The following is a 72,089-nucleotide window of genomic DNA, read 5'->3' on the forward strand; positions in this document are numbered from 1 at the left end:
GCTCCCGGGGAGGGGGGCAGGGGATAATGCTGCCCATCTGTCCCCTTCCAAAGCAACCTTGCAGGTTTTCAAAATCATCCGGAGAGGCGTTTTTTAAAAAGAAAAACCCTGCAGGCACCCAGCGACAGGGGCTAGGAACCCGGAAGTTAATTACTTCCGGGTTCACTGATGAACCGGATCGCAAGAACTGGTGCGAACCGGCAGGAACCCACCCCTGGGTTGACCCTCTCTTCTTTGTGGCCGCTATTGAGCCCTACTGAGCCCTTACTGAGGATCATCAGTGGACTAAAAAACTAACTTTATGGAGAAAGTTTAAAGGAGATGTCGTATTTAGTCTTTAGACAAGAAGACTACAAAGGGCAGAATTTTTCAAATAACTTAATCACATATAGGACACTAAGACATGTTCATTCTCATTTCAGAGTGTAACTGAAGGTAGATGCCAATTCAATGTTAGCAAAAACTTCCTAACAGAGGAGTTAGACATGAGTGCCCATGTCACAGAAAGATTGTGGATTCTGTTTAATTGAGTGATTCTGATTGATAGAGTTGTATTCATTTTGATTCTTGCACTGAGTAGAAAGTTGGAGTTTATAGGATCAAAAATTGGTTGGAAGAAATAACAAAGGTCAAGTTAGATTGAAAACCTGAACTCTTTTTATTAGGAATCATACCGATGAAATACAAAAAAGAAATACAATATCTAATATTACATATACTTACAGCAGCAAGGATCGCTTTCGCCCAGAAGTGGAAAAATAAACTAACCCCAAATGAAGATGAAATAATAAAAAAAATTATGGACTGTGCCGAAATGGATAAATTAATGAAAGAAATACAGGGGAAAGAAGAATCAGAATTTTATCGGATATGGGATAATTGGTATAGTTGGATGGAGCAAAGGAATAAAATTAAAAAAATAGAATAACACTCAAAAATAATAATTATGAGTAAAACAAGGGGGCCAAGATTTGTGAATTCAAATCAGGACGATAGTTGGAAAATAGACTGTAGAATCCTAAAGAAAAAAGGAAAGGATATGAAACAAAGTTGGGTGTGTGGAAACACCATCTCCAAGAAAACAGGAACTGGGATCTGAAAGAGACACCTATAACAATAGAAAAAGAAAGGAAGGGAAGAAGGAAGGAAAGGAGGGGAGGAAGGAAGTAGAGAATGGAGGGACGAAGGAAAGGAAAGGAGTGGAGGGTAGAAGAGAGAGGAAGAGAAGAAGAGGAGGGAGGAAGAGAAAGAAAGAGAAGGAGAGAAGATAGGAAGGAGAAGAAAAAGGGTAGGAGTAGGGAAGAGATAGGGGAAAGAAGAAGGGGATGGAGACTAGGAAGGAAGAAAGTAGAGAAGGAAGGGAGGGAGAAAAGAAAAGAAAGAGAAAACAAGGTGGTGTCTTAGCAGGTGCGAAGGATGGTAAACAAAGCATTCTAAACTATACCTTATAATCTTCCAAATGGGATAATAATTACATAAGAGTGGCAAAGAAAAAGAATAATTATGTGAATGTATATCTATAATCTGTATGTAAGAGAACAAATGACAGTAAAAATATATAGCATAATATAGGTAAATAATATCTGGTCATAAGTAGCTAAGTTTAAATAAATAAAGAAATGTACATACAAATGGATAACGAATAAGGAGATTATGAATGAAAGATAGAAATGTATAGTAGGGAAAACACTAACTGCAAAGAAACTGATTCCGAACTGCCGTATGATATACGATGGAACTTATTGTTTCTATGTTGTTTTAAGTTATGTGTTTGTTTTTGTTGATGTGTTTATGTGTTTAAAATAAAAAAAAATATCCAAAAGAAAGTTGGAGTTTATGGCTTCAGGGATAAGAACTGATCTGACAAACTGATGATGCAATAACAGTATTGTACAATACACTAACACACCTCCTTCAGTGTAGGCATTTTACTATATTGTGTATATTAAAATAGCAGAAACATAAATTGGATAGATTTCTGCTATATCCCAACGTTGTATATGAAAGATTATGAAGAGCATTATCAGCTTTTCCCTTTGTAGCTTGAAGATTGAGTTCCAGATCTATGGCCGTGGAGATCTTCTCGCCTCCATCCTCACCAAAGCTGAGACTCTTCTGGTGGCTGAGCATATCCCCAATTACCAGCAGAACCTAAACAATGTCTGGATTGATCTTCATGATGTCCATCTGGTAACTTTCTCTTCCCTTTTAAACAGTGTGTGACTGTGCCATTCCAATTTTTCTTAACCACTTCTCTGATTAAATTCCAATAATTTTTCAAATTAATTAGTAGTTTCTATAAGTGGGGTAGGAAGAAAAAATATAGAGGCATAGAAATAATCTGTAACAGTAGACAATAACTGTGGTCACATGGATGCTTTTGTGTCTGCAATAGTGGTGACTAAATGGCATTGAGAAAATTTGGGAATAAGAGGAAATATTTATTTCAATTGAATACAGTGCATGCATTTTTCAGACGACGTCTTAGACAGCCCAGTGAATATTCAAGGAAATTGTTCTGCTTCTAAATGTTCATCTCCGGGACATTCCATACACATATTTTCAAAAATGAATGGCTAGGACGGAAAACTTTGAGCAGAATCTGAAGATTTCTTTCCTCTTTTTTTTAAAGAGTTGGTCATTTCTTTAAATCAAATAACCCTTTGCAAGATGATTTGGATATTACAAAGTTCACTGCTAGAGCACTTGTGGGAACCATTGTCTACTCTTTACATCATAGTCACTACAGAGGCATTGCTTACTAATCAACCAATCAACCGGTTCCTGCGCATGTGCGATGGAAGATGGCTGCCTGAGCTCGCCGCTCAGGTTGGAAAGACAGGAAAAAACACCTGGACTGTGCCTCTGCTGACCACCAGACCTCTCAAATGGAAGAACTGGGGAGAGAGGAATCCAGGGCGTCCTGGAGGGCTGCTTGCTTGGAGAGACATCCTCGGACGACTTAGGACGGGTCTCGGCGGTGCCGGATGGTGTGGGGCGGCCTTCGGATGGCGTTCCCCCCTCCCTCCCCGCGGATGGTGGCTCCTTAGCTAACAGGCAGTGTTTTTCACCTGCCGTGGACCAAGAGAGGCAGCGTTTTTTGCCGGGAAGAGCAGCGTTTCATCTAGGGGGGGACTGCTTTGGTGGCCCTGGATATTCTTGGGGGTGAGCGACTGTTAGGCGCCCCCCCCTCACTGCAAGAACAACGGACAACGATGGCGAGACTGCGAAGCTCTTGCTTGTTAAAATCTGGCGTTTACGCCCTGCCCCCTCCATTTGCAACCACCTTATTCAACACGGACTTTGAACCTTTGGCCTTGGGTGCATTTTTGGGACTTAGAGGAAGGGAGAGGGGTGGAACAGCCCTCTTTGGACCATGTCCTCTTTACTGGACTTTGCAGAGGAGAAGGTTAAGATCATTAAAACCTCCTCTCCTATCTTGATATAAGCCTGGTACGAACCTCGCACGGTTGCGCAATTTTTAACTGATATGGTGAGTGTATGGGATTTGCATGTGATTGAGTGAATGATCCCACCTTTTTTATTATCCTATTATTATTGTATTTTATGTGTTTTAATTACTACGTGGGAACTGCTTGGGTGAATAAATGAGTGTGTCTGATTCGGAGGGCCTGTCGGGAAACGCGGGGGATATGGGGGTGGGTGGAGGGACTACGGAGAAGGCTCTCCTCCGGGTAGTTGCCAGTCGACATTGACCGGCTGATGGAATTCGGAGGAGGCCTAATCTATGGGATCTTATTGGCCTAGTGGAGGTAATTGGCAGTAGGCGGTCTCTCAAGTACCCAGATCCAATACCATGAAGGGCTTTAAAGGTGACAACAAGCACCTTGAAGCGCACCCGGAGATCAACAGGTAGCCAGTCAGCTCGCGGAGGATAGGTGTTACGTGGGTGAAACGAGGTGCATCCACGATCGCTCGCGCGGCTGCATTCTGGACCAACTGAAGTCGCCGAATGCTCTTCAAGGTCCGCCCCATGTAGAGCACATTGCAGTACTCCAGCCTAGAGGTCACAAGGGCATGAGTGACTGTTGTGAGAGCCTCCCGGTTCAGGTAGGGGCGCAACTGGTGCACCAGGCGAACCTGGGCAAATGCCCCCCTGGTCACAGCTGACAAATGATGTTCAAAAGTCAGCTGTGGATCCAGGAGGACTCCCAAGTTGCGGACTCTATCTGAGGGGCGTAGTATTTGACCCCTCAGCCTGAGAGATGGAACACTTGGCCAATTATTGGGAGGGAAGCACAGCAGCCACTCGGTCTTATCTGGATTGAGTACAAGCTTGTTAACCCCCATCCAGTCTCTAACAGCCTCAAGGCCCTGGCTCATCACGTCCATCGCTTCATTGAGTTGGCACGGGGCGGACAGATACAACTGTGTATCGTCCGCATACTGGTGGTATTTTATCCCGTGCCATCAAATGATCTCGCCCAGCGGTTTCATGTAGATATTAAAAAGTAGGGGGGACAGGACCAAACCCTGTGGCACCCCATATGTTAGGGGCCTAGGGGTCGATTTCTGCCCTCGCCAGAGATCATTGGTCAATGCGACCAAAGCGGTTTCTGTGCTGTAGCCAGGCCTGAAGCCAGACTGGAATGGATGAAAATAACTGGCTTCCTCCAAGGACCGGTGGAGCTGAAAGGCCACCACCTTCTCAACAACCTTCCCCACAAAGGGGAGGTTGGAGACTGGACGATAGTTGTTAAGAACGTCTGGATCCAAAGATGGTTTCTTCAGGAGGGGTCTCACCACCGCTGCCTTTAAGGCGGGGGGAAAGACCCCCTCCCAGAGGGAGGCGGCAACAACCGCCTGGATCCAGCCCCGTGTCACCTCCCTGCTGTTAACAACCAGCCAGGAGGGGCACGGTTCCAGTACACATGTGGAGGCACCTACAGCTCTCATGGCCTTGTCCACGTCCTCGGGGGTAACAGCTTGAAAATCAATCCAGCGATGATCTACCAGAATATCCCTTGGTGCCTTGGCTGGATCTGCAGAATTGGAGTCCAGGTCCGCCCGAAACCGAGCAACTTTATCCGCGAGGAACTGGATGTAGTCCTCTGCCCTGCCCTGCAACGGATCACCTGTATCCCTCCTATTTAGGAGGGAACGAGTTATCCTGAACAAGGCGGCTTGGCGCGACTCAGTGGAAGCAATCAGAGTGGCAATGTAAGTTCTTTTTGACGTCCTGATTGCCCGGATGTACTCTCTGATGCAGGATGTTAAAAGTGCTCGTTTCGATTCAGATTTACTGGATCTCCATTGGTGCTCTAGGCGTCTCTTCCGGCGCTTCATCTCCCGGAGTTCCTCGGTAAACCAAGGGGCCTTCCTGGATCCACTGCCTCGGAGCGGCCATAGAGGCGCAATCCGGTTAAGAGACTCCGTCGCTGCCGAGTTCCAAGCAGCAACCAATGTCTCCGCCGGACTGCGGGCGAGGGTATCAGGAATAACCCCAAGTTCCGTCTGGAATCCCAAAGGGTCCATAAGTCGCCTGGGGCGGAACCACCTGATTGGTTCCTCCTCCCTACAGTGGGGGTTTGGTCTCCGAAAGTCAAGCCTCAGTAGGTAGTGGTCTGACCACGACAGGGGTACGATCTCACTACCCCTCAGACCAAGATCACAAGTCCACTGCTCCGAGAGAAATACGAGGTCGAGCGTGTGACCCGCCGAGTGGGTTGGGCCCCGAATTACTTGGGTCAAGCCCATGGCTGTCATGGAAGCCATGAACTCCTGCTCTCCATCAGAGTGATCACCGAGCGAAGGCAAATTGAAATCCCCCAGAACAAATGAGCCTGGGGAACTCAATTGCCAGCTCGGCTACCGACTCGAGGAGCGAGGGGAGGGCTGCTGCAATGCTGTTGGGAGGCAGGTACATTAGCAGCAGGCCCACTTGACCCTTGAGGTCCAACTTCACCAGCAGGGACTCACACCCGACAAGCTCCGGAGCAGGGATCCTACGAGGTACTAGAGACTCTCGGATAACAATGGCCACACCCCCACCCCTTCTCTGAGCTCTGGGCTGATGGAGCACCTGAAAACCCTCTGGGCACATCTCTACGAGGGGGACTCCTCCCTCCGGGCCCAGCCAGGTTTCAGTGATACATGCCAGGTCTGCCCTCTCGTCTAAAATTAAGTCCCAGACGAGAGGAGCCTTATGAACTACAGACCTGGCATTTAGCGACAACAGCCTGAGACCAGGGTCCTGATTACTCGCGCCATCTGGCCTTGGAGTGGGACTCATAGGGCCGGAAGTAGGGATCTCTGTGACGTAGCGAGCCCTTCTTCCCTGGTAATGGCCAGCCCTAAAGTCCCCACCATATCTGCCCCTCCCTGTTAAGACCATAATGCTCCGGCCCACTCCCGTGTCCGTAGTTCCATCAACCACCCCTATGGCTCCCGCATTCCTCGACAGGCCCTTCGAATCAATCATCCTCTCACACAAATACAGCCACTCATCCATGCATTCCCCACATAGGTCAATTAAAACACAAAAAATACAGCAATAATAAAGTTAAAAAGTTGGTACAGTCATCAATCAGGCATACCATTCACACCGCATTCCTAAAAATTTTTGGCGCACTGCGCAAGTATAGATTAATAGCTGTGCAGATAGTTCTTAAAAATTTGAGGTAGCTGAGCACCAACAGTGGTATATAGGTGGTATACAGGTGGTAAGCAGATGGTATACCTCGTTCTTGGAAAGGTATAATAAAAGGTCCAGAGTCTAAAGTCCGGGGTGGTCGTAGTGGATCGTGAAAGAGGGGGGAATACATTAGAAAAATTAAGTCCCCTCTTATTGTTTTGCCATCTTCCGTCGCTCCCTCTGTTGGACAGATGTACCAGGGAGCAAACCAAGGAGCAGACTGTAGATGTTACCGACAAGTCCGAGGGCCTCCGCACTCGTTGTAAGTGCCCCCACCCATCCAGAGTCCAGCGTGCCTCAGTGAGATGACTTGCGCGGGTGCTATCCAAGATGATACCCCAAGGGCAATGGCGGGTGATAATGATGATAATGATGATAATGATGGTAATGGTGGTAATAGTCAAGGCCAGATGGGGCTGCGCCAGCGAGTCCAAAAGCCCAGAAGCCATGGCCAGAGGAGGCCAGATGTTGAGAGGCCAAAGCAGGGGAGAGCCAGATGCCAGGCAGAAGACACAGGAGAAGAGCCCACAACAGCAAGGGTGGGCAGAGGAGAAAACGCACCAGGAAAGCAGCCAGGCCAGGCAAGAAACAAACAAGCCAGGCAAGGAGCGGAGGAGGAAAAAGGCAGCGTCAAACAAGCTAGGCAAGGAACGGAGGAGGAAAGAGGCAGCGTCGGCAAGGGAGCGGTGCCAAACAGGGAGGGGGGGTGTCCGGAAGGGCTGCTGCGACACCAGGCAAAGCCAGCCGCCCAGTTTATCCAGTCCGAATAATAGTCCAGCTCGCTCACCCCCTCTCCGGGACGATGGTAGTCAAACAAAGCCCCCAAAAGCTCAGCAGGTCGAATAGAAACGCTGAAAATGCTGGAAAATGCCGCCGCTGCTGCCAGCGTAGCGCCGCCTTCCCCACCGCCAAACAGCACAGGCAGCACAAAAGTCTCCGAGATTTGGATGGTCCAAGGCCGCCTAGGAGTGGCGACCCCCCCAAAATCTGGATTCCTCGGGTCCCCTGAATTCTGGGCATCCCCAGGGACCCCTTTCCGTGAGGTGCAGAGTTGTTTTTCTAAAGATTTTTCAGCTTTTTTCGCCTGCTTCGTTCAGAGCGAAAACGCCTGGCAGCCATCTCTGATCTTGCACATGCGGAAAGATGGCTTCTTCAGAAGGGGTCTCACCACCGCCGTCTTTAGAGCGGGGGGGACTTCCTCATAAGTATTAAAAATAGGGCTGAACAGTGTGGCAAGACCCTGTAATGGAGGGTCACAGGAAGCCAGGCGTGGGTGAGAGATAGAACAGAGGTAAAAACTGCTGACAGCTTAAGACATTATAGGAACTTCTCTTTTTTGTATTTCTCCTCTGTACTTTGCTGTAACATTCCAAATGAACTTCTCTTTTTCGAAATGTCAGAGACCAGGCACTTGAAGACTGGCCAGCATCGCAGGAGGGAAGCCAAGTACAGGAGGCAAGTACTGTGGGAACCCTATTTAGGCCTGGACTCCTTGTCGAGCCGGAGGTGAGGCCTGATCTCCCTCGCTAGGTGGAAGGTTTTGGGGAGGATTGTTTAGTGTATGTGTGTGTGTGATTGAGGGGGGGGGGCTACTGCATTTCCCTACGGTGGCCGTGTTTACCCGGTACCCTCGGTCAGAGCCTGTGTGGGGTGATTGCTAAATCTTTGTTGTTTGGTACCCTGGGAGGACCATGGGTGTGGGCAGCAGTGTTCCCTTGACCCCCTTACAATGTATGTTAAATCATTTTAAAGAAGGGTATATGACTCAGGATTATGGCATTGAGTGGAGCAGGCATGAGCTTAAAAAGTTTTGTGAATCTGAATGGCCCACTTTTGGTTTTGGGTGGCCCAACAAAGGCACTTTTGATCCCATCATAGCTTTGAATGTCCATAGGTTAGTGTTTGATCCTGATGTAGGACATCCGGATCAGACCATATTGACGTGTGGTACAATTTGTTGAGGAGACAGCTTGGCTAAAAAAACAAATGCAAAGACCAACAGTGTATTCTTATGGCTGTTCGGGTTGCACATCCCAAATGTCCCAAGCAGAGACCACTAGCAATCCTAGCTAGTGCCCCAGAAGAGTTGCCAGAAGAGGAAGAGGATCACCATGACCCTCACCCCGGCCATGCCAAGGGGGGCTACACCTAGTAGCTCAAGAGACTTGAGGGCATCAACAAGCCGAGCATCTGTGGGGTGGATAGAGCGAGGGCTGGATGATGTGACCTCTATGATGTCAGAAGAAAATCCTGTCAGAGGGACAGGGGATGGGGACCCTCTGAGCTCACCAGAATTTTGGGAGAAGAAGGAAGAGGAGATAGAGCAGTTCCTGGAGGCTGTGGGAGGAAAGCCAGAACCAAGTGAGGACCAGTCGGTGGCAGCTAGAACCAGAACCAAAACTGCTCCTATTTTTACTGAGCAACGCTTCCCTTCAAGGGACCCGAGATGGAGCCCCTATGACCCCCACCAGCTGACTCTGCTACATAATCATCAACAATTAATTGTAAGGGCTGTCCGGCTGGGAGGGAAACCAGCCACCAATATGTCTAAACCCAGCCTCATCACTCAAGGAGCTGCCAAAAGCCCCGAGACTTTTTTTATGCTCGTTTGGTAGAAGCCTATCAAATGAATACTCCAATCAACCCCACCCTTCCTAAAAATGCTCGGATACTGGCTATGGCCTTTATTTCTCAGTCAACCCCTGACATCCGACACAAGCTGCAGAAGCTGGAAGGGGCACTGGGGAAGCCCCTCAACGAGCTTATGGAAGTGGCTAGAAAAACGTTCATCAATAGGGACTTGTTGGAGGAAAAGAAAAAAAAATCAAAAGATGCAGAAAAAAAGCAGAACTGCTCGCGGCAGCAATTATGACCATGCCAAGAGGGAGAAGAGGAATTAGGGAGGGGGACAGGGCCCCACCCTTGGGACGGAACCGATGTGCCATCTGTCACGAACATGGCCACTGGGGAGGGGAGTGCCCCAACCGGGACTGGGCTCCACCCCCTGAGGAAAGGGAAGATGAGGATCCCCTCCCCTACCAAGCTGCCCCAGGAGACGTGAATCTCACAGAAGGCCCTTCAATGGCATGCAGAGGTGAAATGGTTTTCAGTCATTGAATCAAAGGATGCTTTCTTTTCAATCCCCATCCATCAGAAAAGTCAGCATTTGTTTGCCTTCGAATGCCCAGTCACAGGAAGAAAGCAGCAATATGCTTGGACACGCTTGCATCAAGGCTTTGAAAAAACTCCCCCACCTTATTTGGAGCTGCATTAGCCATGGATTTGGAACTTTTAGACATTGCCCCACCTGATGTGGTTTTGCAAGATGTAGCTGATTTGTTGGTCACAGGCCAGACGGAGGAAGCCTGTCATGCCAATGCAGCAGCCCTACTTCTCCTCCTACAGGAGAAAGGCTACAAAGTCTCTCTGACCAAAGCCCAGTTAGTCCAGTTGGAGGTTAGATATTTGGGTTACGACATCCAACAGGGACAAAGAACTTTGGGCTATGAGAGAAAGGAAGCCATTTGCCAATTGCCAGCCCCACGAAATAGGAAGGAATTAAGGGGCTTTTTGGGAAGCAGCTGGGTTTTGCCGCATTTGGATTCTCAACTTCGCATTGTTAACAACGCCACTCTATGAAGCTACCAAGTGGAATGGAAAAGGAACCCTTGAGGTGGGAGGAAGAGGAACAGAATAGCTTTTTGGAATTGAAGCATGCTGTGACTCAGGCTCCTAGTTTCCTGACTTGACAGGCCTTTTTAGTTGTTTGTGGACACTAAGCAGAATATGGCCTTGGGGTACTGACCCAAAAGTTGGGAACATGGTATTGCCCAGTTGCATATTTGTCCAAACAGCTGAGTCAGGTGGCCAAAGCGTGGCCAGCCTGTCTCAAGGCTGTGACAGGAACTGCCCTACTTACTCAGGAAGCCAATAAGCTCATCTTTGGACAACAATTAGACATCTACACCCCCCATGTTCTCAGAGCTGTCCTCACCAGAAAGGTCATTTGTGGCTTACCAATCCACGAATGCTGAAATACCAGGGGCTTATTACACATAACCCCCTCATCAAGCTTGTCCAGTCATATGCTTTGAATCCAGCAAACCCTATTGCCTGAACCAGACTCTGAAATCACCCATGATTGCTTACAAACAATTGAAGAGACCTATGCCAGTTGCCCAGATTTGAAGGATGAACTCCTCTCCAACCCAGATGCAACCCTTTTTACAGATGGAACCAGCTTTCTACATGAGGGCGTGTGAAAGGCAGCCTATGCTATAGTCACCCTTGATGATGTGTGGGAAGCCATGCCCTTACCACCAGAAACCAGTGCCCACTTGGCAGAACTACATGCCCTCACAAGGCTTTGGAATTGGCACGAGATCTACGAGTCAACATTTACACAGACTCCAAATATGCCTTCCTAACCGTCCAAGTCCATGGAGCTTTATATCAGGAAAAAGGCCTCATCACAACTGGAGGAAAGGACATCAAATATGGCCCAAATTATGCATCTGCTGGATAGTGTATGGGCCCCCAAGCAGGTAGCTATTATGCATGTCCAGGGTCATCGAAAAGAGGTTTCAACAGCTGAAAAAGAAAACAACAAAGCTGATCGAGTTGCCAGAGCAGTGGCCTTGGATCCCCCTTCTTTACATGCAACATGCCTTACTCTGTGGACCCCGGCCCAGGAAGAACAACCCCCATTGTATAGTCACTCAGGAACCCAACAAGCTGAAGCGATAGGGGTGGAACTACTAGATGGGTGGTGGGTTCTGCCGGACAAAAGGGTGTTTGTTCCCCAGCATTTGGCATGGGACACTGTCTCCTCCCTACATACGCATTTGCACTTAGGAAAAATGGCTTTAAAAAAAAAAAGAAAAAGCCTTGGCTCAGGGAGGTCTATATCAACAATTTGTCTAGCCTGGCAGCTGCTGTTTGCTCACAATGTCAGGTATGTGCTGCTAATAACCCATGTCAAGGCCCAGTTCAAGTGGGAGGGTCAAGAGGGCAAATTGCACCATAAAGGATACGTTGGCCAAAATTTGTCAGGAAACCCATCTCAAAGGGCCGGATGCCCACAGCATGGCGTTGCTGGCAAAGAGGTGCGCTCCCACCAAGGAGTTGGGCGTCTCGCCATTTGAATTGTTGCATGGGAGGGTTCCTAATTTGCTTGGCCCACAGGTGTTGCCCACCCCCAAGTTGCAGACATGGTGAAGCTCAAACGGTTGCAAGCCCTGAATGCCATAGTCCACCAATTGCAAAAAAATGTTCTGTCTTGTCATTCTCATGTAATTGTAACTCCAGTCCACAACTTCCACCAAGGACAAGAAGTCTGGGTGAAGGACTGGTAGAAGGAACTATTGGGCCCCAAATGATGTGGGCCGTATACTGTTGTTGTTTTTCTCCCCTTGTTGTTAAGGTAGCTGAAATTAGGCCTTGGATTCACTGGACCCATTTTAAATTGGGTGGGAAAGCTTACTGGAGGGCCTCCAGTGACCCCACGGAGCCTCTGTGCCTCACGTTCCAGAAACACCACGAGGAACGCCACCTCTTCTGCAGACACATGGGAAGCTGTCACTTTATGAACAGGTGGTGAAGAACCAGCGCCCCCTGCAGGCGTCACTCGGGATGCTGACGTCTGTCGCACGGGCAACGTACCGCACCTACCGTGGAAACTCCACCCCCGTCCAACGCCCAGGCACAACCATGGAGACTGACCAGTGCCTACGCCAAGCTGTGTGCATTAGGAGAGGCCTGATGCCAGCAGTTCTGATCGTGGTTTTTCTCCTATTCATTTCTATTCTCATTGACTCTCTTTATCTCTATCAGGCAATCCTGGCCAGAGCAAAGGGTGAGGCCCCACTGGTGGTGTGGGAGGTTCCAACTATTTACAAGGACCCAACCCCTCTCCTGCTCCATCCTTTCCTAAAGGGGGGAATGAGGGTACTCCCCAACAACCGGAAGCTAGGCCCCTCACCTCTACAAATGACTCCCCTCCACTGGTAACTTCTGAGCCAATGCTAGAGGAAATGGGTTCAGGGCTCTTCCCCCTTTGCAAAGACTGCTTTTATCAGGGTGAACAGGGACTGCATTTTGTGTATAATGAATGCTGGTTATTAAATTGCCATCCAGAGGAGGGGCTATCCCCCTGTTCAGAGGAGACAGGGAACTATTGGCAGTGTCGAATGAACCCCAATGTCACAACTTGGGAACCAAACAAACGATACAATTCGACCATTAGGTGCCATCGCAAAAAGCCCATTCAGAGACCCTTCCCAGACCCCTTTCCAGAAAGGACAAGGGCTCAGGTGAAGCGGGCACCCCTTGATTTCAGTCTGAAAATGGAATATGACATAACTTATGACCAGATTCCCATAATAGTGGAGATAACTTGTCAGCTTATTGGGGATGTAGGGAATCAGTGGTTTCTACAATGGTGGTCAGAGGATGAGAATCTGTCAAGCATGAATGCACAAGACCTGAGTAAGTACTGGCGCATAGGCATAGCACGCACTGGCGCATAGGCATAACGCGCAACACTAGTGCTAAAGCCAGTTGCCTGGAGATCTGGATAACCCAATCCAACTACTTGGAATTGTATCAATGCCATGCGGGGACACTTGACAAGAACCTCAGCGGAACAGCTATAGCCACCCTAAATACACAGGGAAAAGGAACGGTGGTTCTGGAGCCACTCCTACCACAGGGTAGGAACCCCTGTCCCATAGGGACCCCTCAGGACGGTGGGAAGGGCAGCCCACAAGGGAAGGAAAAGGGATCCCCAAGAGAACCCAGGGCCACAAGGGAGGCCATTACCCCCTCTCCATTGGAATGCACTCAATGCCTAGAGGGTCCACAGAAGGACAAAATGGGAAAAAGCCACAAACCTCATCTGGCCCTTGGGAAGTCCCGGAGAACATGTATTGGATTTGGGCACATTGGCCTATGAAGTCCTACCTGAGGATTGGTCAGGCTCCTGTGTTCTTGGATGGATAAAACTTTCGTTCTTTCTGTTGCCCATCCAATCACGACAGGTGCTAGGGGTCCCAGTGTATGACTCAGTGGGCCCCACCCATCAGAAGAGGGAGGTGGACACAGCCTTCTCTAACTTTCCTTGTAAGGAACTGGCTGAATATGAGAAATCCGACATGTGGAACTCAAGAGAGAATCGTATGCACATATGGGAGGGCCACTTGGGCAGAGGATGGCTCTTGGGGTTACCGCACCCCAATCTACATGATCAACCGGATCATGCACCGGCAGGCAGTATTGGACTTGGCTGGGGAGAGGATTGACAAATCTTTGAATATCCTCTCTACTGCCACTGACAACTCTGTTCTGCAGTGTACCCAAATCGATTGGCTTTTGATTACCTCCACGCAAGGGAAGGAGGGGTCTGTGGGAAGTTCAACTTGTTAATTTCTGCCTTCAAATTGATGAGACTGGAAGTGTCATTAAGCAGCTCACCACAGAAAGGAGGCAACTCACTCATTTCCCAGGGTAGGAATGGAAAGGATTTGATTTAACCTCCACTTCTAACTCCTGGTTCCCAAAACTGCCAAGGTTGCAGGCCATCATTGCCTTGATTGGCCTGATCGTAGCAGGCTGTGTAATCATCCCCTGCCTAATGCCGATCTTTGTCCGCACTATCACAAACTCCTTATCCCTCTTGATGGAGAAATGGGCTACTGCAAAGGTCCTGGCCCTGGTGGGACGCTCAGAAGAAGGATGCTCGAGCGAATATGTTGGGCTCATGCTTAATGGAGAGGAACCTGCCATGTATGAAACTACACAATAATCTTAGGATTGGGTGAAGTTTCAAAAGGGCGGAATGATGCAGGAGGGGTGCACAGGTAAACCCACCAGTGGCTGGCCAGGTTAGGTGGTCTTAATAGAATGGACGTTATAAATTCATATTAGCTTGGCTTTTCATTCTAGTGCCCTGGAGTTCCAAAGTTGACTTTTAGCTGGAGTGAACTTTCTCTCCAACTTCTTCATAAGTATTAAAAATAGGGCTGAACCCTGTAAAGGAGGGGCACAGGAAGCCAGGCGTAGGGGAGAGATAGAACAGAGGTAAAAACTGCTGACAGCTTAAGACATTATAGAAACTTCTCTTTTTTGTATTTCTCCTATGTACTTTGCTGTAACATTCCAAATGAACTTCTCTTTTTCGAAATGTCATGCTTGTCTCGTGTATGGAAACGCCTTGAGAATGCACAGTGTGGAACACGGCATAAAAGTAGCATCCTGGGCAGAGCCCAGGCAGTTCAGATTTTGGTGTGTGAACACGCTGAACTCGATGCATCAAATAACCTGTTTCTCTCACCTTCGTGGTATCGAGTCCTGGTCTTTCGTAAGTAGATTACAAACCTCAATCTGCTGCAACAATATGAAGAACTGTTGCAGGAACTGGGTATGTCTAGTTTAAGAGAAAGAAGGACTAGGGGAGACATGATAGCAGTCTTCCAATATTTCAGTGGTTGCCATAAAGAAGAGGGAGTCAAACTATTCTCTAAGGCACCTGAGGGTAGAACAAGAAGCAATGGGTGGAAACTAATCAAGGAGAGAAGCAACTTAGAACTGAGGAGAAATTTCCTGACAGCTAGAACAATGAATCAGTGGAACAGCTTGCCTCCAGAAGTTGTGAATGCTCCATCACTGGAAGTCTTTAAGCAGATGTTGAATAGTCATCAGTCTGAAACGGTATAGGGTTTCCTGCCTAGGCAGGGAGTTGGACTGGAAGATCTCCAAGGTCCCTTCCAACTCTGCTATTGTATTTTTATTTTATTTTTTGTATTGGGCTGGCACAAGATCAAGAGGGACAAGAATATTCTTCAAGGATTTCCTGGTACACCCTCTTCTTTTCCCATAACTGAAAGAAAGGAAGTAAAGTTCAAATTGAATATAATTGGCTAGTATTTCTTAGTTGAAGAAAGGTGTTACGAAATATATGCTACTTGATTCTATGGGAAGCAAATACAATGACATTAATCATTTATCACACTTATGAGGCAGGGAATTTCTGAGTGGGTGGGGGTGTGTTTGGAGATAGTCATGTGTGTTGGGCCTGGTCTCTGGGTGTTATGTGAATTTCATTGTATGTGTATACTGTGTATATACATACAATGATAATAACGTTTATATGTTCCTTTATTCTATGGGTTTTAAGTGTGGTGGTTTCTAGCTTACGTTATGCCAGATATTAACAGGAAGATAATTTCTTGCAGAAATGCCAATCCTTTCCTCAGATTTCCTGAGTAAAATACACAATTTTAAGTGTTTTTTCTAATTTTATTAATTTTTTTTACTATAAAAACTAAGACAAGCTAATGAAGAACAAATGAACAAAGATAAAAGAAGGAAAAGAAAAAGAAAGAGAAGACAAACAATGCAGAAAGACAGAACATAAATAAATTCATATTAGCTTGGATTTTCATTCTAGTGCCCTTGTGTTCCAAAGTTGACTTTTAGCTGGAGTGAACTTTGATTGATTGATTGATTGTTTGATTTTATTATATTTATATGCCGCCCTTTTCCCCCAAAGGGGACTCGGGGTGGCTCACAATTCAAATCAAGGAAAGGGGGTACAGACAAAAAATAAAAACAAAACATAACAATGCATTAATTTAAAAACACACAACAGTTGTACCATTCGAGATGGGGGCAATAGCTCTTTAGCCCCAGGCCTGTTGGAACAGCCACATTTTAAGGTCTTTGCGGAAGGCCTGGAGGGTGGTGAGGGTTCGAATCTCCACGGGGAGTTCGTTCCAGAGGGTCGGAGCAGCCACAGAGAAGGCTCTCCTCCAGGTAGTCGCCAGTCGACACTGACCGGCGGATGGAATTCGGAGGAGGCCTAATCTGTGGGATCTAATCGGTCTAGTGGAGGTGATTGGCAGAAGGCGGTCTCTCAAGTTCCCAGGTCCAATACCATGAAGGGCTTTAAAAGTGACGACTAGCGCCTTGAAGCGTATCCGGAGACCAATAGGCAGCCAGTGCAGCTCGCGGAGGATAGGTGTTACGTGGGTGAACCGAGGTGCACCCACGATCGCTCGCGCGGCTGCATTCTGGACAAGCTGAAGTCTCCGAATGCTCTTCAAGGGCTGCCCCATGTAGAGCACGTTGCAGTAGTCCAGTCTAGAGGTCACAAGGGCGTGAGTGACTGTTGTGAGGGCCTCCCGGTTCAGGTAGGGACACAACTGGTGCACCAGGCGAACCTGGGCAAATGCCCCCCTGGTCACAGCCGACAAATGGTGATCTAAAGTCAGCTGTGGATCCAGGAGGACTCCCAAATTGCGAACCCTGTCTGAGGGCGTACTGTTTGACCCCCCAGCCTGAGAGATGGAACACTTGGCCAATTAGTAGGAGGGAAACACACCAGCCACTCGGTCTTATCCGGATTGAGTGCAAGCTGAGTGAATTCAATTGGGATCGCCTGCGGCCGCAAGGACTCCTCACGGCCGCAGGCGATCCCAATTCACTCAGCCGGGGCGGGCAATTTCTGCACGAACGGACTACTCCTTGCGGCCGCAGGAGGACAGGGAGGAGGAGGGGGCAGCCGCCCGCACGCGGTTCAGGGGCTTCTGCCGGGCGGCAGGAGCCCCTGAACTGCGTGGAACTTCTCTGCCGCGGGCGGCTGCAGCTGCCCCCACCCTCTCCTCCTGCCGCGGCGAGCGGAAAATTCGATTAGAATTAGATTACTCACCAGTCAGCGCAGCTGCAACCTCTTTCGTCTTTTGTCGAAAGGAAATGGAAACTCGCGCAAGCGTGCTGAAAATTTCCCATCCCAGCCAGCTCACTGATTGGCTGGAGTCCAGGCCAATCCAATCAGTGAGCGGCAGGCTGGGCTGGCTTAAATTTGTAGGTAGTAGGTAAAAAGTAGGCAGAAGAAATTGGAAGGTTATTTTTTCTGCTCTTTTTTTGTTTTGATTTTCTGCACTTTTTTCTTCTTTTTTCTTTCTTTTTTCTTTGCGTATTTTGCTCTTATTAGCTTGGATTAGCTTTTATCTTCCTTATAACATTTTAAAAAAAATATAAAAAGCAAACGTGGAGGAATAATGGGTTTTTTTCTTTTGGGTAAATCCAATGGAATTTTTCTTAATTGTGTTAATATTTGACATAACATATGCTAGAAATCATGAAAGTTAAAACCAATAGAACAAAGAAATCAAGTAAATATGATTATGTTTAATGAAGCGTGGTGCTTGCTTCCCTCTTGGATGTGGAATCAATTACTCCTTTCTTTACCCAAGGAAAATGTAGCCAACTTTCTTTTGACCTCAGCTTCACTTGCTTTCCTATCAATTATTGGCAAATGAAGTGGGTGGACCAGGACATCCTTCAATAAAATTAGCTATTTTGATGTTAGGCCAAGCCCTATTTGGAGACTATTTAATGGTAGCTCTGCAAATGAGAATCCACCAGTCCAACCATTTACCAACTCAACCTCCCCAGTTGAAGAACTTCGCAAGGTGAGAGTCTGAAGGCATTCTTGGTAAATATTGATTAGATATTCTCTGTTATCTGTACAGTGATCTGGCATTGCAATAAGATAGGTTTTTGAAATAGCAATACAGCTTTTCATGAGTTGTATGCTAGGAACCACAAAAGAAAAGTTTGCAGGTAGACTAGGACCAACATTAAATTATGCAACTACAAAATTGCCTTTCTTTCTCAGTAAGCTAATACAAATGCCACTGTATTAATTCTTCTATCACATCTACTTCTCTTTTCTCCTAAAGGGCAACCAAAAGATGGGACTCTCCATGTACATTGGCCTCTGTTGCCTTGGAATATTGATCACCAATCCTTTTTTGGGAGGTGAGTCGTTCACCCTCCCCCCCTATTAATCATGACATGGTGAACATAGCAAATTAAACAACTTAATAAAGTAAGGTCAGAATTTTCATGCTGTCCCCAGCATTCTAAAACTGTACTGTTGAGGCACACTAATAAAATGGATATACAGCATTTCAGCAATGTAATTTCCCAGTTTCCATATTTAAATGTAATTTTCCATCTGAAGTGCAGAAATAGTAATAATATTTCTTTCCCTTAGACATCTAAATGACTCCAATGTGGCCCAGTTTTAGTGATTTAGGATTGTCCACATGAGGTTTTGGGAATATTTTAAGGCAGAATATAAGATGTGAGCAACCTTTGGACACTAATATTCCCGCAACCCCCTTGAAGGCCTTGAAATTGGTCTGGAAAATAGATTTTGGACCACTTTCAAGGTTGTAAAGGATCAAATGAAATACTAATACCATTCAATAAAGCCTTAGTAGAACCAAGCTTAGAATACTGCATTCAGTTTTGGTCACCACGCTATAAAAAAAGATGTTGGGACTCTAGAAAGAGTGCAGAGAAGAGCAACAAAGAGGATCAGGGGACTGAAGGCTAAAACATATGATGAATGGTTGCAAAAACTGGGCATGGCTAGTCTAGTGAAGAGAAGGACCAGGGGAGACATAATAGCAGTGTTCCAATATTTGAGGGGCTGCTACAGAGAGGAGGGAATCAAGCTATTCTCTAAGGCACCTGAAGTCCAGACAAGGAATAATGGATGGAAACTGAACAAGGAGAGATTCAACCTGGAAATAAGGAAAAAATTCCTGACAGTGAGAACAATCAACAGATGGAACAGAAGTTGCCTTCAGATGTTATGGGAACTAGATCACTGGAAGCTTTCAAGATGAGGCTGGACTGCCATCTCTCAGACTCAGAAATGGTGTAGGGTCTGCTTGGGTGAGGGGTTGGACTAGACAATCTACAAGGTCTCTTCCATCTCTGTTAATCTGTAACTGAAGTGGAAGTGAAAGTATTTTGTGTCCCTGGATTGTTTTGTTCCATCTTAAAATCCTATCCCTCAAATGAGAAAAACTTCTTCCCTTCATGCTAAACCAGTGATGGTGCTGAGTGCCCAAAGCGTGGGTGTACGAAACCCCAAAATGCAATGTGAGTACCTCCCATGCATGCCTCCACCCACCCAGCCATGCATGCCCCCCTCCCCATTTTTTGGCTTCCAGGTTGGTGCAGGAAGTTTTCCATGCCCAAATGGGGCATGGGGTGCCTTGTGCAGTGCTCCCATGTCCAGGTTGGTGCAGGAGGCCTTCCAGGCCCAAAACGGGGTTGGGGGGGCACAGACAACCCACCCAAATGCAATGGGATTGCCCCCCCGTACCTGCACTCTGCCCCTGCACATGCACACCACCCGCATGGGCGGCAGAGACCCGAAGGCCAGCTGGCCAGCTGCAGGCGGGGCGTGCATGCACTGTAGAGCTGAGCTGGAACGACGGCTGGTGTGACAGCAGAGAGGGCTCTGCATGCAATAGGTTTGCCATCACAGTGCTAAACCATAACCCTCAATCCTTCCAATCGTGTCTACACCCAACTGAAGGGATTCCATTTACCGACATCTGCAATCTATCCCGTTTTTTTACCTAGCATTTATTTTTCCTCATTTTGTCTCCCTACAGCCAAGGCTGCGTTATGCCCCAGAAACTGGTTGCAGAAACTGGGGAACTGCTACGGATTTTTTGATCAGGGACTAAGTTGGCGTAATGCTGAGGTAAGAACCATTTTTTCCCCCCACAGCCCAGAAACCGAATTTGCACAAATGGAGATGTGCATGGGTTCAACTTTGCAACTATCTCACCCATGAGCGTGGAGTGCCATCTTCTTGTCCTCTCTCTATTCCTAGCTTGCGTGCCAGAGGTATGGCCCAAGATGTCACCTCGCCTCAATCCACAGCCCTGATGAGTCCTTCCTGGTGTCTGAATACATCAAAGACCAACATCAATCAAGCAAACATGTCTGGATCGGGCTCGGTGATATCTCTCGGGTGAGCCTAAAATTCCTGCTCTGCATATTACATTCTGTATAAATGTTATTTTGTTGTTTTTGGTGAACTGATATATGATCAGAGATTGTTTGTTGGTGCTCATAACTGCAGTCTGTGCTGGATTTAGGCACGCACTGAACGAAGTACAACTGAGGCCTCATAAAATTTTAGATTTTTTTCTGTTTAGTTTTTGGAAATGTTTGGTATTTTATATATAATGTAACTGTTAAATATCTTGTGTAGCCCTTGTTTAAACAATAATGTTTGCTGACATTTAAAAATTCAAAGATAAAAAGATTCCAACTCATTAAGATTGAATGATTGACAGTGAGGTATGGATGAACAGATCTTAAGTTAGAAAACGTGATAAATGACTGAAATTGTCCTGAAGAAGGGGGAAGCCATTTCTTTATTATTAAATTTCCCTTTTTAAATACATATCTCTTCTTGTTTTCAAATTTTTAGGCTAGTGAGAAATCGAGAATGATTTTCTTAAAAGTTGTACCAGATATTCGTTTTTTGATTTGGCAGATCATTTCTTTATTACTTATAAAACTGATCTTGATTACTTATTTTGTCAGCACTGTGTATTTGTGCACATCTGTGTATATGTACAATGTGTGTGTAAATTAGACACAGACACAAATAATACACACACATACATATGTCTGTGTGTATCTATATATCTATATTTCTATATATCCTTTGTATTTTTTCAGGTTACTGTATTATAATCTATGAGAGAGATCAAGGTAGCTGAATGAAAAATATATAATCAATATATGCCTATATTTGAAAACAATTTGCATTTTTCACTTTAAGTTGATTACTAGTAAATAATATTTAGCCAAGCACGTCTCACACATTTTTTTTGAAGGCGGAACCACTTCATCCAGACAGTAAAATAATAAAAGTTCCTTGCAAGTGGCCTTTCACTTCTACTTTTAAAGGAAATATGAAGGGTGGGAGAAGAGTGGTTGTAATCACCCAAAATATTTACAATAATAATACAATAGCAGAGTTGGAAGGGACCTTGGAAGTCTTCTAGTCCAACCCCCTGCCTAGGCAGGAAACCCTATACAGTTTCAGACAAATGGCTATCCAACATATTCTTAAAGACTTCCAGTGTTGGGGTATTCACAACTTCTGGAGGCAAGCTGTTCCACTGATTAATTGTTCTAACTGTCAGGAAATTTCTCCTCAGTTGCTTCTCTCCTTTTTTAGTTTCCACCCATTGCTTCTTGTTCTACCCTCAGGTGCCTCGGAAAATAGTTTGACTCCCTCTTCTTTGTGGCAACCCCTGAGATATTGGATCACTGCTATCCTGTCTCCCCTAGTCCTTCTTTTCATTAAACTAGACATATCCAGTTCCTGCAACCGTTCTTCATATGTTTTAGTCTCCAGTCCCCTAATCATCTTTGTTGCTCTTCTCTGCACTCTTTCTAGAGTATCCACATCTTTTCTACATCGTGGTGACCAAAACTGAATGCAGTATTCCAAGTGTGGCCTTACCAAGGCATTATAAAGTGGTATTAACACTTCACATCATCTTGATTCTATCCCTCCGTTTATGCAGCCTAGAATTGTGTTGGCTTTTTTGGCAGTTGCTGCACACTGCTGGCTCATATTTAAATGGTTGTTCACTAGGACTCTAAGATCCCTTTCACAGTTACTACTGTCGAGCAAGGTACCACCTATACTGTACCTGTGCATTTCATTTTTGTTGCCTAAATGTAGAACCTTACTCTTTTCACCATTGAATTTCATTTTATTAGATAATGCCCAATGTTCAAGTTTGTCAAGATCCTTCTATATCTTTAGCCTACCTTTTGGAGTGTTGGCTATTCTGCCAGCTTGGTGTCATGTGCAAATTTGATGAGTTCCCCATTTATCCCCTCATCCAGATTATTGATGAAGATGTTGGGCCCAAAACAGAGCCTTGGGATATTCCACTGCATATTTCCCTCCATGAAGATGCAGTTCCATTGAAGACTACACGTTGAGTGTGGTTGGTCAGCCATTTAACAAAATGCATCTCTGCAGTCCATAATTTCATAGAGCTGAATGTAACCCTTTCCACCAGACTCACTGTCATGAATTTGGTATGATGTGATGCCTTTGCTATTTTTTAAAAATGCTTTAATGCATGTACGCTACAAATGGTCACTTAACCATTTGAGGAGACTGATTGAACTTGTTCAAGTATCTAAGAGCTGCCCACCAGTCTATTTTTCCAGGCAATCTGCTTATCTTATCATCATAAAGGTAACTTACTTTCTTATCATGTGATCGTGGATGATCTTCTGTCAACAGAAAAGGCGATGGAGATGGACTGATGGATCCACCTACAATTACAAATTCTGGGAGGAATGGCAGCCAGACAACTATAAGCAGAACGAGTACTGTGTGGAGCTGTTAAATTATTCAGGTAAGCCAACATTTCTTACCTGGTGGTTCTTGATGTACTAGGTTTTCAAGGCAGAATCATCAGGAAAACAATGCTTTGCTTGTTTAATTTGGAGTGATCTCATAAATCAGTGTAATGGAACCTATGGAGTTTTCCATAATTCAAACTAAAGATGTCTTCTCCCCCCCCCCCCAAGTAATGGCCTTTAGGAGAAATGTTTAGCTTTCTGCAAGGGCAAAGATGGATACATGTTCTCCAGATATAATCTAGTCTTTCCAAAAAAGTGTTTTTTGAATTGTGACATCGGGGAGAAGGTTCATGTGAATTCTTTCTTTCCTTCTTTCCCTCCCTCCCTCTCTTCCTCCTTTCCTTCCTCCCTCCATTTCTCTTTCCCTCCATTCCTCTCTCCCTCCATTCCTCTCTCCCTCCCTCCCTCCTTCCCTTCCTCCATTCCTCTCTCCTCCCCATTCCTCTCTCTCTCCCTCCCTCCTTCCTTCCCGCCCCCCATTCCTCTCTCCCTTCCCCCTTCCAAATGTGAAATCAGCATTCACTTTCCTTTTCATGGAAAGTTCCATTGGGGCCAGAGAGGATGTTGCATACAATGGAAACAAATGACAATGTTTTCCAGACCGCTGTTGAAGGAATTAAGAAGTAACTTCTGTCTTATCCTTGGCTTTTTAGGTTTTACACAGTGGAATGATGATGTTTGTGAAAATCTATATTCTTACCTTTGCAAGTACAAACTGTAGAGCCATTTGGACTACAACAGCTGGGATGCAACCAGGACTAGCTACAAAACACCTGCACATTTGATCGACACTCTGTTGATTTTTCTGCCTCTGAATCATCCACATCAAGGAAAGATCAGATCGTCTCTCTTCACATCCACATTTCCTCTTAGAATAGACGACTACACCGTTATGCTGTCCTCCTCCCTTTTCTCAATGGAAGTACAATCTGAATAAATTCTCTGCAGCATGCATATAATGCAAGGTTTCTGGGAATATTTCTATCGTTCAAGAACAAGGGATGGCAACATTGGGTGGGGTGGGGTTGGCTGGGACAGAAATAGTTGTATCAGCTGCATGAAACACAAGTGGTACATCCCAGTGTTTCAGGAGAAAAGAATACAAGGAATGAATGGAAGAGAGAGGAGAAAACACATGTTGCCTTCCCCCCCCACCCCTGGGCATCATAGCACAAGGGGACCAGAAAGCATCAAGATGGTGGTCATGACTGAAATTAAAGCACCAATCCCCTTTTTTTTTCATGCATCCTTTTGAGCACACTACTATGGCCCCCATCTTGACTTGTATAGCTTCCTTACAGATGCTCCTTTTTCCTTCCATTGCTTGGTGTTTCTGCCTAAATATATTCTTAAGGTAGCACAGGGCTCACTTAAACTTTCAAAGTTTGGAAAGGTAGATAAATGAAATCTAAAACACCTTTGAAATTCAATTTTATATGAAAGGCAGTGGACGCCTGAATCAGATCTTCTCCTGGACATTTCTATGGCCAGCAAGCTTTTTTAAAAATTCTGATTCAAACTTTTTGGAAGGCTTTTGAGTTGACTGCAAATTTCAACAGCAGGAATTACTGCAATATATTAATCAATGATAAGAACAGTGCCATATGGCCAATAGGCTGGTAACTCTTTGTGTGTGGAGGGGAGGGGGAAGAGAGAGGGAGAAACTATCATATTTTTCGGACTATAAGACGCACCAGAGTATAAGCCACGCCAAGATTTTGAAGAGATAAATTTTTAAAAAGTTTTTGCACTCTGCAGGCCTTTTAAACCCTCTGTATGTCCTGGTTTTTTTGTGAAAAATGGGGCATGCAGAGAGTTTGAGAGGCCTGCAAAGTGCTTCTGGGGGCTGAGAGGTAGCAACTATCTTGGCTTTAATTATTTTAAAAAATATATTTAAATTTCTTTCTTTTTCCTGAGGAGACTGGTGAGGCTCTGCCTCCCTTGCCTCTAGTGACTGCACATCCCTGATTACTACACAACCATATTTATGGGAAAGGAGGAACATAAATTATAGGGATGCGCTGTGAAACATACAAATTTGAAGGCATGAAAGCAATGCTCTCTCTAATCATAATATAAGGCGACAAAGTTGCATTGTGCTACTTAAAGGTATTTGACTGTGCTCAATTGCTCCCGCATAATTTTATCCATGTGGCAATTCGTGACTATTGCAATGTAGACCAAATCTTTCTAGGCTAACTCACTCCTCACAACATAATTCACTCACCCCACACCTATGGATGAGTAAGCTACACATCATGCCATCTTCTGTCTAATAATACTGCAGACATTGCTTTCACTTGTGTCAGATTCAGAGATTTTCACGTCAACTCCTTCAACCTTTACAGAATCCTAGTCAAGTTGTCTTCCTGCTTATGTCTTCCTGCTTATGATTCTGGGTGTTTGTCCAAACTGCTAATTACCTCCAAATGTCATTACAGGCTACTATTCACTGCTATAGTTATTCTATCTACAATTCTTTGTTCTTTAACCCCTTGGCAAAATCAGCCCTAAGGCAGGATGCTAATTCTAAATGCTGAAGAGCTATAAAGCAACTATTGGATGCAATTTCAATATTTCAATATCACTTGTTATGAATATATATAAATATATATAAATAAATAAAGATAATGGAAGCAATTAGCTTCCTCCCATAATTGGGGCATACCAGGAGTTGTGACACTAAATATATACCTGCCTCCCTGGCTTCAGCTGATAAGGAAGAGGACCTGTGGCTTAATGGTTAAGACATCTGCCTAAGATGTAATACAGAACAGGTTCGAATCCCAGTAAGGGTATGGCTAGCTGATGAGAGCTAAATAGCTTGAAATAGATCTATACTAGTCTCCCTTTATTATTCATCAGCACAAATACAAATATATATATTTTTCTTGCTAGGCGGTCTCAACCGTATGTATTTGGTTGACAGGAAAACTTTCTCGCACACCCAGAAGGGGGGTGAAGCGAGCGGTGTTATCGGTCTACTTTTTATTCAGTGAATTTCCCCTCCCCCCTCAAAATACCCCCTGCAGCCTCTCAAGATCCCTTCAAAGGAAGGATCTCCAGCCCCCTTCACAAAGGGGAGCCAGTTCCTTCTCTCTCTGTTCCCCTCTCCTCCAGGTCCCGATAGAACAAGAGGGATTATGGTGGGGAAGGGGGCTCTTGGTTTCCTCACCAAATCAGGGGCTCCCCCATAAGGGATGGAAGCTCCCCTCTTGCCTGACCTTCAAAGCCTAAAATTTGAGATTCAGAAGAAAAAGTGAAGTTTCTGAAGAAGCCAAAATCATTTTGCTCAAATGCATTCTTTTCCACCTGGGAACTATCTTTCCTTTATGCTTTCTCACACTTCTTTTTCAAAAGGATTATAAAAAGGATTCAAAATATATAATATCTGACTTCAATATCTTCTTTATCAGCAACTCCTGCAATTTTTCTCACTCTTTTTAGGCTGATGAAATTGTAAACTTTAACAAAATCCAAAATACTGCAGTGTATTCATCCCTGAGAATGAATATTTATGTCTGTTTGTGTGTATATGTGTGTGTGTGTGTGTGTGTATACTATATAGAAGTGCATTTTTTCCTTCCGGGGATTCAGGACTGAAAATACCTCACTTTGCCTCTTTCGCTTTCTCTTTTCCTTCCCTTCCTCTTTCCATGCAACTGACTCCCATCCAGACACTGCTGGGCGGGGGGGGGGAAGAGAAAGGGGTCTGGCTGCAGCTTGCCATCTCGGCTACAATCGGGGAATGGGGGGGTGCCTCTTCGTCCAACTGGGGGGGGGATGTGGGGAGGAAGGGGGAGGGGACCACACAGAAATGGAGGCTGTTAGCCCAAAACCTGAGAGAAATTTTTTACAAGATGTTCTATAGATGGCATTTAGATCCTAAAAAGTTGGCTTCTATGTATCCGAATTTACAACCCAAATGTTGCAGATGTGGTTCTCTCGATGCTACATATTTCCACATATGGTGGACTTGCCAAAAGGTTAAGGCATTTTGGATAAAAATATGGTGGATTATACAAAATGTTCTTTAAAAAAGGATAAAGTTTACTCCTCAGTTATTTTAGTTAGGTATAATTACTGACTGTACAGCGGTAGAGACTAACTTGATTTTGCACTTAATAATGGCAGCAAGACTGTTGGTGGCGCAATACTGGAAGAAGGAAGACTTGCCTACAATTCAAGAATGGACATTGAAAGTCACAAATTTAGCCGAGATGGCTAAAATATCTGCATATCTTAAGGACCATCAAATGAGAAGGATAAGGAGGAGTGGATTGTAGAGAGAGGAGTAGTAGAAAGGGAGGGGAAGTAGAGTAGAAAAGGATGATGGAGGGAAGATAGAAAGTTGGAGGGTGGTAGAAGAAAGAGGTGTATGGAGAGCAGAAGAGCTATAATGGGTTTCTATTTTTCTGGGCATTGTTGACAAGAGGAACTGATGTAATTATTATTTAATACTATATGATACGGGCTATGTATAGTATACATGTGAGTGTGTGTTATGAAAATGAAAATGGAAATAAAAATATTCATTAAAAAAAAGAAACAAAAGAAATGGAGGCTGTTGGAGGCTCTGGAGACCTGGCAGCTTTCTTCCTCCCTCTCCCCAACCTCCCCTTCCCAGCCTCCTCCTTACTGGGGGCCCCTTCTCCCCTTCGCTTCCGGGGATCCGGGCCAGCACCTCCACCAGCAGCATCAGGGGGAGCCCAGCAAAAGCCATGGATGCTGCCCCACAAGCACCCCAAAGAAAGAGGAGAAAGACACTGATGCCTTCAGCCTCAGAGGTGGATTGGTGGGTCTGGATTGGGGGGAGGAGGAGTTTTGGCACTTGGCGCCTTAGGGATACCCTATGGTCAGTGAATGGCAGTCTGCCCAGCTGGAGAGGAAGTTGCTGGGCGGCTGCTCGTGAGCATGGTCACCTCATGGCTGCTTTGCCCCCGAGGCTGTGCCTGGCTCTTTGATAGCCCGCTCGCAAGGGAGCAGCTGCCTGGCAACTCCCCCCTCTGGCCAGGCAGAACGCCACTCCCCAACTTAACGGTATCCCAAAGGCGCCAAGCAATGTGAGTGCCTTCCCCCCCCAGCTCCCGCAGCTTGGTGCCTTCAGGATACCGCTAGGTCAGTGAGCGGTGCTCTGCCTGGCCAGAGAGGGGGGTGTTGTCCAGAGGGCTTATTTTCAGAGTGGGCTTATAGTTTTGCTCACACGAAAAATGTGGGAAGGCGTTAGTTTCAGGACAGGTTGCATTTTCGGGGAAACACAGTAGCAATGTTTGACAGGACACCTAAGAGGGTAGCCTACTTTCTCAATCAAATCTGTGCTCACATCGACCTATATTGGAATCAATACCCATCTCACCGGAAAGTGATTTCTGCCATATTGGATGGCATGAAAGAAGGGGAGGTGTCAGAATGGATAGCTGAGCTCCACGATGAAGGAGCCCCTAAGTTAGAAGACACTGATGAATTTGTCCAGCTAATGAAGGTCAGATTTAATAATGTTGCCCATCAAGTGGAAGCAAAGGCTCAGATCAAGGAATTGAAGCAAGACAGCGGATTCGTGAAAGAGCTAATTTGTGAGTTTCGTGGGCTGACCAGAATGCCTCCTAGTGCATACCTTTAAGGAGGACCTGGACCCAGATCTCAGATAGGTTTGTAGCATATGGGGAGATACCAGACTGCATACAGATGTGGTAAAACACAGCTGTCATTCTGGACCATGAAATACATCCGCACAGGAATCCCACCACTGACAAGCTGGCCAGGAGACCCCTACGCCGCCGAGCCCAGGTGAAGCAAGCTGAAGCTCTGCCATCCACACCGTCTGGGACTATTAAGGGCTACTGATGTGACCAACATGGGCACTGAGCTTCAGAGTGCCTAGCCCCAGCCCCAGTCCCAAGGCTCAGTCTTTAGCTACAGGTGAGGCAAGAAGGACTCTCCGGAAGCCGCCAAACAGGCTGCCAAAGCTCCTCTCCTTCCTAATGAACCTGAGGGGACTCCAGCCAGGGAAGTTCCTCCAGTCCCTGTGGGGGAGAGAAGCAGGGATGAAGGCCTGATGGTAAGTGCAGCCATCTGCCCCTTCACTATCAAAAGCATGATAGTGGTAGTACAGGGGACCATGGGGAAGTAGAAGCTGTTATTGACATGAGCTGCACTCGATGCCTAATCATCCACCCCCCAGTTGAGCAGTTAGGCATTCGCACGAGGCATCTAGCTTGCCCCATCTGCTTTGAACAAGTTGACGGGATGCCAATCGATGCTAATATTTTGAATGGCTTGCCTTGAATTTGGTAGTTATTATGTGGTCACTGTATGTTCTGTGATTCTCAACACACTTAGCCTCTTGTTTGCTCATGCAGAATGCAACTCCTTTTCATTTGATGATATAGTTTCCAGAAAAATAAAATTATTAAATCATCTGATTTGAACTGACCACTACCTGTCCAGTATAACTAACTGATGCCAAAGATGTCTCTGTTAGCTCTAATCATTTCTCTTTTTACACTTTCGGGTTTCTTGAAATGCTTCTAACATTCCATGGTCCAATTTAATAACACTTTGTTATAGGCAAGGTCTCTTGTCAAGGACACCCTCCATTTTTGGCTTCCCAAAGGCTTTCCTCCAACAATGTCATAAAAAAACCTGAATACTAAAAGTTAGTCCTTGCTCTTCTCCAGTAGCTTGCAGGCGACCATCCAGCCTGGAGGCTCTGATGTTGGTATCCATACCTGAGTCATGTTGAGGTCTTGCCATGAAGAGTTCTGATGAAACTTTTTACAAGGTAATTCACCAATACTTTCCTCAATCCTCCCCATTCATCCAGGCTTGGGACCGGTACATGGTTGATAACTCTACCATACGGCTTAGTTGAAATCATAAACAGACAGCCTATCTCATATTTACAAACCTAGATCAATAATGTGTATTTACTCAGAACCTCCTCCCTTAGTACATCAGGTGGATGATTCACAAGTCTATCTTAACAAATTTCCTTGGCTGTTTGAGACCATTGTTAGTAAAACCAAGGTTCATTTCTTTAAGATTAAGGATTCTTTAAGATTTACCAATGAAGGTATAATGCAGTGGTCCCCAACCTTTTTATCGCCGCGGACCAGTCAGCCTTTGATAATTTTACCGTGGCCCGCTGAGCGCGCACAGGGGTGGGGGGGCGTTGTTCTGCAGCGATCATGGCCCCCAGCCATTAATGTCTAAACTGCTGCAAGATATACTTAAATATTGATAAAATGTGAGAGGGTGTACTCACTTCTGTGATATCTATCCATCCATGTCTGTCTCTGTCTCTGTCTCTCTCTCTGTGTGTATGTGTGTATGTGTATATATCCTCTATCTATCTATCATCTATCTATCTATTTATCTATTTATCCATCCATCCATCCCTCTCTATCTATCAATCACCTATCCACCATCTATCTATCTATTCTAGCTGGCTGGGCAATTTGGGGAGTTGAAGTCCAAAAGTGTTAAAGTTGCTGAGATTGAGAAATGAGGATGAAACAAAAGGGAAGAGAATGAAACAAGGTCGTAGAGAGAGATTGCAAAATGAAAGGGCAACTTCTCTTTTTATTTGCTTCCACCCCCACCACCCCCACCACTCCCACCGTGCCTCTCTGGCAATTGGCTGCCCAGGAGGTGGGGAGGGGAAGATGTTTCACAGACAGCTGCCACCCGCCCATCTCTCTCTCTCTCTCTCTCTCTCTCCCCGCCTCCCCATCTGACCTCGGCTGCTCCACGGCGGAGACCCCAGAAGGCAAGCAAAAAAAAAAAAAAAAGGGCTCAGGAGTGGGGGAAGGAAACAAACCCCATCACGTTCCTATCTGTGAAAGCTCCCCGCTCCCTTCCTGGGCAGCCAATTGCCAGAGAGGCAGTGTGTGTACGTGTGTGTGTGTGGGGGGGGGGTTGGCAGCCCACGGCGCGCCTAGTCCGCTGTGGAATGCGCTGCCACCCGCCCAGCGCTCTCTCTCTCTCTCTCTCTCTCTCTCTCTCTCTCTCTCTCTCTCTCTCTCTCCCCCCCTCCAATCTCCCGCTTCTGCTTCGACCGGCCAGCAACTTGTCCCCGCTTGCCCGGGGACTGGCCTCTGATTGGCTGGCGGGGAGAAAGCCTCGCCAGGGAAGGAGGCGAGGACTCCGCGGTGACGTCATGGGGACAGCGCCCCCAGGTAGCGGCGAACCGAACGCGCTCCGTCTCCACGGGCTACCAAGGCGGCCGGGCGGGCAGCCGGGGTGGGAGTGGGGTTTGGACCGGAGAGGCGGCTCTCGGGTTCGAGTCCCGGGGTTGATCTCAGGCTGCGCGTGTGGGTGAAGAGGCAGCAGCGATCATGGCCCCCGGCCGCTGCGCGGCCCGGTGCCAGGTACTCCACGGCCCGGCACCGGTCCGCGGACCGGGGGTTGGGGACCACTGGTATAATGCATTTAATGGTAATGGAAGAGTGGATGATTGATTGATTTATTGACTGATTGATATTTTCTCATTTTTTAACTGCCATATCCTTCAGAGCGAAGCTGTCCAATTAATTCAATTTATAACTGGTTTTATCTCCAGCTCAATTATCTAGAATCTCCCACTGCTGACCAGCAGTGGTAAGTATATATATACAGAGGTGTATTACCTTGTAAAAAGTTTTCATAAGAACTCTTTATGGCAAGACCTCAACATGACTCATGATACCAACAGCAGGCTCTCCAGGGCAAGCTACTGGAGAAGAGGAAGGGCTAACTTTTAGTATTGGGGGGAGGGGTTGTGACATTGTTGGAGGAAAGTCTTTGGGAAGCCAAAAATGGAGGGTGCCCATGACAAGAGACCTGACTTATGCTGTACAAATGTTATCAAATTGGAACATGGAATGTTAGAGGCATTTCAAGAAACCCAAAATTGTAAAAAGAGAAATGATTAAAGTTAACAGATACATCCTTGGCATCAGTTTGGCGTACCCTTAACACCCATTCCCAAAGAAATGATTGATTTATCCATGGGTAGAAACCACAAAGCTGGCTAAATCAAAAGAACGAGTGAAGAATGTCAAAAATCCAGAGCAGACATGTCTCTTTCCAGTTGGCGCCTATCGCTCAAACTCAGAACGGAAGATTTCATGAAATTTTGATCGAAGCTAATTTCCTGAATCAATTCTAGACTAAGTCCTTCTTTAAAAAGTGGCACTCAGGACAGGAACTGGTAGTTAGTACAGGATTTGATCGAAGTGGAATAAAAAGGAAAAGAATTTGTCACTATTTGGAAGTGATGTTTCTGTTGATAAAACCTAAAATGGTGATGCTTGTTTTTTTCCTGGAGTGGGACTCATAGGGCCGGAAGTAGGGATCTCTGTGACGTAGCGAGCCCTTCTTCCCTGGTAATGGCCAGCCCTAAAGTCCCCACCATATCTGCCCCTCCCTGTTAAGACCATAATGCTCCGGCCCACTCCCATGTCCGTAGTTCCATCAACCACCCCTATGGCTCCCGCATTCCTTGACAGGCCCTTCGAATCAATCATCCTCTCACACAAATACAGCCACTCATCCATGCATTCCCCACATAGGTCAATTAAAAAACAAAAAATACAGCAATAATAAAGTTAAAAAGTGGGTACAGTCCTCAATCAGGCATACCATTCACACCACATTCCTAAAAAATTTTGGCGCACTGCGCAAGTATATATTAATAGCTGTGCAGATAGTTCTTAAAAATTTGAGGTAGCTGAGCACCAACAGTGGTATATAGGTGGTATACAGGTGGTAAGCAGATGGTATACCTCATTCTTGGAAAGGTATAATAAAAGGTCCAGAGTCTAAAGAGTCTAAAGTCCGGGGTGGCCGTAGTGGATCGTGAAAGAGGGGGGAATACATTAGAAAAATTAAGTCCCCTCTTATTGTTTTGCCATCTTCCGTCGCTCCCTCCGTTGGACAGATGTACCAGGGAGCAAACCAAGGAGCAGACTGTAGATGTTACCGACAAGTCCGAGGGCCTCCGCACTCGTTGTAAGTGCCCCCACCCATCCAGAGTCCAGCGTGCCTCAGTGAGATGACTTGCGCGGGTGCTATCCAAGATGATACCCCAAGGGCAATGGCGGGTGATAATGATGATAATGATGGTAATGGTGGTAATAGTCAAGGCCAGATGGGGCTGCGCCAGTGAGTCCAAAAGCCCAGAGGCCATGGCCAGAGGAGGCCAGATGTTGAGAGGCCAAAGCAGGGGAGAGCCAGATGCCAGGCAGAAGACACAGGAGAAGAGCCCACAACAGCAAGGGTGGGCAGAGGAGAAAACGCGCCAGGAAAGCAGCCAGGCCAGGCAAGAAACAAACAAGCCAGGCAAGGAGCGGAGGAGGAAAAAGGCAGCGTCAAACAAGCCAGGCAAGGAACGGAGGAGGAAAGAGGCAGCGTCGGCAAGGGAGCGGGGCCAAACAGGGAGGGGGGGTGTCCGGAAGGGCTGCTGCGACGCCAGGCAAAGCCAGCCACCCAGTTTATCCAGTCCGAATAATAGTCCAGCTCGCTCACCCCCTCTCCGGGACGATGGTAGTCAAACGAAGCCCCCAAAAGCTCAGCAGGTCGAATAGAAATGCTGAAAATGCTGGAAAATGCCGCCGCTGCTGCCAGCGTAGCGCCGCCTTCCCCACCGCCAAACAGCACAGGCAGCACAAAAGTCTCCGAGATTTGGATGGTCCAAGGCCGCCTAGGAGTGGCGACCCCCCCAAAATCTGGATTCCTCGGGTCCCCTGAATTCTGGGCATCCCCAGGGACCCCTTTCCGAGAGGCGCAGAGTTGTTTTTCTAAAGATTTTTCAGCTTTTTTCGCCTGCTTCGTTCAGAGCGAAAACGCCTGGCAGCCATCTCTGATCTTGCACATGTGGAAAAATGGCTTCTTCAGAAGGGGTCTCACCACCGCCGTCTTTAGAGCGGGGGGACTTCCTCATAAGTATTAAAAAGAGGGCTGAACAGTGTGGCAAGACCCTGTAAAGGAGGGGCACAGGAAGCCAGGCGTGGGTGAGAGATAGAACAGAGGTAAAAACTGCTGACAGCTTAAGACATTATAGGAACTTCTCTTTTTTGTATTTCTCCTATGTACTTTGCTGTAACATTCCAAATGAACTTCTCTTTTTCGAAATGTCAGAGACCAGGCACTTGAAGACTGGCCAGCATCGCAGGAGGGAAGCCAAGTAAAGGAGGCAAGTACTGTGGGAACCCTATTTAGGCCTGAACTCCTTGTCGAGCCGGAGGTGAGGCCTGATCTCCCTCACTAGGTGGAAGGTTTTGGGGAGGATTGTTTAGTGTATGTGTGTGTGTGATTGAGGGGGGGGGGGGCTACTGCATTTCCCTACGGTGGCCGTGTTTACCCGGTACCCTGGGTCAGAGCCTGTGTGGGGTGATTGCTAAATCTTTGTTGTTTGGTACCCTGGGAGGACCATGGGTGTGGGCAGCAGTGTTCCCTTGACCCCCTAACAATGTATGTTAAATCATTTTAAAGAAGGGTATATGAACCATGGAGACTGACCAGTGCCTACGCCAAGCTGTGTGCATTAGGAGAGGCCTGATGCCAGCAGTTCTGATCGTGGTTTTTCTCCTATTCATTTCTATTCTCATTGACTCTCTTTATCTCTATCAGGCAATCCTGGCCAGAGCAAAGGGTGAGGCCCCACTGGTGGTGTGGGAGGTTCCAACTATTTACAAGGACCCAACCCCTCTCCTGCTCCATCCTTTCCTAAAAGGGGGAATGAGGGTACTCCCCAACAACCGGAAGCTAGGCCCCTCACCTCTACAAATGACTCCCCTCCACTGGTAACTTCTGAGCCAATGCTAGAGGAAATGGGTTCAGGGCTCTTCCCCCTTTGCAAAGACTGCTTTTATCAGGGTGAACAGGGACTGCATTTTGTGTATAATGAACACTGGTTATTAAATTGCCATCCAGAGGAGGGGCTATCCCCCTGTTCAGAGGAGACAGGGAACTATTGGCAGTGTCGAATGAACCCCAATGTCACAACTTGGGAACCAAACAAACGATACAATTCGACCATTAGGTGCCATCGCAAAAAGCCCATTCAGAGACCCTTCCCAGACCCCTTTCCAGAAAGGACAAGGGCTCAGGTGAAGTGGGCACCCCTTGATTTCAGTCTGAAAATGGAATATGACATAACTTATGACCAGATTCCCATAATAGTGGAGATAACTTGTCAGCTTATTGGGGATGTAGGGAATCAGTGGTTTCTACAATGGTGGTCAGAGGATGAGAATCTGTCGTCAAGCATGAATGCACAAGACCTAAGTAAGTACTGGCACATAGGCATAACACGCACTGGCGCATAGGCATAACGCGCAACACTAGTGCTAAAGCCAGTTGCCTGGAGATCTGGATAACCCAATCCAACTACTTGGAATTGTATCAATGCCATGCGGGGACACTTGACAAGAACCTCAGCGGAACAGCTATAGCCACCCTAAATACACAGGGAAAAGGAACGGTGGTTCTGGAGCCACTCCTACCACAGGGTAGGAACCCCTGTCCCACAGGGACCCCTCAGGACGGTGGGAAGGGCAGCCCACAAGGGAAGGAAAAGGGATCCACAAGAGAACCCAGGGCCACAAGGGAGGCCATTACCCCCTCTCCATTGGAATGCACTCAATGCCTAGAGGGTCCACAGAAGGACAAAATGGGAAAAAGCCACAAACCTCATCTGGCCCTTGGGAAGTCCCGGAGAACATGTATTGGATTTGGGCACATTGGCCTATGAAGTCCTACCTGAGGATTGGTCAGGCTCCTGTGTTCTTGGATGGATAAAACTTTCGTTCTTTCTGTTGCCCATCCAATCACGACAGGTGCTAGGGGTCCCAGTGTATGACTCAGTGGGCCCCACCCATCAGAAGAGGGAGGTGGACACAGCCTTCTCTAACTTTCCTTGTAAGGAACTGGCTGAATATGAGAAATCCGACATGTGGAACTCAAGAGAGAATCGTATGCACATATGGGAGGGCCACTTGGGCAGAGGATGGCTCTTGGGGTTACCGCACCCCAATCTACATGATCAACCGGATCATGCACCGGCAGGCAGTATTGGACTTGGCTGGGGAGAGGATTGACAAATCTTTGAATATCCTCTCTACTGCCACTGACAACTCTGTTCTGCAGTGTACCCAAATCGATTGGCTCTTGATTACCTCCACGCAAGGGAAGGAGGGGTCTGTGGGAAGTTCAACTTGTTAATTGCTGCCTTCAAATTGATGAGACTGGAAGTGTCATTAAGCAGCTCACCACAGAAAGGAGGCAACTCACTCATTTCCCAGGGTAGGAATGGAAAGGATTTGATTTAACCTCCACTTCTAACTCCTGGTTCCCAAAACTGCCAAGGTTGCAGGCCATCATTGCCTTGATTGGCCTGATCGTAGCAGGCTGTGTAATCATCCCCTGCCTAATGCCGATCTTTGTCCGCACTATCACAAACTCCTTATCCCTCTTGATGGAGAAATGGGCTACTGCAAAGGTCCTGGTCCTGGTGGGACGCTCAGAAGAAGGATGCTCGAGCGAATATGTTGGGCTCATGCTTAATGGAGAGGAACCTGCCATGTATGAAACTACACAATAATCTTAGGATTGGGTGAAGTTTCAAAAGGGCGGAATGATGCAGGAGGGGTGCACAGGTAAACCCACCAGTGGCTGGCCAGGTTAGGTGGTCTTAATAGAATGGACCTTATAAATTCATATTAGCTTGGCTTTTCATTCTAGTGCCCTGGAGTTCCAAAGTTGACTTTTAGCTGGAGTGAACTTTCTCTCCAACTTCCTCATAAGTATTAAAAATAGGGCTGAACCCTGTAAAGGAGGGGCACAGGAAGCCAGGCGTAGGGGAGAGATAGAACAGAGGTAAAAACTGCTGACAGCTTAAGACAGTGATGGCGAACCTATGACATGCGTGTCAGTGCTGACACGCGTAGCCATTTGGGGTGACACGCACAGGATTTCATGCGATTCATCCTCGGCTCCTGCACGGCCGCCAAAGATGAAAGAATCTGTGCTGGAGGAACGGGGGGGCGGGACGTGTGATCTCCCCCGCCCACACTCACTTACTGTATCGCCGCCGCCCCTTTCTGAGCGCAGGGGCTGCTGGTAAGGCGTGCGTGCCGTGCGCAAACACGTCATCAGCGCAGCTAGGGAGGACCCGCAGGAGAGGAGCGTGGAAACAGTGCGCGCCTCTCTCCAGTCAGGCCGGCACAGAGAGTCTATTCCTGGGACTGTCGGTTACGACCGCACCACAGCAGGGAACAGCGGAGTGCCAACGGGATGTGTGAGCGCCATTATACATTTTTGTAGTTTAAACTATAAATTGCGCAAAATTATGTTTTTGTCGAAGTGACACACAACGCGAGTTATGCTTGATTTTTTGCCGATTTTTGACACACCACGCCAAAAAGGTTGCCCATCACTGGCTTAAGACATTATAGGAACTTCTCTTTTTTGTATTTCTCCTATGTACTTTGCTGTAACATTCCAAATGAACTTCTCTTTTTCGAAATGTCATGCTTGTCTCGTGTATGGAAACGCCTTGAGAATGCACAGTGTGGAACATGGCATAAAAGTAGCATCCTGGGCAGAGCCCAGGCAGTTCAGATTTTGGTGTGTGAACACGCTGAACTCAATGCATCAAATAACCTGTTTCTCTCACCTTCGTGGTATCGAGTCCTGGTCTTTCGTAAGTAGATTACAAACCTCAATCTGCTGCAACAATATGAAGAACAGTTGCAGGAACTGGGTATGTCTAGTTTAAGAGAAAGAAGGACTAGGGGAGACATGATAGCAGTCTTCCAATATCTCAGTGGTTGCCACAAAGAAGAGGGAGTCAAACTATTCTCTAAGGCACCTGAGGGTAGAACAAGAAGCAATGGGTGGAAACTAATCAAGGAGAGAAGCAACTTAGAACTGAGGAGAAATTTCCTGACAGCTAGAACAATGAATCAGTGGAACAGCTTGCCTCCAGAAGTTGTGAATGCTCCATCACTGGAAGTCTTTAAGCAGATGTTGAATAGTCATCAGTCTGAAACGGTATAGGGTTTCCTGCCTAGGCAGGGAGTTGGACTGGAAGATCTCCAAGGTCCCTTCCAACTCTGCTATTGTATTTTTATTTTATTTTTTGTATTGGGCTGGCACAAGATCAAGAGGGACAAGAATATTCTTCAAGGATTTCCTGGTACACCCTCTTCTTTTCCCATAACTGAAAGAAAGGAAGTAAAGTTCAAATTGAATATAATTGGCTAGTATTTCTTAGTTGAAGAAAGGTGTTACGAAATATATGCTACTTGATTCTATGGGAAGCAAATACAATGACATTAATCATTTATCACACTTATGAGGCAGGGAATTTCTGAGTGGGTGGGGGTGTGTTTGGAGATAGTCATGTGTGTTGGGCCTGGTCTCTGGGTGTTATGTGAATTTCATTGTATGTGTATACTGTGTATATACATACAATGATAATAACGTTTATATGTTCCTTTATTCTATGGGTTTTAAGTGTGGTGGTTTCTAGCTTATGTTATGCCAGATATTAACAGGAAGATAATTTCTTGCAGAAACGCCAATCCTTTCCTCAGATTTCCTGAGTAAAATACACAATTTTAAGTGTTTTTTTCTAATTTTATTAATTTTTTTACTATAAAAACTAAGACAAGCTAATGAAGAACAAATGAACAAAGATAAAAGAAGGAAAAGAAAAAGAAAGAGAAGACAAACAATGCAGAAAGACAGAACAAGAAGAGAATGAAGAAAGAAATTTACAATTTCTTCATCAGAAAACGTTATGTTTACAATTTTGACTCTTACTTTATGATCATTTTTTCCTACAATCTAGGTTTTTTTAAACATCAAAACTACCATAAGATCCATAAATTCATTTTCCCCTCTTTTATGCAAAATGTCTATGGGAGCATTCCAGTCAACTATAATTATAGTTGTTGTTGTTTTTTCTCAGATCAAATAAGTTAGTTTAACCATCTCTGGTGGGTCATTAAGTTGGCTTTATTATCGAATTTAGAACTACGGACCATCTGATGCTCAAAATATCGATTTTTATCAAAAATGATGATCTGACAGTCATTTGTGACCATAATAACAACATGTGATACATAGATTGTCCTGATATATAAAAACAACTTAATTTTATTAAACTGAGAAAGAATTCTGTGGCAATTCTTAGGCAAGAAACCCTATACCCTGGGATGGCGAACTTATGGCATGCGTGCCACAGGTGGCACACAGACCCATTTGTCAGGGCACGCAAGGTGTTGCCCTGTCAATTGGCCAGCGCACATGCGTGCACTGGCCAGCTGATTTTGACCTTCTTTTGAGGCCATTTTTTGCCCTCCCCAGGCTCCAGGGGCTTTATAGGAACCTGGGGAGAGCGAAAACAGCCTCTCCCGCCCCTCCGGAAGCTTCAGGAGCTTCCCTGAAGCCTCCAGTGCACAAAAAAAGGCCCTATGGGCAAACCAGCAGTTTAGGAATGGACTTCTAGTTTGCTCGTAGGACTGGTTTTAGCCCTCTGGAGCCTTCAGGGGCCTTCCGGAGGCTTTCCTGAAGGCTCTGGAGGGCAAAAAATGACCCTTCGAGCAAAACTGGTTTGCCTGTAGGGCCATTATTTTTGTGGCTGTTTTCACTCTCCCCAGGCTCCTATAAAGCGTCTGGAGCCTGGGGAGGGTGAAAAAAACATGAACACGTGCAACACACGTGCACATGTGCGTAGCACACGCATGCATCTTACTGTCCAGTGACGCATATGCGACACTCCAGCTGCTCGGCGGAGTGTCACGCAGGCACTGTACACTCCATGTGTCTGCACGGAAGCGCCCAAGAGCTTAAAGACTGGTAAGGAGTGCGGGCAGGCCCTCCTGAGCCCTTGTCCAGTTGTGATGAGGCCTTTTTCCTGATATAAAGCTCCATGGACTTGGACAGTTAGGAAGGCATATTTGGAGTCTGTGTAAATGTTGATTCGTAGATCTCGTGCCAATTCCAAAGCCTTGTGAGGGCATGTAGTTCTGCCAAGTGGGCACTGGTTTCTGGTGGTAAGGGCATGGCTTCCCACACATCATCAAGGGTGACTATAGCATAGGCTGCCTTTCACACGCCCTCATGTAGAAAGCTGGTTCCATCTGTAAAAAGGGTTGCATCTGGGTTGGAGAGGGTTTCATCCTTCAAATCTGAGCAACTAGCATAGGTCTCTTCAATTGTTTGTAAGCAATCATGGGTGGTTTCAGAGTCTGGTTCAGGCAATAGGGTTGCTGGATTCAAAGCATATGACTGGACAAGCTTGATGAGGGGGTTATGTGTAATAAGGCCCTGGTATTTCAGCATTCGTGGATTGGTAAGCCACAAATGACCTTTCTGGTGAGGACAGCTCTGAGAACATGGGGGGTGTAGATGTCTAATTGTTGTCCAAAGATGAGCTTATTGGCTTCCTGAGTAAGTAGGGCAGTTCCTGTCACAGCCTCGAGGCAGGCTGGCCACGCTTTGGCCACCTGACTCAGCTGTTTGGACAAATATGCAACCGGGCAATACCATGTTCCCAACTTTTGGGTCAGTACCCCACCTAGCGAGGGAGATTTAAATATTGACACTACAGAAGAAGTTAAGACATGGAAAGGAGTGAGACAGGGTTGTCCATTATTACCTTTATTATTTATACTATCACTGGAAGTTTTACTAACAGAAATTAGAAACAATCAAGAAATAAAGGGATTAAAAATTAAAAAAGAGGAATATAAAACACAGGCATTTGCGGACGATATGGTATTCATATTAGTGGATCCATTAAAATCAGGAATTAAATTAATCCAAAAAATAGAGGAATTCGGTAAGGTAGCGGGACTTAAAATTAATAAGAACAAAACAAAGATCATTACGAAGAATTTTACTAAAAAACAAGAGCAGGAATTAGAGGAGAACATGGGAATGCAAATAGCAAAAAAAGTAAAGTACCTAAGAATTTGGCTGACAGGGAAATGCTCAACAATTAAAGAAGATAATTATGTAAAACAATTCAGAAAATTAAGAAGGATCTGGAAAATTGGAGGAAACTACAAATATCCTTAATGGGAAGAATTGCCATCATTAAAATGAATATACTACCAAAAAATTTATTTTTATTTCAAGTGGTGCTGATTAGCCTAGGGAAAATCTTTTTCATAGATTTAAACAAATTAATTGCACAGTTTATTTGGTCAGGGGAAAAACCACGAATTAAATTAAAATTGTTGCAAGACAGTAGAGAAAGAGGAGGATTTGGACTCCCCGATTGGGAGCTTTATTATCAAGCAGCAACTCTCACCTGGATAAAGGACCGGATCAATTTAAAAAAACAGAAGATTATTAACAATAGAAGGTTATAATTTGGAATTGGGTTGGAACACCTTTTTCTGGGATGGGAAAGACAAGATTCATAGCTATTTGCAAAAACATTTAATTAGAAAAGCTCTACTACAAACATGGTTAAAAATCAAAACAAAACATTACAATAAAATCCCAACCTGGCTATCTACCATGGAAGCTCTGAGATACCCGAACGTATTGGACATAAACAAGATAATAAGATATGAAGACATATTAGACAACCAAGAAAGGCTAAAAACAAGGCAAGAACTGAAAGACGAGGGAATAGACATAGACTGGTAGCCCCATTTACAAATAGAGGCAAGGTATAAAAAAGACAGAGAAAGGGACGGATTCTATAAGGAGCCGCAAGAGCTGGATAAAATTTTACAGGGAAACTAAGAAAAATTGATTAAAAAAATATATCACTACTTATTAAAATTTAAAACGGAAGAAGAAACTGTGAAAGAAATAATGATAACATGGGCGATAAACTTTGAGTATAGTATAGAATTGGCGGAATGGGAAAAAATTGGGAAATAAACTACAAATTAACGATGGCAACGGTTTATAGAGAGAACATGTACAAGATGTTCTACAGATGGCACCTTCCACCAGCAAGAATTGCAAAAATGTTCCCGGAGAGTTCACCTATTTGCTGGAAATGCAACAAACAACATGGAACATACTACCATATAGCAATGGCAATAGCAGTTAGACTTATATACCACTTCATAGGGCTTTCAGCCCTCTCTAAGCGGTTTACAGAGTCAGCATATCGCCCCACAATCTGGGTCCTCATTTTACCCACCTCGGAAGGATGGAAGGCTGAGTCAACCTTGAGCCGGTGAGATTTGAACCGCCGAACTGCAGCTTAGCAGTCAGCTGAAGTGGCTGCAGTACTGCACTCTAACCACTGCGCCTCCTCGGCTCTTACAAAATATGTGGTGGACGTGCACAGCTGCGAAAAAGTATTGGAAAAAAGAGTAAAAGATTGGCTAGAGGAGATTATTACACATCAAATTGCACTAAAACCTGAATTATTTTTGTTAGGGATTATAAAAGGAAATTATGAAAAAAAATACTAGATAACTTAATTTTACACATTGTTACGGCAGCGAGAATTATATTCGCACAAAACTGGAAAAATAATTATATACCAACAGAAGAAAATGTAATTAAAAAAAATATTGGAATGTGCAGAGATGGATAGGCTCACGAAAGAACTAAAAGAGAAAGACGAATCTGAATACTATTCCATATGGGATTTATTATGCAATTGGCTAGAGGAAAGGAGGGGAAAAGCAGGAAAGCAAAAAAGAAAGATCAACAAAACAATAGACAACTACAAAACTGGAAAGGATTAAAAGACTTAAATATGAGATAGACTATAGCAAATAAATATTACACACAATGACATAAACGTAGTAAAAACTGTTACATATAGAATATATAGAATATTACATACAGAATGAAAAAAAATGTAGGAAATAATGTAAATGCACAAATATATAAAGTCATAGTTATAAAAGATTTAATATATTATATATTATACAAAATGACGTAAATGTAGTAAAAACCGCTATACATAGAACATATAGAATATTATATATAAAATGAAAAATGTATGAAATAATGTAAATGCACAAATATATAGTTATAAAAGATTTATTGGTATAGATAAAACAGACACAACATATAGGTAAAAAAATGTAATGTGTTGCAAAGACGTGAAGTTTGTACGAACAAAATAAAATTTATTAAAAAAACCAAATTGATTTAGCTGTGTGATTTAAGACAATCCTTAATATCAAAAGTGATTGATTGGTGATGATGATAATAATAATAATGATACAATACTTGCCTAAAAATTATACTAATCTATATAGGACAATCAAATCTTCTGAGCCAGTTGATTCAAGTATTGCCATCAATAGTGTTAAAAAGAAACAATTAGAGATCCAGAAAGATCAATTAATTCTCTTTTTTTTTCTTCATGCCTTGATAAACCCTTCAGTATAATAAATATATTTTTCCAAACCTCAAACATTTCTTATAAGAAGTTGGGAAATAGATAATTTTTTTCCAAAGTTTTTTTTTATCTAGTTAGCCAAAATTATTTGAGACATAAATTAGACAACCTGCTATCTTAATCTGATAATTCTACAGTGTTACATTCACTTTTCATGACATCCCTTGACTTCTTTTCACAAAGTATGTGACTACTTGGTTAGCCAACATTATCAAATTAATCTCAAGTCATGGATCATTTTGTGGGACTTTAGCAGCACAATTTCTATTCAGGTTTTGCTTTGAGAGGAATAGTCAGTGTCCTATTTCTCCTATTTATGAAAGATCAGATTTCCATTGCCTCAACTTATCAATATGGTGTGAAACTTTTGCTTCCATCCCCAACTTCTTCTGCCCTCCTCTTCAGTGATGGACATTGCTTTCTGCAGAAGACAAATCTCACTCATGGGGCAATATCAATAATAACATACACAGGTTGGTCATTCCAGGGACAAGTTAAAAAGATAAACGTTTAAGAGATTCACCAGGTAAGGTGCAGTGATTAGAAAGTAATTTATGACATAATCAGAGGGCTAGTTATGCCTTCACCTTCTGCTGAAAATTGTAACATTACTCATGCAGTTTCACCCAGATGTAGGTTCCGACTTCTGTTACTGCTGGTCTGCTCAGGGACGTGCTTGCTGTGTGCTATGAGTGCATGCGCAGTAGTAAAAAAAATGGCTTCTGTGCATTTTTGATGCAATAGAACTGGCTTGGAGGGGCATGGGACCGAGTTACTAACTACTTGGCCGAACTGGTCCGAACCAGTAGGAACCCACCTCTGGTTTCACCTCCCCAAACGTTATGAGTCAAATAGTATGATAGAGAAGGTTGGGAAAATTCAAAACAGTCAGTAATGATTCTGGATAAGTCCTATATATGGAAAACAACAATGTTGTTTTTCTGGTTATTGAATGGATATGACTGGCTATTGTCTTCTTCTGTAATATATCTTGATTTCCTTCTACAATACTGATGGCTTCCTTTCTAAGCAGAATTTCATCCTGTTTAGCTTCTAAATCCAGGAAGATTGGCCAGATGGTAATGTCTGCTGAGGTAGGAAAGGGATACATTTTTATATTCTTTGATTTTTGAAGATCCTATTGCTTCGAGGCCCACATGTATAGCTTGCAATCCATTTGTTACCTGATAAAGAGGGAATCCATGTTCCAATATTTGAGGGGCTGCCATAGAGAGAAGGAGGTCAAGTTTTTTTCCCTAAAGCACCCAAAAGCTAGACAAAGTATAATGGATGGAAACTAATCAAGAATAGATTTGACCTATAAATAAGGAGAAATTTTCTGACAGTGAGAACAATCAACCAATAGAACAGGTTGCTTCAGAAGTTGTGGGAACTTCATCACTGGAAGCTTTCAAGAAAAACTGGTTTGCCAGTAATGGTGTAGGGCCTCCTGCTTGAACAGGGGTCAGACTAGATGGCCTACAAGATCCCTTCCAGCTCTGCTGTTCTGTTCAGGACAATTTCATGTACTACATCCATAAATACAATGCATTCTATTGTCAAGTGAGTCATGAAACATTAAAAAAAAAAAAACAGCAACTGAACTGTATTCATTCAGCTCCCTGATGGAGAATTTCTTAGGAACCTGGATGATAATAGAGCATTTGAAGCAAGAAGAGGCACAATATAATCTCCAGTGATTTAAAGATGTGGATGAAGTTGGCAGCCAGTTGTTCAGCACAGGCTTGCAAGCAAGAAGAAGTTCCTTCATCTGGGCCTGATATTTTTTGGATCTTTTGTCTATGAAATAGACCTCAGACATTTTTTTCTAAGATCACCAGAGGTGAGGACCCCAGAGGAATGGAGATAGGTGTAGGAGATTTGGCTATTGTTGGTGTATCTGAGGTGGGGGAGGTAGCAGTAGATCACCCTCACTTCAGTGATCTCCTCTCAAACCTACAGTAGAACACATTCAGGTCATCTGCCAGTTGACCATTCTCTTCAGTAAGGAGGGGCATCTGCTTTAGCTAATGATGTTCTTCAGGCTTCTCCACACATTTGCTGATTCATTGGTTAAGAACTAACTAATTACCATATTTTTCAGAGTATAAGACACACCTTTTTCCCTCAGAAAAGAGGGTGAAAATCTGGCTGTGTCTTATACACTGAATACAGCATTCATGGCAGAGGTGGGTTCCTACCAGTTCGCACCTATTCGGTAGAACCGGTTCGTCAAATCTACCGAATCGGTTAGAAGAGGTTCTACCAGTGAACCCGGAAAGCAGGCCACACCTACAGAAGAGGTTCCAAATTTTTTTGAAACCCACCACTGATTTATGGCCTCCCCAAACCCCGCCCCCTTCACCAAAATGGCCGTGCATAGCCTTTAGGAGGCTTCCAGAATGCTCCTGGGGGCTGGTGAGGGCAGAAATGAGCAAAAAATGGGCTGTTTTTTGCTCATCCCCCCCCCCCCACAGTCCCAGAGGAGCCTCTATAAGCCTCCTAAAGGCTATGCATGCCTTTTTTTTTTTACAAAAAGGGCCCATTTTCATGAAAAACTGACTGTTTTTGGGAGGTCTGCAGAGTGCAAAAACTTTTTTTTTAAATTTGCCTCTTCAAAATCTTGGTGCGTCTTATACTCCGAAAAATACAGTAGTTAGGAACTAATGAACCACAGTTGTTGGTTCATTAGTTAAGAACTGATTTCTCAGCCTTTTGGAGTAGCTACCCTGATCTCCTTTGTTAATGCATTCCACTCCGATCACCTTTCTTAATACATTCCTGGCCTGATTGTACAGAATATTGTACAAGATAGTACGAGACTGTGCAAGGTAGATAGAACGTGGGATTTGTGCAGGAACACCTTTTGATAAATGATCAACATGCATACATTCTACACTTACGCTGAGAAAGAGGCACAAAAGGACTCTTGTCTTCCTTTGCATGTTGCTACTGGGGAGGAGCATCAATGAACCAAGAATGAAAACTTCAAAAAAGATTTGCATCAGAATATTTTTATTGATATTGCACTGTTTGCAAGCCATGAGAAAGGCCAAGAAAAAGAAGAAGACCAAAAGAGGCAGTTCTTGCGAGTTAGTAATGTTTTGAAGAGGACTATATTTCTGCAGAATGCGAAGACATAATAATATAAGTGGGAAGGCAACACCTTAGCATTGTGGAAAGCAGTGGGAGAAGCTTCAGGCAACTTTAGAGTTCATGTTTGCAGATATAAGCATTGCGTACGCTGCATGAACATCGTTCCATTGTTTAAAGCCTAAAATAGAAACAATAAGAAAAATGCTGATATTATCATTTGCTATAAAGAAAAGGACTTTATTTCTTTCTCAAGTTTTCTTGCTTCCTTAGATCCTGAAGAAATATATGGCGGCTGCTGCTGAATGGATAGACAGACCAAATTACCTATGATTCCCCATAGGCTGAGAAAAATTGGAAACTTCTGGGGAAGTTCGGAGAACCTTTGAGAAGTTTGCTTACCTGTGGATCGTCGCAGCTCCACACACTGCTCATTGTTGCCATAGTTGTCTGGCTGGTAGTTCATCCAGGATTTGCAGTTGTAAGTGGATTCATCAGCCCATCTCCACTTCCCAGTCTGTGGAAAGGAAATGTGCTTCAGAGAATGAGAACTTTGTCTAAAGGTGGACTGGTAATATTTTTCTATGATTATGAGTGTTTTAATAAGTGAAGTATTGAGCAGGAGTCTATTGGATTTAGGCAAGTCAATAAACATTGTGCCACTGCTGTTAGTGATAAATAAGGGCAGAGTTAAGTTAGATGATCTCACCTGACGGACATCATGGAGTCCAATCCAGACATTACCAAGTTCCCGTTGATAAGTGGAGATGTGTTCAGCCACCAGGAGAGTCTCTGTTGTGGTAAGGATGGAGGCAAGGTGGGCTCTGGCACTCGATCTGAAGAAAGACGAAAGGAATATGAGTTCTGTGATCATTTCCCAACACCAGGATTTGTGAAACTTCCCAAGTGTTGAGTTAAGCTTCATGGAATTCCAACTGTGGCCAATCATTTGGGCAATAAGAATTGAAGGGATGCTTTTAAGTCTTATTGGAAGATATTAATTTTATATGCCAACTTGATCTGATCTTGCAGTTACGCTAAAGCTTCTTTCTTTCCAGCTCCAACTTTAAGAGTACTTTTACTCAGTGTTGGTAAAGAATATACATGGTTCAAATATAAGATGGTGGAATATATGTTATAGCTCAAAATCTGTAACAGAGACAATCCCAATCTATCCATCACCCTACAAATCTTTTTCTATATTTTCTATACAGTAGATGTTGATTGTGAGAAATGCTTCTTACCTCAGCTTCATGCCATGTCAACTTCTGATCAAAGTATGCATAGCAGTTGCCTTGGTTTTGCAGCCATTCCCTCGCACAGGTGTCAGCTTCCACTGCATTGAAAGAGGATGATGGAAAAAGAATATTAGAAGAGAGAAGAAAATGATCTCTATACAGAATTCTGGGAACAAAAGAAGCATCTTGCTAGATTGAATTCACAGATTGAATGTGAAGCAGGAGACTTTTTCCACTGCTAAACACCCATTTTTGTGGCTATGATTCTGAAGTAGTAAGCAGCTATCAATCTAGCAGCCATGAATAGTCCTGTTCACCCTGAATTTGGTATCATCATCTTTTTAAACTATCTAAACACGTGGCTATTACCATCCTTGATATTAATGAAAAAAGTTCTTAACCTTCACTCTTTATTAACATAGGAAATGTCAGTTTGCACTCCATAGAATTCTTCCTTGATTATTTAGTTTACCTTGTTATGGTACTAACTAGATCAAATCACATAAAAGTGTTCAAGCTGGTTTAAATTAGTATGAATAACTCCTAAACCTGAAATGAGAAAACACATTTATCTTGGTTTTGCAATTAAAAAGAAATTGGGATGCTGCTTTTTAGCTATTGAGTGATAGCAATACATTGTTAATCTTTGGTTCTACAGACAATACAAATAGTTTCAATACCTTAATACGGGTCTCTGGGTCTGAAGTGGCAGGCAAAAATGGACTTGTGACAAATCTTGAGACAAGCTATAGCTTTTTCAAATGCACTGCTTAGTGGACATGTTAATATCCCAATGTGAGTGTCCCTGATCCCAAGACAAAACTCTCATACAAAAAAAATATACTGTTCTACAGTATGGATTTTCCTTTATTATCCCAAAATAATGTGTTATAATGCACCAATGTAAATTCCCTTTTACTTTTGAAGTTTGATATAATTGGTAAATACTCTTCTAGCTTCAGAGAATAATTTATTTTATTTGCCTTTTGTTGAATCTAGAACATCTGATGATATTAGTCCATATCTCTTTCCTTATATTGACTCTGGCCTTCTCTAACCTAGAACCAGAAGTGCCCCAGAAAGTAGTCATATATATAGATTCCCAAAAGACAACTAGTAGAAGGTCAAAAGAATCTCTCCATATAATGGAAATCAAACCCAGGGAGTTTAATTTTAGCTAATGCGATTCCGATACTACATCATGATACATCATAATTTAGATGCCAAGGGTCCCATGTTTAATTCCTGACACTGCAATTTTACAATTGTATTCTTGCCTAGAAATGTCTTGCTTAAATATATTCACTTCTAGGAGCTGTGGTGGCACGCTGGTTAGAATGTAGTATTGCAAGCTACTTCTGCAGACTGCTGACTGCCAACTGTTTGGCAGTTCGATTCTCACCGACTCAAGGTTGATTCAGCCTTCCATCCTTCTGAGGTTGGTAAAATGAGGACTGAGATTGTTGGGGGCAATAGGCTAATTCTGTAAACTGCTTAAAGTGGGCTCTAAAGCACTGTGAAGTGGTATATAAGTCTAAGTGCTATTGCTGTTGCTATTTCTAAACTTTTGTGAAGAGCAGCTGTGGTTAGTTTAGCAATAGCAATAGCAATAGCAATTAGACTTATATATCGCTTCATAGGGCTTTCAGGTCTCTCTAAGCATATCGCCCCCACAGTCTGGGTCCTCATTTTACCCACCTCGGAAGGATGGAAGGCTGAGTCAACCCTGAGCTGGTGAAATTAGAACCGCCGAACTGCAGCTAACAGTCAGTTGAAGTGGCTGCAGTACTGCACTCTAACCACTGCGCCACCACGGCTCTAAATCATCACTTTAACATCTACTGAATGCTTGTATTTTCAGAACAACTCTTTCCAATACTGGGAAGTAACTGTACATTACTCTTTCCAAAATCTGCTGGGTGTTGAATTGACAACCATCCAACGGGGTTGAAAAATATCAAACAAATTACCTTGAAAGAAAGGACCAGCAAAGAAAATGCCAAGAAGGCAGAGGCTGATGTAAGTGAGGAAAGCCATCTTCTGATTGACCTTCAAAGAAAGAAAGGAACACTAAATATCAGGCATGCATTCTTTAATTGCTATTCATTGAAGAAAGGGAATGAAGAAAAGAAGAATACGTGTGTGTGTGTTTTAATTGCAGTCCTTATCCTGATTACCACTTACTTGGATTCTGAAGAAACTACATATTTGATAATGTTATAGAACAAGATCCACTGGATCCATTGATCTCAGCAGAACATCATGTGCTTCTGATCTGGCCCCATTTATGTTATGTAATTTTGAGAGCAAAGTTATGAATGAGGTCAGATGTTACAAACATAGCTGGTTATATCTCACATTGTACAGCAGGGCAGTATCAGGTTCTTGCTTAACCTGAGAATGTCAATTCCAGGAATATGGACATATATTTAGAATTTAAAATAACAGAGTTGGAAGGGACCTTGGAAATTTTCTAGTCTGACTCACCTTCCTAGGCAGAGAACCCTATACAATTTCAGACAAATGGTTATCCATCATCTTCTTGAAAACCTCCAGTGTTGGAGCATTCACAACTAGTGGAGGCAAGTTGTTCCACTGATTAATTGTTCTAACTGTCAGGACATTTCTCCTTAGTTCTAGGTTGCTTCTCTCCTTGATGGGTTTCTACCCATTGCTTCTTGTTCTACCCTCAGGTGCTTTGGAGAATAGCTTGACTCCCTCTTCCTTGTGGCAACCTCTGAGATATTGGAACATCAGTTCCTGCAATCATTATTCATGTGTTTTAGCCTCCAACCCCCCTAATCATCTTTGTTGCTCTTCTCTGCACTCTTTCTCGTGTCTCCACATCTTTTTTGCACCATGGAGATCAAAACTGAATGCAGTATTCCAAGTGTGGCCTTAGCAAGGCATTATAAAGTGGTATTACAGAAGATCTTTTGGTATAAACTTTCTCGACATATTAAAAAGCACCGTAAATAAATATTATGAATTAAGAGTCTGGAAATATTCCAGTGTTGTTATTCAAATTAAGTTCTGTATTTAATTTTCTCACTTGCTTTTCTCTGTGAGGCATGAAGAAGCAGATATTGTCACCAGCCTATAAGCCAGAATGCCAAAACTTCTATTGTGAAAATATAAATCTTGTTCATAAAGATCTTATTGCTACTATGGCTGTATGCCTTCCATATCTGATTCTCCTATGTTTTCTACAGCTTGCAGGGACATCTTATCTCTTCAGCCATTCACCTTGCGATGTTCTTCTCCTGGATGGGCAGAAGTGGTAGACAGCTGAGCTGGATCTCTCTCAGATGCTCCCTTGCTTTCTGAGCAGCAGTTATATACAACCCAGGGAGACATGTTGCAACACAAATGACCCGAGTCCTTCAAGGAAATTCCTGATCTGTCCTTTTCAATTTTGCACAAATAAAGGTCAAAGTGGCAGGAAGTAGTTCATGAACCCTATCATGCAGCACGGAAAAAGGGCATTATCTTTTATTTTAGACATGCAAGTATTGCTAAAATAATCACTTTGACACTATATCCTGAGAACTGTCAAATGAAGAATATCAAGCATTTGTTGTTTTTTTTCATTCCATTTATGTTTAATTCCAGATTTTAGCTTGTCAGAAGCCCAAGATTTCTCTAACCCACTGCAAGACCCTGTTTTTCTTCAATGTCCTTGGTTTAATATTTTCCACCCAAGATTCCTTCTTCTCCTCCTCCTCCTCCCTCTTCTTTTGAATGTTTAGAAAAACACTCAAAATGTCTAACAACAATGATGATGTTATCCATTCAGTCTGACTCTTGGCAGTTCTATGGGCCAAGTCTCTCCACATCTTCTAATCTTGCGCTATTTCTTTGAGTTTTTCTATTTTCTGGTGTCAATTTTGATGGTGTTGAGTAATGGCTTGGTTTTCTTTTACTGCTAACGATTCCAAACATACTTGCCTTATCCAGTGAATTCCCCGATATGGCCAAAGTAAATGAGACACAGTTGTGTGATTTTGTCTCCTAGTTAGACTAACAACACAACAATAGTAATGGAACATAGAACACAGGTCAAAATCAGATGAAAACAATTAAAATGACTTCAAATAATTCAAAAGTTGGTGATACTGTATTTAGGAAACAATACCAGCTTTGTAAAGTTACTAAGTACAGCACAAATCAATAAAGATCCCCATCAATTATCTGCACATAGACTTAGTTGTAAAGACGTTTTGTTTGGAAATCAGCTCAGATTTTCACTCTTGATAATTGCTTGTGTATTGATTGCCTCTGGATGTTTGCTTGATGTGTGCATGAAAGTTGGGCTCACTTTATATATTTGAGATAAGCGTGAAGAATTTACTTCAATGTGAAATTAGATAAACACAAGCATTCTTGAGCCTGTACACTCTGTATTTAGATTTTCATGTGCTCAAAGAATCCACATCTAGGAGGACAATATCAAAACACCAGTGTCAGGAAGTATAGGCAAATGAAGATTGGATTTCCTCAGAAAAAATATTCAGCATCTTCTTGTGAATAGAGGATTATTCATCAGTAGGATGAAGTTTCTGCAGATTGCTATGCGATCATCTTTTTTTACTAAAGGTATTTTTTTTTATTTCCGGTATTTGAGTTCTGGATTTTCTCTGTAGGCCATTTGAACTCCGATTGCAACTAGGATTAAACCAGGCTTGGCTTGTTGTTTATTGAAATTGCCTTGCAGAGTGTGGCTTGTTTCTTGATTTTTCTTCCACTCCAATGGAGGTTTCTGTTCATTGCCTTGAGCACTCTACAGCAAAGAGAAACCATGGCCAGATTTCATGTTCTGATGGTTGACAGGTCCATAATGGTCACAGCCTGTGATAGAGGAGGTAGATTATGTGTAAATTCAGTAATTAAGCAACCTGCTTCCCCTAGTTTCAAGATTTACATAAATCAGCCTTGATGGTATGTTCTAGGACCATGGTGGCTAATCTTTTTCTCCTTGCGTGCCAAAATTGTGGGCACGCATGCAACTGCATGCACACACGTGCCCACACCCATAATGCAATGTGCCATGATCCCCCACGCTCCCCACCACATGCATGCAACCAGGGGTGGGTTCCTGCCAGTTCTAACCTCTTCTATAGAAGAAGTTCCACAAATCTACCATGCCGTTTAGAACCAGTTCCAGCTCCCTCCTCCCGCCCGTCCGCACATCATCAAGATGAAGAGCGAGAGGAGAAATTCTGGGAGTTTAAGTTCACAAATCTTAAAGCTGTCAAGTTTGAACACCCCTGGGGGTATTTTTTCTAAAGAGTTTAGGGGTGCAAGGGTCTTGTAACTTGACAGCTTTAAGACTTGCATGCTTTAAATGCCAGTTTAATTTCTGAGCTAACATTTTGGTTGCTAAGCAAGAGCATTGTTAAGTGAGTTTCACCACATTTTACAAGTTGGCCACGCACACCCAGTCACATGGCTGGCAAGCCACTCCCACCCAGACACATGGCCAGCAAGCCACTCCCACCCAGTCACATGGCTGGCAAGCCACTCCCACAAAGCAGATCACACCTACAGAAGAGGTTCTAAGAAATTTTGAAACCCACCCTGCAGCCTCCTGGGACCTAAAATAGGCCACCGGGGGGGGGCGTGTTGCATCCCCCCGTGCCCCATTTTGGGCCTAGCAGGCCTCCCTGAAGCCTCCTGAAACCAAAATCAGGGCACAGGGGGTGCTGTGCCCCCATGCTCCCCCTACCCCCTGCGCATGCATGCACGATCCTGCCGCCCTCCCAAGCATGCACATGCATCTCCCACATGCGCAGCAGAGACCTGAAAATCCGCTGGCCGGCGGGAGGTGCACGCACATGCATGGTGGAACTGAGCTGGACGATGCCTCGCGTGAGCACAGAGAGGGCTCTGTGTGCCACCTGTGACATGCGTGCCATAGATCATGATCCTAGGACACTTACAAATACTTCACCTATAAACACAACTCTTCCACATGGATTGCATGGATTTAGCTATCTCATGTGGGTTACGAGGACAGCCAGTACAGCATTTTTACTCATTCCCTTTCCTGGATTTTCCAACATCTGTGGATACCATTAAAGACATCCAACTTGTGAGCAGAGATTATTGGTGCAAAGATTCTTACCCAATGTTGCACACTGAAAAATAACCGCAAAACCTGAAACTTCCATTTTTTTTTGACAGTTCATGATAAGGTGTCAAAGGGGTTTCCCTCCAGGCTTATACATTTCCTGGTGGCCTTCAAGAGCCAGCTAAAAGGGGGAACAGTGTTACAAGTCAAGAATTATATTTGCATCTATACGTAGTATATTTTACTACTCTCTCTCAAGATTATCGATCACCTTAATTTTTGCACTATAACGGAAGACCAGTAGTTGCATAAATTGTATGAGTCATAGTCAGCTGCAAATCAAAACCTCTCAACATATCTTCTCCTTCAACTTCCTTTTCATCACATTATTTTTTCTTTTTATAGCACTTTTGTTTTTATTTTCAAAAGACTTTTCATCTAAAAAAAAAAAGAATCTATTGAGTCCAAAAGAAACTGCCCATGTTTAGTTCAGAGCTATTCAGTTCTTTAATTTTAAAATGAAGAGCACAAAGATAAATTATTTTTAAATAAACGGATGGTTTATCGGATAGAAAAAATTAGAAGACCATCTCTAGGATGACTCAGTATTGGGAATGGTGCCATCACATCTGCATTTTTTGTTAAGTTGCCTGCAAAACTGGGACAGGGCACTTGCTTCAAAATACCTTTCTATGGAGATTCTCAGCCTTCAGGACATGGTTATCCTAAAGGTGCTTTTTCAAGAGGCAACTGGACTTTCTGGTTTTAATTTAAAGACATTTTACTTCTCATCCAAGAAGCTTCTTCAGCTCAAAATATCTGGTTGCACCACTAATGATGAAGTTTTCTTTGTCCATCTAATAAAAGATTGATAAATGTGGACCATGTACCTTTCATGGTAGTTAAGTTCAATCTAAGATAATTGAATTCCTCTAATTGAAGTTCTCTGTCTGAAAACTGTAACCTTCAAACTGGTCACTTGTGAGTCACTTGTGACAGAGACATTCACCTTGGGGCTTGTTACAGCATTTAGCAACTGGACATCCTGGTTTGCAGTGGTGTCAATAGGACGTCAAGGCATTTCTTGAAACTTGTTATCCTTGTTATTTCATCACACCTTCTTGAAATGTATATAACAGACACCTGTGGAACACAAGACCTCTAAGATCACCTTCAGCAGGAAAACACAACACAACTTCTGATGAGAGATTCAGGTGAGGACCTAAATTACTGCTTTTTTGTTTTTGTTTTTTCCTTATGGGATTGTTGTTGCCATTTAAGGATAGTTTTTAGGGAGTCCTCAGCTTACGCGCATTTCACTTTAGTGGCTGGTGAAAATTATTATGATGCTGACCAAAGGAACTTAGGTTTGGTCCTCAAAGTTCCAGTCATTGCAATACCCCCGTGGTCACTCAAACAAAATAAGTAGAACCAGGTTCTACTTATGACCGGTTGGAGCTTCCCATGTAATTGTCATTTGTGACCTTTCCTGCCAGTCTCCCCTTAAGCAAAGTCAATAGGAAGCTGGCAAAAAAAGGTTGCAAGTCATTGTGGTAAGTCTCTCTGCTTTTTTCCCCTCTCGACTGCACAGACCACCCTTCTTCTGCCTTCTGCCTGCTTGCACATACCAAGCCCTCCTCTCTTCCTTCTGCTTTCTTTCACCCTCAGTGCTCTCTTTCACTAGCCCACCTGCACTTGCACACATCTAGACACTCATAAGACCCTCAACATAATAACAGAGTTGGAAGGAACCTTGGAGGTCTTCTAGTCCAACCCCCAGCTCAGGCAGGAAGCCCTAAACCATTTAAGACAAATGGTTGTCCAGGGTCTTCTTCAAAACTTTCAGTGTTGGAGCACCCACAATTTCTGGGTGCAATTTGTTCTACTAATTAAATGTTTTAAAGGTCAGGAAATTTCTCCTCAGTTCTAGTTGCTTCTCTCCTTGATTAGTTTCCATTCATTGCTTCTTGTCCTGCCTTCAGGCACTTTGGAGAATAGGTTGACCCCCCTCTTCCTTGTGGCAGCCCCTCAAATATTGGAACACTGCTAACATGTCATTCCCAATCCTTCCTTTTACCATACTATGTACCAGTGGTGGGATTCAAATAATTTAACAACCAGTTCTCTGCCCTGATGACCAGCTGGGTAGGCGGGGATCAGTGGTCATGTGACTGGATGGGCGTGGCCAACTCAACATCACTCAGGTTGATGGGTGCTTCACCTTAGCTGTTACAATGTAACAAGGGTTAATTGGAGAGGCAGTTTCTGTAAGCAGGGTAATAAAGATTAGACTAGAAACAACACCAGAATGTTTCCTTCCTGCCTTCTTTACAGGATTAGCTCTGTAAAGTGTGTTTGTGTGGGGTGGGGAAACAAAATGTGATTTCTTCCAACAACTGGTTCTCCAAGCTGCTTAGAAAGTTAAGAACCGGTTCCCCCGAATAGGTGCGAACTGGCTGAATCCCACCACTGCTAGATACCCAATTCCTATAATTGTTCTATGTATGTTTTAGCCTCTAGCCCCCTAATCTTCTTTGTTGCTCTTCTCTGCACTCTTTTAGGCAAGTCTTCCTTGCCTAGTCTCCCTATACCAGGGGTCAGCAACCGGACAGCTCTGCAGCCACATGTGGCTCTTTCAGCCCTCTGCTGTGGCTCCCAGGCACCGGTTGGTGCCACAATTTTGAAAGGAGCTTCCGGTTGGGAGGGGGGAAAGCACAGCATGCCACCACGAGACTCTATGGCTAGGAGGTCAGCTCCATAATTGATAGGGCTTTTGGTTAGGAGAAGTAGAGGAAAAAGGATGCCACGCTGGAAGACTCTATGGTGTGGGAACCACATTTCCAGTTGGCTCCAGAATTGAATGGGGGGCTTCTGGTTAGGACCTTTGTGGCTCTTTGAGTGCCCTGTACTCATGCATCATGCATGAACCCACCATTACCCTCCTTCTCTGGCCTTTCTGAGCTTGTGCTGATCTTATCTCACCATAGCATCTTCTCCCCCAAGTCACATGGGGCTCCTCCTCCCACTCCTGCGTGGCATTCCTGCACTCCTTACCTGGAACTCCCTTTCCTTCCCAGTTAAGGACCTGTGCATCTTGCAATTCCCAGATGACCAAAACTTCCTGGATTGCTGTAGCTAAGTCAATGAAGTCAATGGCATCACTCTGTATTATTGCACCATTTAGTGATGTCAATCCCAGTCCCAATTACTGTTGTAACTCAAGGACTATCAGATCACATACCATTGTTGAAGCACTGATTTTGCTTGGATCTGCTGCATCATTCAGGAGGCTTTCTAGCTGAGAAAGAGCTTAACATTAATAATTTTTTCCTCAAGAGCAGTAATAACAACTATAAATATTATGGTGGCAGTGGTGGTGATGGTCATATCCTTCATCAAATTCAAAGCAAACTGAATCCAATTCCACCCATATGTTTGTAAATATGAAAAAAAAATCCACCTGATTTGAACTTCTGAATGTGACTTGATTTGGAGCATTAAATCACATGTACAATATCCATATTACCTAAATTAATTTGGACCTATTTAGGCCCATTTGACATAAGGGACGGGATGGCTCAGTGGCTAAGACACTGAACTTGTCAATTGAAAGGTTGGCAGTTCGGAGGTTCGAATCCGTAGCACTGCTACACATCCCATTACTTGTCCCAGCTTCTGCCAATCTAGAAATTTGAAAGCAGGTTAAAATGCAAGTAGAAAAATAGGGACCCCCTTTGGTGGGAAGGTAACAGCATTCTGTGTGCCTTCGGCATTTAGTCATGATGGTCACATGACCACAGAACATCTTTGGACAGTGCTGTCTCTTCGGCTTTGAAACAGAGAGAAGCATCGCCCTCTAGAGTTGGAAACGACTGGCACATATGTGTGAGGGAAATGTTATCTTTACCTTTAGGCCCATTCAATTTGACAAATACATTCAGCGTTCCAAAACTATCTGAATTGATTGGGGGCTGTGTGTATGTCAGATATTCATGCAAGCCTACTTAATGATTATTCTTTCTTCATTTAATAATGTCCTTCTCTTATCTTAAAAATAACAATGTGCTAAGAAATTGCTGTCACCACAAAGACCTGGAATATCATGTTATGGTTACAAGATTCATGGTTTTGTCTGTAAGATAAACCAAACTCTGTGTCTTTACCATCAGTTCGTATAAACCACGATTTAATTTACTTGGCTGAAAACCTATCAGTGGAAAGTATTGTGCAATATTAACTCTTTGAAAATTGCAAATACAGAGCAAGTTTGAATTTGTGCATGAATGTTCCTACCAAAGGTTGTGCTGTTGATTTGGCTTTATCACTATTTGGTATTTTCAGGTGAATTTAGAAAATGGGATTAGTTATTTATCTGAGTGCCTTCCTGGCCAGCTTTCTGCTTTCCTGCCCTTTCTTTGGAGGTGAGTTATTATATATTATTTTTGGTAGCATTGCCTCATTCATTCCCAAGCCTATAACATTGCTCAGGGTGTGACATTCTTTACATTAGAGCAAATGAAGCTATGGAAATGAATTACCCAAATGTATTTTAAAAGGGAACTGCTCATTTGAATAATTGCATTCTTCTTCTTAAAGCAAATCTTCAATTTGTAGTAATGATATTCATTTATACAGTATTGCATATCCATGGTAGAACTAGTTTAAATTTTGGCAGAGTTTCCTGACTTGAATTTGCAAAATATGAATAAACACTTCCTCACTAAGAACACATGCCTTCCTGGGATGAGCCTGCTGGTGGTGGCAGCAAAAAATCAGCTGCCTCCGAATTCCTGGCTACGTACCTGTTTAGAGGATCTTCCATCTGACGTCTTATCAGGTTTTCTTATCCTGGAAAGAAGAAATTGTTTTGCTGGCAAATGCTCTTCAATTTTTGCAGCTTTTGTGCTTGCAGGGAGAGGGGGGCTAGCCCATGGCAGAACGGCTGTCCGTGCTGGGAACTTCAAACTGCCTTGTGCGGGACAAAGTAGGTCTCCCCCACTTAGTTCAAAGTTTTGATTGATTTAATCTTATCACGAGCTGGATTCGTATTACGAGTGCAATAATTGTTTATCAAGATTTTAGCTTCTTTTCTTTTTCTCCTCCGAAAAACTATTTACTTAGAGGCTTTTAAAATGACGCCGAGCAGGCTGGTTTATCCGGTAATAACGAACACTTTTTGTTAATTGTCACAAGAATTCAAAACAAAGGAGATTGCTTATCATTTGTTTTGTTTCACAATCGGCCAGCAGAAGCTTTTTAATTAGTTTCATTTCTACAAGAATTTCACTCCCTCATTAATCTTGCTTATCTGGAAGTTAAATGGTGATGAATCTGCTGAACGGTCTTGTTACAATGTTTACTCACTGAAAGTTTTGCCAAGCCTTAAACTTCAAAGTAAAAGGGGAACTCAGCTTCTTTACTTAAAGCTGCATATTCAGGTAATAGAGTTTTATTAACTGCAGGCAGATAAATTTTGAAATGGCTTCAAAACTAAATATTAACTTGAAGTCGTCACCCTCTACTTCCAGGGGCACATCCTGAGTGCCTGGCACAAAGCTGCAGCCTCTGCTTCCTACGCCCCCTGCTGGGGATGTGTTAACGAAAGAATTTTTCCTGAGCAATCTAAGCGAGGCTCTTAATGCACTGACAATTAAAATGGAAGATAAGTTTAGAGATAATAGAGAGGTGGTAAAGCAGGAGAGAAAAGAGGAAATAAACGAAATGAAAGAAGAAATCAAAAGTGAAATAAAAGGACTTAAACAGGAGCTGTCTGAGAAAATTGATGCTAAGGTTGGTAAAATTAGAGACGAAATGCTGAGACTTGTAACTGTATTAACAGAACATACTTCTGGAATGGAAAATACTCTAGAGATTCTTAATGATGCCAATACTAACTTGACATTGAAAACAGAAGTGGTGGAACAAAAAGTGGAATATGCTGAAAAAGAAATTATTATGATACAGTACCGACAAATGGAGTTCGCATTAAGAGTAAGGGGGCTGCGTGAGGAGAAACAGGAGAACCTGAAACAGATCCTATCGGAAGCTTTTGACCGCCTGATGGGAAGACCAGGGACCAACCTTGACTGGCAAATTGACAAAGCTTACCACGTTAACTCCTGGCTGGCAAAGCAGAAGCAGCTTCCTCGAGACATCGTTATATATTTTACTACAAGAGAGCATAGAAATATGGTATTGCAAGTGTCTTATAACACTAAGCTTCAAATTGGCAGTCAAGACCTGACTGTTTTGAAAGAGATACCACCTCAAATGTTAAGAGCCAGGAGAGACTACGCTTTTTTGGTCGAAGAACTCAGAAATCGTCAGATACAGTATAGATAGGATGCACCATTTGGCATTATATTTACATTTGATAAGCAAAGGTATCGCCTCAACTCTGTATGGAAAGCTCGAGATTTTTATTATAATATATTGAAGGCCGGATACCCTGCACCATCTGGACCTAGAGAAAGACCACAAGAAGGACAGGATAGACAGCAAACTACACAACCACCAGACAAGATGGAGCATCTCTCTTTTCTAGAAGTCCAAGGTGTTATGGAACAAAGACCTAGCCGCATGACTACTAGACGAATGGAGAAACAAGCTAAAAAGCAACAGCATCAACAATCATCGGCCATCGATCAAGGAACTACAATAACAAATCTGGAAGCAGTGGGAAGAGCTAGACCTAAGGTTAAACAGGCCATGCAGGAAGCTGTAAAAATGCTTCAGCCAACCAAAGATGACAACTAAGATTTTAACATGGAATGTCAATGGACTGAATTCTCCACAGAAGAGGAAGAAAATATTTCATTATCTCAAACAGTTTAAGAATGATGTAATTTGTTTGCAAGAAACTCATATCAAGTCAACTGATCAAAAATATTTGATCAATTCAAAACTTGGTCAACATTTTGCAGCTTCTGCTATGGAAAAGAAGAATGGTATAGTTGTATACTTAAGAAAAGATATGAAAGCTGAATTAATAGAAGCAGATCCCTTCGGAAGATATATTGCTTTAGACTTAATCCTAGAAGGGAAAAAGACATTACTTTTGGGAATTTATGCACCCAATCAACAGCAAGATATATTCTATAGAAATCTTCATGCTAAATTAGTACAGTGGGACTATAGTTCCTGTATACTATTGGGTGACTGGAATGGAGTGATAGACACTAAGAGAGATAAGAAGATTTCCCACCTAAATACTAAGATGCGAGCAAAGTTACCCAAACCTTTCTTTGACATTATGGATGACTTTGAATTGAGAGATATTTGGCGAGAAAGAAATGCAGAGGAATATGACTTCACTTTCTTCTCAGACAGGCATCAATCCCTTTCAAGGATTGATTTTATTTTAACCACTAATGATTTGCTTTCTAGGGTCAAGAAAACAAAGATTGCGGCTAGGGTCCTTTCGGACCATAACCCAGTTTGGATGGAGTTGGGAAGGGTAGTGCAGGCAAGAAGGTCTTGGAGATTGAATGAAAACTTATTTAGATATGAAAAGTATATTAATGATTGTAAAAAATTACTATCTGAATATTTTGCTTTGAATATGAATAAGGGTACATCTATGGAATTTGTATGGGATGCAAGCAAAGCATATATGAGAGGAGTCCTGATGAATATAAATAAAACACATAGAAATAAACAAGGGTTAAAATGAACAGAACTGGAAGAGGAAATTAAGAGAAAAGAGCTGGAGTTAACAATGAACCCAGACGATACAAAGGTTAAGGAAGCTATTAACATATTAAGATCTCAATTTGACATGTTGATATCTGACCAGGTAGCCACTAATTTATTATATGCAAAACACAATACTTTTTGTAGTGCAAACAAACCTGGCAGATGGTTAGCTTATCAGATTAGGAAAAAAAGGAAAACTCGAAATATATCTAAACTGATTTACAGAGGGAAGGAGGTGTTTCAACAGGAAGAGATTCAAAATGCTTTTTGGGAATTTTTTACAGAACTGTATAAAGGGGATAAAATTAATGGTTTAGACATAGACAAATATTTAGACAAAGAGAAAATACCTTCAGTTAGAGAAGAGCACAGGCAAAAATTGAATCAACCAATAACCTCGGGGGAAATCTTACAGGTAATTAAGCAATTAAAGTCAGGGAAAGCACCAGGTACAGATGGTTTGACAGCGGTTTACTATAAAAACTTACAGTTAGAAATGGTAGAACCTCTTAGAGAATTATTTAATATGATTCAAATGGAAGGTAAAGTGCCTCCATCTTGGAAGACAGCGTTTATATCTTTCATACCCAAAGAAGATCAAGATACTACTCAACCCAAAAATTTTAGACCTATTTCATTACTGAATGTAGATTATAAAATTTTTACTAAAATATTAGCAAATAGGTTAATGTTGGTTATTCAACAATTGATACACATGGACCAAACAGGTTTTATACAGGGGAGACAGATGAAAAGTAATGTCAGATTAATTATTAATGCATTAGAATATTTGGGAAAGAACAACCAGATCCCTGCTGCGTTTATATTTTTGGATGCTGAGAAGGCCTTTGATCGAGTTAACTGGCAATTTCTGCTGAAGATATTGCAAAAAATGCAGATAGGAGATAATTTTTTACAGTCAATTAAAGCAATATACCAACAGCAAACAGCACAAATCATAGTCAATGGAAGTTTAACAGACTCTTTTCAAATCGGAAAAGGTACAAGACAGGGCTGTCCTTTGTCCCCATTATTGTTTATTATAACTTTGGAAGTATTGTAGAATAAAATACGGGGCTTGGATGGTTTAAAAGGGATCAAGATTAGGCAGCAAGAATATAGAGTCTGCGCTTTTGCGGATGATTTGGTCATAATATTGGAACAACCGCAGGAATCCAGTATGGTTTTAATGAATACGATTAATCAATATGGTCAAGTGTCTGGCTTTAAAATAAATTTAGGAAAAACCAAAATATTAGCTATAAATATGAATATTAAACAAAAGGAAGAATTAGGAGTGATGCTAGGATGTGAGGTAGTTAAAAAAGTCAAATATCTTGGAGTTAACATTTTAACTTCAAATGGGAAATTATATAAGCATAATTATGAACCACTTTGGCATAGTATACAGACGGAGATGAAAAAATGGGAGAAATTGCATTTATCTTTGCTGGGTAGGATAGCGGCAGTGAAAATGAACATTTTACCAAAATTTTTATTTCTTTTCCAAATGTTACCTATACTTAAAAAAGATGCGAACCTTTTAGAATGGCAGAAGGGTATCAACAAATTTGTATGGGCAGGAAAGAAGCCGAGGGTAAAGATGAAAATAATGCAAGATGTACGTGAGAGAGGAGGATTGAAACTACCTAATTTAAAACTATATTATGATGCAGTGGCATTATCTGTAATTAGTGATTGGACTCATTTAACCAATGATAGAATATTGAATATTGAGGGACATGATCTGGTATTTGGCTGGCATGCTTACCTGTTATTCAACAAAAAATTGGATAAGAATTTTAAAAGTCATATTTTAAGAAATGCTTTACTGCGGGTTTTGGAAGAAATACCAATATAAATTAAATGACAAGATACCCGTGTGGGCAATTCCTAGACACGCAATTGAAAATATGAATATAGCACAAAAACAGGACAGAATTACTTACAGACAGCTTCTTACCTCGGAAAGGGGGGGGTATTACAATTAAAATCTTTAGAGGTATTAAAAGAGGAGAAGGTAGTTCAAACATGGTTCCAGTATGGGCAATTACCGGCTAGATCAAAAAATTGGTTTTATCCAAGTTGAGGATAACTTGTTTAAACAAATAAGAGATCAAAGCTTAATGCATATAAAGAGGATATATAATGAATTAATACAGATGGATTCGGAAACAGAATTAGTTAAAGATTGTATGATAAAATGGGCTCAAAATATTGAAGAACCAATAATGTTGGATACATGGGAAAGAATCTGGGTAAGAAATGTGAAATTTACACAAGCTCAAAATCTGAGAGAAAATTTTTACAAGATGTTCTATAGATGGCATTTAGATCCTAAAAAGTTGGCTTCTATGTATCCGAATGTACAGCCTAAATGTTGGAGGTGTGGTTCTCTCGATGCTACATATTATCATATATGGTGGACCTGCCAAAAGGTTAAGGTATTCTGGATAAAAATATGGTGGGTTATGCAAAATATTTTTAAAAGAAGGATAAAGTTTATTCCTCAGTTATTTTTACTAGGTATATGTACTGACTTTACAGTGGTAGAGACTAACTTGATTCTGCACCTAATAACTGCAGCAAGACTGTTGGTGGCGCAATACTGGAAGAAGGAAGACTTGCCTACAATCCAAGAATGGACATTGAAAGTCACAAACTTAGCCGAGATGGCTAAAATATTGACATATCTTAAAGATCACTCAAATGAGAGATATAAACGAGACTGGAAAAAATGGATTGACTATATACAAAATAAATACGGGACCAAGAAATTCCAGTTAGCCTATGCTTAAGATCAGAAATGATTTAAACTGTTAAAAGTTAGTTCAGTAAGAAGAAGCTAAGGTCAATGTAGAATGTCATTAATTTCTTTATTTCTTTTTTCTCAATAGATTTTAGACTGTGTTAGTTAAAAATCCATACCGTGTACGGGTTCTGGGAAGTCAGCGGGGGGGGAAGGAGGAGGGAGGTTGGGGGTGAAGGGAGGGAGGGGCATACAAAAAAAATTGTACTTCAATGTTTTAATGATTGACGAATGATGAAATATTTGTGTTTTTTAAAAGAAATAAGAACACATACCTAAAGTACAACTTTGTGCATACTTACAAAAGAACATGTTTTCTGGTTTCTGTTTTATGTAGCATTTCCTCTAAGCTGGCTGAGGGAGTTGAAATCTACAAAGGGTTAAGGTTGAGATATGGTGTTATAAAGGCTATTGATCCAGATTAGCCAACAATCTGAATAAATAAGATAGACGTATATATTGCAAGTTATTTTGGTTGAGTAGTAGATTATTCCTCTTCTGATTCCATTCTCTGTCCTTCCTATTTATCTATATCCCACCCATATAGTTAATGCTGACACATGTGCTAGAGAGTGGCTACAATACCAGGGCAACTGCTATGGACATTTTGAGGCCAAGAAGACATGGGAAGAAGCTGAGGTAAGAGAAAGTTCTGAATATGAGAGCTGGCATTTAGAGCATCTCACCTGGGATGGTTAAGTTCATCTTTTTGCTATTTGATCAGAGACGTGTTGCTGCTGGTTCAGCCTGGATTGGCTAAACCAGTAGTAGCAGTGGCGGGAAGCTCCACCCACCTGCCTGGACGCTTCTTTGCATGCACAGAAGCGTCACACATCCAAACTGATAGTAAAAATATTGGCAATCCACCTCTGTATCGATGCCTTCCCCTTGTTTCTCTATATGAAAGTTAACAAGGCAGACAGCTGGACAATAGTTTCACAAAACTACATCTCCCTCCACATCCAGGATCAGCCAACTATGAGAGTTTTTAATTATTTTTTTAATAAAATTTATTTGCTGCCCATCCAACAATTCTGAGTAGCTCACAACATAAAAACATTGCAGGATCCAGGAAAGTGTTGAGGTTAACCACAAGTAAACCTTATTATGGCTGGACGACTGGATCTAGGAGATGATCTGAACGGGGAGTCAAATATGTCATTAGTTTGGAATCCCGACACAGTCATAAGAGATCCAAGTCCAGCTCTCCTATGAATTCCATTGATTATCTAGTACCAATGTGCTTTACCATTTGTAGATCAGATAATTGTATATAAGTTAACATGCAATAAACATTTAGTGCCTTGAACATGACTCCGGATCCTGGTTACTTCTATCTGATACTAAGTCAGTAAGATAGAAACTCTTCTATCTCTCTTTTCTAGAGAAACTCCAGTGAATTTTACCTTCCAGTAGCTTCACCTCAGGCAGTTACCCAACTATGCCTAATGTTAGTTTGGTCTTCTACCAGATATGACTATTCATGAATATATGAAACTTAAGACTGGGAGGTGGAAAAGTAGAAAGGGCTGGATAAACTCAACAGCTTAATCTGAGGCAAAGTGGCATTGTTTTCCAGCTCAGGAGGGATATTGGAATCAAAACATCATAATTCCATGTAGTTCTAGTGTCACTTTATGTCTCTTGTCCATGTTGCATTGATCATGATCATGCCACTAGCTAGCCAGATGAAGAAGAAAGAGACAGTACCACTCAAAGACATTTTTTTTCTTTGTGTTGTCCAGATTGAGTGCCAGAGTTACCATCGTCGGACCCATTTGGCATCCATTCTCACTCTTGCAGAGACTCTCGTAGTGGCTAATCACATCATGTCCTACCAAACTAAACCCAGCAATGTATGGATTGGATTGCATGACATTAGACACGTAAGTAACTAGAAGCTCTGCATTATTCTGCTCAAACCCATGTCTTCTAATACTTTATACTTTGCATGGCATGTAATTAAAAGTAGTCTCCTCTGAGTTGAGTTCATTATTCCATGGAATCCAATCAATGCAACTTTCTTGGTAATGTGAAAATATCTGTAGTATATATCAATCTAGTCTATAGCCCTATATTAGCCCTATAGCCCTATTCCCTGTTGGCAGCCTAGGATCAATCAGGTCTGACAATGTTGACCAGAAACGCCACTTTCTGAGAGATGAGATACATTCTCTGATTCTATGTAGAAAATAGCAATAGCAATAGCAGTTAGACTTACATACCGCTTCCTAGGGCTTTCAGCCCCCTCTCAGAGTCAGCATATTGCCCCCAACAACAATCCGGCTTCTCATTTTACCCACCTCGGAAGGATGGAAGGCTGAGTCAACCCTGAACCGGTGAGATTTGAACAGCCGAACTGCAGAACTGCAGTCAGCTGAAGTAGCCTGCAGTGCTGCATTTAACCACTGTGCCACCTCGGCTCTTGAGTCTGTCATTCATACTTCAAAATCTGTCTGTTTTGGCACAGTAACCAAACTGGACAGGTACAGACTTCAATGGATAGTTAGGACTGCAGAAAAAACAATTGCAACCAGTCTGCTTCCCATAGAAAGCCTGTATAAGCCAGAAAAAGGGCTAAGAAAATATCTACAGACCCTTCATATCCTGGACAAAAACTGTTCCAACTTCTCCCCTCAGAATGCTGTTATAGGACATTGCGCCAATGGTGGGATTCAAAAATTTTATTACTGGTTCTGTGGGCGTGGCATGGCTTTGTGGGTGTGGCTTTGTGGGCGTGGCAGGGGAAGGATCTTGAAAAATCCCCATTCCCTCCCCACCCCACTAACTTGCTTTCCAGCTTCATTCTCCTGTTCGGGGCAACAAAAGAAAATCCGTTGGGAGGCTGCAGGGTCTTATTTGCTGGTTCTCCAAACTATTAAAAATTTCCACTACCAGTTCTTCAGAACCTGTCAGAACTGGCTGAATACCAGTATACACCAAACAACTAGAGACAAAGATACACTAAATACCTAATTCCCACAGCATTATCTTATACCTAAAGATATTTACCCAATACCCATACAGAAGGCTGTATTGCTATTGTCTTTCTCATCTTCTCTTTTTTATTTTCTCCTCCTCATCTCTCCTGCTATCTTCTCCTATTGGTATCTTATCATTTGTTTTTTTGTATTTATGATTGTATCTTATAATTTATGATCTATGGCTCATCACTTTGTTGCTTGAATATACACCGAGAGTGTATGCACAGGAGACAAATTATTGTGTGTCCTCACTTGGCCAATAAAGAATATGCCTATGACCAGTTCCTATTGTTGTGGTCTGCCGGCGGCCTGCGGAGCTGGTCGCAGACTCAGACAGTGAGGAGGTTGGGGAGGAACATGGGCCAGTCTTGGAGTCTGGGGAAGGCTCAGACGAGGGCTCTGCATCGGAGGCAGAGAGGAGGCCAGAGCCCTCTGGTAGTTTTGTGCTGCTCCCGGAGCCTCCGGAGTCTGATATCAGTGAGGCAGGAGAACAGTGTGAGCCTGTTCCCACTGTGCGCATGCGCAGAACGTCCGGAAGGCAACAATTAAGATAAAAAGGGCAACTCAGGAGTAAGGCTTGGAGATGATTGGCCCCTCACATAAGATATAAAAGAAGGGCAAATGGATGTGAGCCTTTGCAGGAAGTAATTTTGTTCATTCTGCTCGGTTCAAACTCTGAGAAGCTCCGTTTGACTCTGTGCTCCATTGGGAGGGAGATAAGAGATGGGTGCTTATCAGCATTACTCTAAAAGACTGTGGCAGACATCTGTCAGACTGTTTGTAAATCATTATGGGCTGTGAATGACTCTGACAGACAGTAAACCACAAAAACCTTTATGACCTAGACTGAGGGATTGTGGAAAATTTTGAGAATTCCTTCCACCAATGAAGGATAGAATATATTCATGATAATTCAGAAGTCTCTTTTTCTGTTTGTTACAGCATGGTTTTTCTGAATATTCATTCCTCTTATTTCATCTAGTGATATCTCATCTTTTCTCTCCATTCCCCCCCCCCCCCAATGCATTTCTGGTTTTCGGTTCTTAGGAACAAACTTTATGTAGTTCTCTCAGTCCCAATCATACAGTTCTTCAAATATATTCTGTCCTTTTTGGTATCTTTTCTCTCCATCCCCCCCCCCCCCAGGCATTTCTGGTTTCGGTTCTTAGGAGCAAACTTTATGTAGTTCTCTCAGTCCCAGTCATACAGTTCTTCAAATATATTCTGTCCTTTTTGGAATCAATTTGCAAATAGTTTTAAAATTTCTGTACGGAAATGCAGGCTATCAATGCATCTTGCCCAGACCTTTCTTGAAACATGTTTAGGGTGATGCTGCATGATTTGTAAATAATTCAGAAAAAGTGTGTACTTATTTGAAGCATTTTCTATGAAACTTTTTTTTTTGGTTATTCACTAAAATTGCCTGATATTTTCCAAGCTTCTGTCCAAGCAAAAAGTGCTCTATCAAAACCGCGGGATCCTTTTTTCCCCCCAGAATATTCTCAGCCTTCGTGTTTTTGGAACTTATTTTTCCAATGTAATGTTTTATGGCTGGTATGATGACTTTTCCCTATACAGCCTTGCCTCCAGAAGTTGTGGGTGTTCTAACACTGAAGGTTTTTAAGAAAGGACTGAATAACCATTTGTCCAAAAAGGTATAGTGCAGGTATATGATAGTGCCAATTACCTCCCAAAGACCAATTCGATCGCACAGGCTTGGCCTTCTCCGGGTTCGATCTGCCTGCCAATGCCAGCTGGAGACCCCCCGGGGGAGAGCATTCTCTGTTGCTGCTCCAGCCCTCTGGAACGAGCTCCCCGTGGAGATCCGGACCCTTACTACCCTCCCGGCCTTCCGTAAAGCTACTAAGTCCTGGCTGTTCTGGCAGGCTGGGGGTTGTTGAAGTACCCACCCCCGTTTCAATTGTGACTGTTGTGGATTTTTAATATTGTTTGTATTGTCTTATTTATTCCCCCCCTGTTTATTGTGAGCCGCCCGGAGTCCTTCGGGATTGGGTGGCATACAGAACCAATAAACCTAACCTAACCTATGGCATGAGTGCTACAGGTGGCACATGGAGCCATTTGTTAGGGCACACCAGGCGTTGCCCTGTCAGTTCCAGAGCACATGCACACATTGGCCAGCTGACTTTGGCCTTCTTTTTTGGCTGTTTTTCGCTGAAGCCTCTGGATGGCAAAAAAACCACCCAATGAGCAAACCGGAAGTTTGGGAATGTGACTTCCGGTTTGCCCATAAGGCTGTTTTTCACCCTCCGGAGCCTTCAGAAGGCTTCCCTGAAGCCTCCGGAGTGCGAAAAATGGTCCTACGGACAACCTGAAAGTTCAGGAACAGTGACTTCCAGTTTGCCTGTAAGGCCAATTTTCGCGCTCTGGATCCTCCAGGGAAGCTCAGCTGAACTGGGCCTTTTCTTTTTTTTCTTTTTTTTAATCTTTTTTTTTTTAATAAATGTTTTTTTAATTTTAATTTGAAACAGGTACAGCATCTTTCTTTACATCTGTAGAAAATGTATCAATTGATTACAGATAAACTTTGGTACATCTCCTCCATGGTCAACAAACATAACTCATATTAACTCAAGTATTATTATATATCCATTTTCATTTGACTGTAATTATTATTTAAAGATATTAATAAAAGTAATAATCTTGAACAATACATGCCCACACCAGTGGGAAAAGAAAAGATCAAAAAGAAAAAGCAAAAAAAAAACTAAAACAAAAAAAAGAAGACAAAAACGACAAAGGCAGGAAAAAAAAAACACAGGTATCTATTATAAAAAAGAAGAAGTATATCAACTGGTTACAACATGCTTTGGTGCTTCTCTTCCATTAACTCATATTAATTCAAATAATCAACTCAAATGTTTACCATATTAACATCATTATACCTCCATTTTTAGTTACCTATAGTTATTTAAACATCCTTCATCCTTAGCTATGCCAAAGAATTAATCCATAACACACGCTGACATTTCATTTACTTACTTATAAAGTCCTCTATTGACATCAAATCCTCATGTCCTATTTTAGCTGAACATCCATAATATTTAATTATATCATATATCATAACATTTTCCCAGTATTGATTAACATTTGATTGTATGTATTTTATTTAGTTTTTTTAATAGTGATAATTATTGTAATTAATACTCTTTATGTATAATCCAAAAATGTTTTCTCATATCCAATTGTTATTTATCATATCAACTCCACATTATATACGTTACTATCAATATCAATTATTATTCAGCTATATCTGTTACAAAAAAGAGCAATTAGATTTAGCTAGTTTTCAATTGTATTCTTCAATCTATAAGCCAATTCCACATTATATACATTACTATCCATATCAGTTATTATTCAGCTATATCTATTAATATATCTATTATTATCTATTAAAAGAGCCAAGGTGGCGCAGTGGTTAAATGCAGCACTGCAGGCTACTGCTAGATCAGCAGGTCAGCGGTTCAAATCTCACCGGCTCAGGGTTGACTCAGCCTTCCATCCTTCCGAGGTGGGTAAAATGAGGACCCAGATTGTTGGGGGCAATATGCTGACTCTCTGTAAACCGCTTAGAGAGGCCTGAAAGGCCTATGAAGCGGTATATAAGTCTACTGCTATTGCTATTACAAATTAAAGTAACCAGATTTAGCTAATTTTAAATTATATTCTTCCATCTGTCAGCCTGTGTCCCTCCAGTAGCAAAATCTTCTCAAACCAATTGCCATCCATTGGATAAATTTACCAAATGTTTTTATAAACAAGTCCAGACAAAGATATCTTCGCACCTTTTGGCTCTGAATGTCAGTGATGAAATAATAATGTTGTCCCGGGCTTGTAAAACTTTTCAAATTGACTTTAATTCTCAAGGGTGGAGTTTTCATTTCTCCTGCACTCTGTCTCTTTAAATGAATCTTCTTTATAGCTCCCCCCCTCCTTTCTTCCTCTGAGATAGACCAAATGCCATTTTTCACATTTTCCATTTGTATTTCAGGAACCTTCAAACATTCAATGATCTCAGTTTTTCCTTCATATTTTAAAATCAGATGATCCAATTTTCTTTCCAGTCTCTGAAAGGAGTCAAAAAGCTCTCAACATGCGGAGAAAAGAATCTGGAGTGAGACCTTAGAAGTATTTTCAGACGCCATGATGTGTCGTAGTGAAATTGCAAGTAAAAACACGCTGGAAGCTGTGCAATCTTATCTGATCGTAAACACAGCCAAGTAATAAAAATGTCAGATCGTGAAGGGCTAATTAGTAGAAAGTAAACTTTACGATCCACTTAAAAAGAGTCAAGGAGGGGGGGTGTCGAAGAGTTCCTTGAAGCGTTTAAGAAATAAAGTAGCCACCAGCCATAAATCCATTAAAAAAAAACCAATTCGCCGCTAGATTCTTCTATTGTTTGGTTTCAATTAGCTTAAGCTTTTAGTGCGGACAGTCTCTTTTGAATAATAAAATCAGCTTACCAGATGACATCACTTCTGCCATTCTTAGGGGCAACCTGCAGCTTCAGTTAGCACGCAGCTAATCCAGAAAGGAATTGGCAAGAGGGGTTAATACCCCCCCCCGAGACTTTGCGAACGTGTCTGAGGTCACTGGCTCTCCCCTCACCTTTCACTGTCGTCTCCGGGACAGCTAGGGTTCAAAGAACCCGTCCAAAAATCCTTCGGAATAGAGGAATTTCAGGAATAGCCTGAAACTCCGTCTTCTCACTGCTAAGCCCCGCCTTCTTCCCCTCCTGAACTGGGCCTTTTCTTGATCCTTTCCCAATTCCAAAACCATTTCATCTTGGAAGTTCCATGGCAGCCATGTTGCTATCGTTATTACGACTTTCATCTTCCACTTACAGGCTAAGTTCCTTCATCTCCTTCT

The 72,089-nt window shown here is 43.0% G+C and overlaps 2 protein-coding genes, 1 long non-coding RNA gene and 1 pseudogene across 4 annotated transcripts in view; 2 read left to right on the plus strand and 2 right to left on the minus strand.

Moving 5' to 3' along the window:
- The first annotated feature begins 18,021 nt into the window (after positions 1-18,021).
- Positions 18,022-23,791, plus strand: LOC148046386 (C-type lectin BpLec-like). 2 transcript variants are annotated; one of them, XM_087714114.1, is made up of 6 exons: positions 18,022-18,149; positions 18,397-18,475; positions 20,134-20,225; positions 20,358-20,498; positions 22,812-22,926; positions 23,587-23,791. In XM_087714114.1, exons 2-6 carry the CDS (start codon positions 18,409-18,411, stop codon positions 23,652-23,654), a joined length of 483 nt encoding a protein of 160 aa, XP_087570240.1. In that variant the 5' UTR covers positions 18,022-18,149; positions 18,397-18,408; the 3' UTR covers positions 23,655-23,791. The 2 variants fall into 2 exon arrangements, with proteins under 2 accessions (XP_087570240.1, XP_087570239.1); XM_087714113.1 differs by having other exon boundaries at positions 18,046-18,126.
- Positions 23,792-46,328: 22,537 nt separating this feature from the next.
- Positions 46,329-50,998, minus strand: LOC148046387 (C-type lectin Cal-like; annotated as a pseudogene).
- A 5,942-nt stretch (positions 50,999-56,940) lies between these two features.
- LOC148046388 (uncharacterized) overlaps positions 56,941-72,089 on the minus strand; it is a 21,927-nt gene continuing 6,778 nt past the window's right edge. Inside the window, exons 2-3 of the long non-coding RNA XR_015696275.1 lie at positions 64,518-64,585; positions 56,941-57,009 (exon numbers count right to left, since the gene is read on the minus strand). This is a non-coding gene — a long non-coding RNA (uncharacterized LOC148046388). The remainder of the gene's footprint in view (positions 57,010-64,517; positions 64,586-72,089) is intronic.
- Positions 64,756-72,089, plus strand: part of LOC148046389 (C-type lectin-like) — a gene marked incomplete at its 5' end in the record, with an annotated part of 12,567 nt that continues 5,233 nt past the window's right edge. The window contains 2 exons of the mRNA XM_087712175.1: positions 64,756-64,854; positions 65,961-66,101. Of these exons, the coding sequence (XP_087568301.1) occupies positions 64,756-64,854; positions 65,961-66,101 (240 nt within the window). The remainder of the gene's footprint in view (positions 64,855-65,960; positions 66,102-72,089) is intronic.

The sequence above is a fragment of the Thamnophis sirtalis genome, unplaced genomic scaffold, assembly GCF_051295495.1.
Source record: "Thamnophis sirtalis isolate CommonGarterSnake01/CBP01778 unplaced genomic scaffold, rThaSir2_p1.2 scaffold_4, whole genome shotgun sequence".
NCBI classification, from domain to species: domain Eukaryota; kingdom Metazoa; phylum Chordata; class Lepidosauria; order Squamata; family Natricidae; genus Thamnophis; species Thamnophis sirtalis.

Coding starts and splice junctions, on each gene's coding strand:
- LOC148046386 (XM_087714114.1), top strand. CDS start 18,409: ATGGGACTCTCCATGTACATTGGCCTCTGTTGCCTTGGAATATTGATC. Junction 20,499..22,811: donor GGCTCGGTGATATCTCTCGG/GTGAGCCTAAAA, acceptor TTCTGTCAACAG/AAAAGGCGATGGAGATGGAC. Junction 22,927..23,586: donor GGAGCTGTTAAATTATTCAG/GTAAGCCAACAT, acceptor TTGGCTTTTTAG/GTTTTACACAGTGGAATGAT.